Source organism: Numenius arquata, chromosome 4, assembly GCF_964106895.1.
Source record: "Numenius arquata chromosome 4, bNumArq3.hap1.1, whole genome shotgun sequence".
NCBI classification, from domain to species: Eukaryota; Metazoa; Chordata; class Aves; order Charadriiformes; family Scolopacidae; genus Numenius; species Numenius arquata.
The window spans coordinates 69,827,349-69,888,296 of record NC_133579.1 but is presented as its reverse complement, the minus strand read 5'-3'; the positions used below and the strand labels follow the sequence as shown (position 1 = coordinate 69,888,296).

The 60,948-nt window shown below is 45.3% G+C and overlaps 4 protein-coding genes across 6 annotated transcripts in view; all 4 read right to left on the bottom strand.

The window, feature by feature from the left end:
• Positions 1–22,141: 22,141 nt before the first annotated feature.
• Positions 22,142–33,781, bottom strand: RBFA (ribosome binding factor A). Of its 2 annotated transcripts, XM_074146256.1 has the most exons (7): positions 33,599–33,757; positions 33,100–33,142; positions 32,183–32,359; positions 29,659–29,771; positions 28,385–28,469; positions 26,127–26,197; positions 22,142–24,442 (listed from the first exon to the last, which is right to left on the bottom strand). In XM_074146256.1, the coding sequence occupies exons 1-7, from the start codon at positions 33,706–33,708 to the stop codon at positions 24,052–24,054; spliced, it is 990 nt and encodes a 329-aa protein (XP_074002357.1). In that variant the 5' UTR covers positions 33,709–33,757; the 3' UTR covers positions 22,142–24,051. The 2 variants fall into 2 exon arrangements, with proteins under 2 accessions (XP_074002357.1, XP_074002358.1); XM_074146257.1 differs by lacking the exon at positions 33,100–33,142 and having other exon boundaries at positions 33,599–33,781.
• A 1,196-nt stretch (positions 33,782–34,977) lies between these two features.
• LOC141463700 (probable 2-ketogluconate reductase) lies at positions 34,978–38,516 on the bottom strand. The gene is made up of 5 exons (XM_074146255.1): positions 38,135–38,516; positions 37,017–37,188; positions 36,331–36,509; positions 35,698–35,794; positions 34,978–35,326 (listed from the first exon to the last, which is right to left on the bottom strand). Exons 1-5 carry the CDS (start codon positions 38,514–38,516, stop codon positions 35,173–35,175), a joined length of 984 nt encoding a protein of 327 aa, XP_074002356.1. The 3' UTR covers positions 34,978–35,172.
• Positions 38,517–45,717: 7,201 nt separating this feature from the next.
• LOC141463825 (probable 2-ketogluconate reductase) lies at positions 45,718–53,750 on the bottom strand. The gene is made up of 5 exons (XM_074146461.1): positions 53,369–53,750; positions 50,984–51,155; positions 48,117–48,295; positions 47,805–47,901; positions 45,718–46,599 (listed from the first exon to the last, which is right to left on the bottom strand). The coding sequence occupies exons 1-5, from the start codon at positions 53,748–53,750 to the stop codon at positions 46,443–46,445; spliced, it is 987 nt and encodes a 328-aa protein (XP_074002562.1). The 3' UTR covers positions 45,718–46,442.
• Positions 53,751–55,380: 1,630 nt separating this feature from the next.
• The window catches only part of LOC141463824 (glyoxylate/hydroxypyruvate reductase B-like), an 8,363-nt gene continuing 2,795 nt past the window's right edge, over positions 55,381–60,948 (bottom strand). The window contains exons 2-6 of one of the 2 annotated variants that reach the window (XM_074146460.1): positions 59,737–60,121; positions 58,349–58,520; positions 57,415–57,593; positions 56,577–56,673; positions 55,381–55,747 (exon numbers count right to left, since the gene is read on the bottom strand). In XM_074146460.1, coding sequence (XP_074002561.1) covers positions 55,591–55,747; positions 56,577–56,673; positions 57,415–57,593; positions 58,349–58,520; positions 59,737–60,118 — 987 coding nt within the window. In that variant the 5' untranslated portion in view covers positions 60,119–60,121 and the 3' untranslated portion in view covers positions 55,381–55,590. The remainder of the gene's footprint in view (positions 55,748–56,576; positions 56,674–57,414; positions 57,594–58,348; positions 58,521–59,736; positions 60,122–60,948) is intronic. The other variant, XM_074146459.1, reaches the window with a different exon arrangement.

Here is a 60,948-nt window from a genome sequence, read left to right as displayed (position 1 = left end):
TATTCAAAAAGTTTGGTTGTTTTTACAGCTTATAGCACATTGTCAAGTCGGTGCTGGAGAAACTAAAAGGATGACAGAGTTAAAAAACTGAGTACCATGTAAAATAAAAAACGGATAGAGAAGCTCTTTCCAGGGAGGCTGTTCTCTCATCTACCATAACAAAGCTTTTTAATCACAACTTGCTGTTTTCACTCTCTGCTATGAGATACTCTCTTGAGGACTCTTTAAAACCCAAGCTCTCATTTGGAAGGTACAAAATGGGTCTTAATTTCTGTGCTGAAATTAGACATATTAATATCGGTAATATAAACATTAGTCAATCTCTAGCCTCAGTCTTCATTAGGTAATTTAACAAAATCGATAGATCATTTCATATGCCAGAACACAATATCTAGGCCAAATTAACTCACCCTTGGTATTTATCCGTAAATCAGTTGTATTAGTTTGGATACTTAATGAAATTACCTCTTCTCATATTCTATATGAATATTTTTTTATATAAGCATAATGTAAAGATTTCCAGAGGAAAAATTTATCACAATTACTTGTTAATTGTATCTGAAGCAAGATCACTTTCTTTACAAACCAAAACAATGTCTATTAAGATGCTTTTACCTACAAAAATAGATTTAAAAATAGTGTTAAACTAGGTGAGTTATTTGGCTAAAAGAAAGATGGATCTTAAAAATCCAGGTTGTGTTGTAGAAAATAATTAATAATTCAGACAAACTAAAAAGTAAAGGTAAGCAAAAAAGAATGAGGAATCTTTCCAAGTCCATCCACTAATTAGCATTTAAGGCACTAATTCACATGCAAAATTAATCAAATTAATTTTAGAAATAATCTAATATTTCTGAATGTCAAATATCATCAGCAAATTTTCAGTTTCATTTACATTAGAAGCAGTTTGGCCAAATTTGAAAAAAAGTATGTCTAGGAAAATTAAATGTATCTGGTCAAAAAACTTCCATCATAAAATGTGTGCGGTAATGCAGGAAATCAGTTCCTCACAGGTGCAAATCGTTCTACTTCGAGAATTTCAGTGGGGAACACGATCCAGTCTACTGCATGTTGGGTAGGACGGGTCCAAAGGGCCTGCAAAGGCTAATTTCTCATCCTACCTTTTGCATTCACTCACCACGTGGTGTTTCAATTCGCAATTTCTGACCGTGTCCTCCTGAAAATGAGACACTTCTCTCCATGGTGGAATTTTAAACCTTGGGCTGACGAGGCTCCTACAAAAAACACAGAAAGAAGTGGACTCCTTAAAAGGGGATCCGGATGTGATCAGCGTCCATGAGCAGGGGACTCTCTAGGCTGTTCTCTCAGAAGGCTGTTCTGTTGGTAGATAGAACCACTGCACTTAGCGTGGTCTCTCTTACACGCTTTGAAATGTCACAACATTTCTCAGCCACCCATGCTCCCATCCCCACTTCTGTGTCTGGTCTTCAACACAGGACAGAAATGTGCTGTGTGCATTAGTTCTAGACACGGTTGTAAAAGATGTGGTTGCATATAATACAGGATTCATATAAAACAGATTTGACCAGGAGTTGAGTAATGCACAAGAAATTATCTATCTCCCACAGTGGTCTAACAAACTACTTAGGAGAGAGACAAACATCATCTGGTCAGTTATTAGCAAACTCAGGTTTGTGGTATGTTAAGTACTTCCACAGCGAGACCAGACAGTTCCTCATTAATTAGGACAAAGCTCAAAAATCCTTTTTATTTAATGGAAAGATCACAAAATTCTACAAAGAACTGCAGAAGATAGGAATCTCAATAACTGTAGCCTTTTCTAGAGGACAGAAAGAAGTGGCAATCCCTAATTCCAGATCGTCTCCCATCGAGGGTAACCTAAGGGTGCAGAATTGCTGACTGGCTTATCAGTCAAACGGTTGTGAACAGCAAGCAGCCCATCACCTTCAAAAAATGGGAGGAAGCTTAGGTGCTGAAGGAAGAAGCAGAAACAGCAAAGCTGTCTTTTCATTTGTTTTTAATTGTTTCTGTAGATTCTGCACTTCCTGTGGTTGTAGTACATTTTGTAAGGAAATTGCTTTCTTCACGTATACCTTAACCTTAAAACAGAAGGGTGATTTCAAGGAATGGGTGGGAGTTGCACCCATTCTTAGCTCTTCCATGGTGCCAATCCTTGTAACTGTGATATACAACCACTGATGTGCTTCCCCCAGGCATTCAGCCGATGAAAGGGTGTTCTTCTACTTAGCTGCATGGGGAACTGGAAGGGAAGAGTGCTTTGTGGAGGAACTATCATCTAGAGGTACCAGGTGTTTCCTGGCTGCAGCTGACCGTTGGGGAAAATAAGTAAATTTTGAGGGGCCATTTGTTATTTGTGATGGAGTTGCATCCTTGGAGTAAGTATCAGAAGTTCTTCAAAATGAAGGATGTGAAATCTATGAATAGAAAACAATTTACTTGGGCTTCTACCACAATTAGTTCAATATGCACAATGTCATTATAGATCTAAAACCTTTCCTACATTGTCATCTGGGTCATGAAGCCAGCAGGCTGTCTATAGCTACAAGCTACGTTGTTTTTTTCATATTTGTCTCTGCTGGCATGAGCCAGTTCACAGATCAGCCCAGTGCAAACGTGTGTCCAGTCAGGCACACATTGGGATGGTCTAACCAGCTTTAAGCCTGCACAGAAGTAAACATCTCTGCTAGCACCTTTCAGCTAGCAATGCTCTTCTAACCAGTCAGGCAGTTAGACTGGTTTTTCGTCCATATTAACCTTTAGACTCCAGCTAAGTGTTTGTCGTGACTTCACTGAGGTCTGCTCTTGCCTGTAAAAAATAAAAGGCCACAAGTACTGTGTATCAAGATTGAGAAACTAATTTTTAAATATTTAAACTACTTGGAAGCTGTACTTAAAAAGGCCCAGATTTTTAAAGAGAAATAGGGAATAGTTTTTCTTTTCAGCTTTGTAAGCACTCTTGCAGCTTGCCTGTCTCCCTTTCCAACATCTTTTCCTAAACAAAGATCCCAGTGGATCCTAAAACAGACCGTTATTGCCCACGCTTTTCCATGCTGGAAAAACTATCTTGTGGCATAATATTGGCACTGCAGCCAGATAGCTATATAGGAAAGGGTGCAGAAAAAATAAGTTGTTTTCTAAGAAGGTAACACAAATGTATCCGTTGATATTGATTTATATTTTAATCATCTGCCGGGCCAACAACAGCTTTTACATTTGCCCTTCTTGTCCGATATTTCGTAACTTAGTGTAAATAAATGCTTCAGTGTTTTTGATCCTATCTTAAAGTAGATTTTTAGAGTGCTACCGATAATCAGTTCCAAAGTGCACACACTCAGCACCTAGGTAAATATATACCTATCTGTCTGCATGTCTGTGAATAGCAGGGCGCTTCGTGCAGAGCTGTCTTGGTGTAACGCTGAGAGCTGCTGGCTGAGAGTCTCTGCCTCAGAATTAGAATGAAAAATAGCAGTGTGGTTGGAGTTTGTTACAGCTTGGCTGACTAAGAGGATGGAGCGGATGAGCTACAGCCAACTATGAAAAGCCTCTCAATTGCAAGCCCTTGCCCTCGTGTGGAATTTCAGTCATCCAGATATCTTCTTGGACAGTAAAACAGGAATGTGCAAGCAGTCCATGAGTTTCCTAGGCTCCACTCATGACAATTTCTGAATGCAAATGCTAGGTAAGCTGACCGGCTAATGCACTGCTGACCTCCTTCCCAGAAACAGGGAGGAAGTAATGGCAAATATGGCTGTAGACAGCAGTTTGGGTTGCTGTGAGCACCAGGTGATCGAATTGAGGATCTGGAGAAAGGCCAGGAAGGTAAGCAGCAGACCTGAGGCTTGGACTCTGGAGGAGCAGACATTGGCTTATTCAGGGTAGAAAAGAAGCAGGGTAGGTAGGGCTCCCTGCTTTGCCATTGAACAGAAAGACAAAAAGAGAGCATACAAGATGGGAAACAACGGCAGGAAAAATGTAAGTGCAAAGGTATTCTGGATGAAATCAGGAAGGCCAAAGCCAAGCTGGAACTAAAACTTTTCTAGGGATAAATAGTCCAACAAGCAGGATTTCAACAAGTATATTAGCAGCTGGGAGGTCAAGAGAAAATAACCTCACTCTTCTCAAGCGAAGTGTCCCCTTAGACCTACGTGCATACCAACATGGTTCGTAAAGGCGAGGGACAGCAGAACAGCAACTAATTAGAGAATCTAGATGTTAAATCTGTCCTATCATCACCTATGATTTCCTCCTTTTATTTTACTCCCTTTCAAACAGTAAGGACTCCGGCATCTTTTGTTGTTGTTATTAATTTTGTGATCAGTTCCTAGTTCAACCACTTCAGGTGTAGTTAGGCTGAAAGGGGCAGGATGCAAGTAGCAGCAGAATAGGAGAAGGAAAAGCAAGGGATGGATCCGTTTTCTAATCCTGTTGCCATGAAATTCCAGTCTGCTCTTCTGCAAACAGAGCTTTCTAGGTACATCTGCAGAGCACAGCACGGCAGGATTTTCTAACTGTCAGCAACCACTCAGAGGAGTGCTAAAAAGCTGCAAAGGACTTTTTTAAGGTTTTTGTGCTGTCAGCCAGTGGCCTAGAGAGCCTCAATCCGAGCAATGGCAGACCTCAGGGATATGCTAAGGGTAAGAGGGGAAAATTCATGTAGTTAGTGCATTCATTTTCTGTGAAGAGCTATCACTCTTTTCACCCCATATCTTGAAGTCAGTTAATCACAAACCAGGGCAAGGCTCTGTGGCATTCGAAGTTATTTGTGTTTTTACCTGTGTATGAGAGATTTGAGAAAGGCTGTAGGGATGGCCATTTGAGAACAGAAATAATTTGAGCAAAGTTGTGTAGAGCCTTTCTAAACACACGACTGGTACAAACCTAGTTGTCATTAGTGTTCCTGAGAACAAAAACTGGTGAATCACTTTACTGGATCACCACCTACCAAAAAAAAAAAAAACCAGAAAACCGCCCCCCCCCCCAAAAAAAAAAAAACCAAAAACAAAAACAACAAAAAAAAACCCTCACCCACACCAAACCAAACCAAAAATGAGTTAGGAGTGAAAAGGGCAAATCAATGGGTTCTTCTGAATTTAAGTTACTTGTATCCACAATCTTCCAAGTCACCCAGGCGTGCTAGTTCAGCGCACCTCAGTTACACATTTATTCCTGTGCTTCGAAACTATTGGACTATTGGAGGGCATTAGCAGTGTTATCTGTAGCTCATCAGACAGAACTGACACTTCCAGTAAAAAGAGATAACAATAGACACGTACAGCAATAAAAGTAGTTAACATGCATCAATATGCTTCTCCGTGAGGTAAACTGATGCATTAAAGCCTTTTATTCCATTAAGGTACTCTGATTCTCCACCTAAAGGAATTTTTGCTGTCTCGTAACTCAGGATGAACAGTCAAAGACTGTAACTCAGACACTGGCCACCTGAACGTTAGGCCTCCAACTTCTGCATATTCTGCATAATATTTATTCTAACATTTCTGCAGTTAGGACAGTTAGTTAGCTGTAGTACAGTATATTGACTGTATTTTAGTAAGTATATGACTATATCACAGCTGCCTGACTAATCTGGTAGCCTTCTGCATTGGAGTGACTGCATCAGTGGACAAGGGAAGAGCAACCGATGCCTTCTACCTTGACTTCTGTAAGGCCTTTGACATGGTCCAACACAACATCCTTGTCTCTAAATGAGAGAGATATGGATTCAATGGATGGACTATTAGATGGAAAAGGAAGAGGCTAGATGGTGGCATCCAAAGAGTTGCAGTCAATGGCTCAATGTCCAAACGGAGATCAGTAGCAAGTGGTGTCCCTCAGGTGTCTGTATTGGGACCTATACTGTTCAATATCTTCGTTAATGACATCGTCAGTGGGGTTGAGTGCACTCTCAGCAAGTTTGCACACAAAGCTGAGTGGTGCAGTTGATACACCAGAGGGATGGAATGCCATCCAGAGCATCCTTGACAGGCTGAAGAAGTAAGCCCGTGTGAACCTCATGAAGTTCAATGAGGCCAAGTGCAGGGTCCTGCACCTGGGTCCAGGCAATCGCCAATAGCAGCACAGACTGGGGGAGGAATGGATTGAGAGCAACCCTGTGGAGAAGGACTTGGGGATACTAGTGGATGAAAAATTGGACATGAGCTGGCACTGCGCTTGCAGCCCAGAAAGCCAGCTGTATCCTGGGCTTCATAGGTAGAAGCATGTCCAGCAGGTCAAGGGAGGTGATTCACCTCTCTAATTTGCTCTCACAAGACCCCACCTGTAGTACTGCACCCAACTCTGGGGCCCCCAGAACAAGAAAGATATGAACCTATTAGAGCAGATCCAGAGGAGGGCCAGAAAAATGATCAGAGGGCTGGAGCACCTCTCCTATGAGGACAGGCTGAGAGAGTTGGAGTTGTTCAGCCTCACTCTGCCTGCTGATCCACCAGATCCATGTCTGAGCACATGCCAGGACCTGTTGTCTCTTCACACTGAGCTGGCATCAAAATGTTGAGACTCTTTAACTGAACAGACATACACCGGCAGCTTTCTGCACTACTTGTACCAGTTTTGCAAACAAATTACCAAGTGTGTGCTAGAAAAGTGTTTTTCATAGTTTATCACTTTAAAAAAAAAACAATGAAGTTCCTTTGCATCTGAAAAACATCATCAGTAATTTCATCACACTGACATTCTGAGGTGGTTTCAGGTGGGTGTATAAAAAGCAAAATCCTCAGACCTTTGCAACTATCTTCCAGTCTCACAGGGACTCTTAAGGCTTTTAGTGTTGGACGGCCTCCTGGCCAGCCAAATCCTTACCCACACCAGCATGATCAGCAATAACCTTCCTCTTCACTAAAGACCTGCAGAATTAATTTAAAAACCCAGTGACCTGTCTTCACACTCCTGAAGAGTAAAGCTTATCCCCACAGACAGCAGTGCCACGAACAGCGTCACACTGACCCACCAGTGTTTTGTCTCTTCACCACAACCAAATGTCTGTCTGTGGTAGAAATGCCCTTATTTACATAGTCTGAATGTATATACCAATTTTGGAACCTTCCTTCCTCTTTCAAGACTCAAAATACTAAATCCTAAAGAAAAAAAAGAGATTTCCCAGGATTTTAGATAAGATCTGAACATCTTTCCCACAAATGGAGGAAGGCAAATAACTCTCAGAAAGACTGAAGTCACCAGTGACCTCTGAAAGTTTTACCCCATGGCTGAAGCGGGTTTTGTATCCTGCATAAACACAGCCCACTGTGCAGCTCGGGTTCAGCCAGAAAAGGGGATGCGAGGGCAATAGCAGCAAAGGGTTATTTGTATAGTTTGTAAGAGTGGTTGTTTTTCTGGCTGTGATTTGGGCATAGATCCAAATATACTAGGTCTGAAAATGACCAACCTTTCTACCACACCAGTGTAAGCTCCACTCCCAGGTTTTTCGAAGCCTATGTTATTTCCATGGAAGTTTCTTAGCACTATCCATCCCAGTCTATGGCTCTGGTCAAACTTTGGCTTTCCTCCAGGCTGCGGCTGCTGAAATCGCCCCCCCATGTATCCGAGAAAAGGGGCGGTGTGCAGTCAAGTCACGGCATGACCTCATGGACATCAGCTCTGGCACAGGTAGGGGACGACTAATAGGGGTGGTCTCTGAGCTGCGGAGTTGGTTTCTGCCATGGACTTAGACAAGACCAGCAGCCCGAGGTATATCCTTCAGTGGTAGAGGAGGTGTCATGGACGCCCAGCAGCTGTGCCCCAGGATGTGCTTTGCCGTCTTGCTTGCCTGGCCACACTGATCACTCCTACTGAGCCTGCTGGCAACCAGCACTCCCAGGTCCCTTTCTGCAGGGCTGCTCTCCAGCCACTCCTCTCCCAGTTGACACTGCTGTCCAGCATTACTCTCTCCCAGGGGCAGAATCCAGCTCTTGCTCCTCTTTCATTTCCTGCCACTGGTGATCGCCCAGTGGGCCCATCTATCTCAATCCCTCTGCAAGACCACCTGGCCTTCAAGTGAGTCAACAACACCTCCCAGTTTAGGATCATCATCAGACTTGCTAATGCTGCATCCAACTCCTGCAGCCAGACCATTGCTAAAAGGATTGAACAGAACTGGCCCTAGAAAGGAGCCCTGAGGAGCAGCGCTGGGGACTGCTCGCCAGCCAGGCTTAGTAGCCCCAGTCACTGCAACCCTTTCAGCCCTGCTCTTCAGCCACTGCGCCAGCCAGCGCAAAGGCTACCTGCTCATCTCACACTTGGACTACTTGTCCACAAGGATGCTGGGAGGGACAGCGTCAAAAGCCTTACTACAACCCAGAAAAGCTACCTTCGCCACCGTCCCTTCATCCCTCAGGCAGGTGACCTTATCATAGAAGGATATCAAATTAGTCAAACAGGACTTTCCCTTCGGAGAACCCACATTGATTGTGCCTGATGATTGCACTGTTCTTAAATGGCGTGATAGGACCAGGCATAATGGTTTTAAACGGAAAGAGAGTAGATTAGATAGAAAGAAGGAATTCTTTACAATGGGGGTGCTGAGAGAAGAGGAACAGCCCCACGTTTGTCCTTGGGAGCAGAGTGGTAGAGCAGGTGTCGTGGACGCCCAGCAGCTGTGCCCAGTGCATGGCCACCAAGGGCAGGGACATGCCCCTGGACCTCCTGGGCGCAGAGACTGCCTGGGGGACAGCACCCCAAAGCCCTTCCTCCCAAGGACGCTGGCCACAGGGCTGCGGGGTGGGGCTGGGCAGGGGGGGCCCCGTCACCCCCGTGTCACAGTGCCATCACCCGGCAACGCAGCAGTCACAATGCCCCGGCCAGGATAAAAGGCAGCATCCTCCTGTGGCCCGCTGACAGAGCCGGCCTGAGGGCAGCCAGAAGACATCGAAGAGGAAGGCCTTGAGGAACCACCGTACTTACCTGGTAGGGGCGGAGGGAGGAAGGCCGGAGACGTGTTCAAAGCCCACCTGATGGATGGATGCATGGAAATCCTTTTCAGCTGGAGAGCAGTGGCAAGACCAAGGAAGTGCTTTCTGGAGGAGCACTGCAGAGCTGTAGGAAATGGGATGCGGAGAAGTTGCAAGGGCTCCCAGTGCTTTGGAGGCACCCACTGGTGTCCTGCCAGGCGCGGGAAGGATTCTTGCTCCCAAGGTGAATCAAGGTAGGGGCCTTTGGCCACTCTTGGAAGCCCCTGAGATGGCTCCAGGGTAAGGGAAAATCGGGCTTGAGCATCTATCTCCGGGGAGGTGGGACCAGCCTGTGGGACGAGGAGGCAGGTCTTGCTCACATGCTCAGGGAACAGCCGATCGCCAGCGCTGGGGTCAGGAAGGAATTTTCCCCCGGGGCAGATTGGCACTGCTCCCCGGGGGTTTTTTGCCTTCCTCTGCAGCATTGAGCATGACCACTTGTCAGGGCTCCTCTGCTCCCTTTTGGCTGCCTTCCCTTCTGCTGCTCATGCACCACGAAGGTGGCCTCTCGTGCCCTGCAGCTGGGGGGAGGAAGGCTTTTTTTCCCCCTGAGGTGGCCTAGCAAGCGTCCCCGGGGGTTTTTTTGCCTTCCTCTGCAGCACTGAGCAGGGCCCCTTGACAGGGCTCCTTTGGGCCAATTTGGCCAGGAGCCTGCTGCTCCTGCTGCACGAAGGTGGCCCTCGTGCCCCGCATCCGGGGGGAGGAAGCTTTCTAGACTCCCAGGCGGGCCCCCAGGGTGGCCCCCGGGGGATGCTTCTTGTCCTCTGTAGCATTGAGCACAGCCCCTGCTCAGGGCTCCTCGGGGCCCTTTGGGCTGGCCTCTTGCCCGATGCTCTGGCACCTCCCGGCCACCACTCCTGCCCTGCCTCTCTCGGCCTCTCTTGCCCATTGCAAGCTTGGAGCGGGAGCGAGCTCTGCTCTTCCCTTGGCTCCGTGTCCCCAGGGCTTCTGCCTTGGCCAAAACACCCTCTGCTGGGAAGGCCGCCGGCCTTGGGGCACCCTCCGCAGATGACACTCGACCACTCTCCCTGCCTGCAAGACAAGCCCAGGGCACGCACCAGAGCGCTTTTCAGCCATCACTGGCCAAGGAGCACAGCGGCGCAGACACTTCTCAAAGGCAAAAAGGGGGCTCCTAATTGCTACGCCTCCTACTTTGGAAAATACCTCTCGCTACCACTCACCTCCTCTCCTTCTTCTTGTGTGGGCTCCGTCCTCATCCTCATTCTTGACGTTCTCACTCTTCAGGAGACAGGGGCTGCTTGCCCTCTAGTCTTCCTCCTACTTCCCCTGCCTCCGTGGCTTCCCTTTGCCAGACGGGATGGTTTTCCAAGCTAAACTGAAGAATGCATCAGCCCGCTCCTGGCTCCGCACGCGCCTTGTGTTACTGCTTGTGAGCATCACCTCTGAAACAGATTCAGAAATACAACATAAAATATACTATACAAATAAAGTCCCATTTCTGCTTGTAACCTTTCGCATTTGTGTCTTGAAAGTGTTCTTGGAGCTGAAAACCCCCCGGCATTGCAGGGAAATAAGAGTCTTCTTATTCAGCTCATGGTGAGCACAGGGAATACAATAGAAGAATAGAATAGAATAGTTATGCTATATGATGCATATAGTTATGCATGACCAGCTCTGACCTAGGGCTGAGGGCTCCATCCAGGAGAGCAGGTCTCTGCAGTGCAGGTCCCAGGCCCGTCCAGGAGACAGGGGCAGAGACAGGCACATCTACACCATCCCTCTGGCAGGGACTGAAGGCCCCAGGCTGAGCTGACACCCAGCCCCTGGGCCCTTGCCAGGAGACGGTGGCGTTGGGGGTCCCCGGAGAGGCCCGTCCCAGGCAGGGAGGCCTATGAGCACCCCAGGAGCCTGCAGAAGAAGACCTGCACTGCTCCTGTGCTCTCCTGCAGGCATTTATCATGGGCCACTTTGCAGACAGAGTATTGGGCCAGATGGACCTTCACTCTCATCTACTCTGCTTTTCTGGCTCTTTGGGTTTGTCATGTTTTTCCAAGGCAAACAGCTCAGGCATTTCTAAAAAGGAGTACAAGGAGGGAAAAAATCCATGGGGAAATGAATAGGTGTCGCTCACATCAAAAAGGTCTGCAACCATTTAGATTTTGGAGCACCTCCTGCTTCAGACTGAGGGCTTCACCTTTGAGCCTCCCTAGTGCCAGAGATGGGGGTGGGGGGGGTTGCCACCCTCTTGTTTGATGCACCCCAGGATGTGCTTTGCCGTCTTGCTTGCCTGGCCACACTGATCACTCCTACTGAGCCTGCTGGCAACCAGCACTCCCAGGTCCCTTTCTGCAGGGCTGCTCTCCAGCCACTCCTCTCCCAGTTGACACTGCTGTCCAGCATTACTCTCTCCCAGGGGCAGAATCCAGCTCTTGCTCCTCTTTCATTTCCTGCCACTGGTGATCGCCCAGTGGGCCCATCTATCTCAATCCCTCTGCAAGACCACCTGGCCTTCAAGTGAGTCAACAACACCTCCCAGTTTAGGATCATCATCAGACTTGCTAATGCTGCATCCAACTCCTGCAGCCAGACCATTGCTAAAAGGATTGAACAGAACTGGCCCTAGAAAGGAGCCCTGAGGAGAAGTGCTGGGGACTGCTCGCCAGCCAGGCTTAGTAGCCCCAGTCACTGCAACCCTTTCAGCCCTGCTCTTCAGCCACTGCGCCAGCCAGCGCAAAGGCTACCTGCTCATCTCACACTTGGACTACTTGTCCACAAGGATGCTGGGAGGGACAGCGTCAAAAGCCTTACTACAACCCAGAAAAGCTACCTTCGCCACCGTCCCTTCATCCCTCAGGCAGGTGACCTTATCATAGAAGGATATCAAATTAGTCAAACAGGACTTTCCCTTCGGAGAACCCACATTGATTGTGCCTGATGATTGCACTGTTCTTAAATGGCGTGATAGGACCAGGCATAATGGTTATAAACGGAAAGAGAGTAGATTAGATAGAAAGAAGGAATTCTTTACAATGGGGGTGCTGAGAGAAGAGGAACAGCCCCACGTTTGTCCTTGGGAGCAGAGTGGTAGAGCAGGTGTCATGGACGCCCAGCAGCTGTGCCCAGTGCATGGCCACCAAGGGCAGGGACAGGCCCCTGGACCTCCTGGGCGCAGAGACTGCCTGGGGGACAGCACCCCAAAGCCCTTCCTCCCAAGGACGCTGGCCACAGGGCTGCGGGGTGGGGCTGGGCAGGGGGGGCCCCATCACCCCCGTGTCACAGTGCCATCACCCGGCAACGCAGCAGTCACAATGCCCCGGCCAGGATAAAAGGCAGCATCCTCCTGTGGCCCACTGACAGAGCCGGCCTGAGGGCAGCCAGAAGACATCGAAGAGGAAGGCCTTGAGGAACCACCGTAGTTACCTGGTAGGGGTGGAGGGAGGAAGGCCGGAGACGTGTTCAAAGCCCACCTGATGGATGGATGCATGGAAATCCTTTTCAGCTGGAGAGCAGTGGCAAGACCAAGGAAGTGCTTTCTGGAGGAGCACTGCAGAGCTGTAGGAAATGGGATGCGGAGAAGTTGCAAGGGCTCCCAGTGCTTTGGAGGCACCCACTGGTGTCCTGCCAGGTGCGGGAAGGATTCTTGCTCCCAAGGTGAATCAAGGTAGGGGCCTTTGGCCACTCTTGGAAGCCCCTGAGATGGCTCCAGGGTAAGGGAAAATCGGGCTTGAGCATCTATCTCCGGGGAGGTGGGACCAGCCTGTGGGACGAGGAGGCAGATCTTGCTCACATGCTCAGGGAACAGCCGATCGCCAGCGCTGGGGTCAGGAAGGAATTTTCCCCCGGGGCAGATTGGCACTGCTCCCCGGGGGTTTTTTGCCTTCCTCTGCAGCATTGAGCATGACCACTTGTCAGGGCTCCTTCGCTCCCCTTTGGCTGGCTTCCCTTCTGCTGCTCATGCACCACGAAGGTGGCCTCTCGTGCCCTGCAGCTGGGGGGAGGAAGGCTTTTTTTCCTCCCGAGGTGGCCTAGCAAGCGTCCCCGGGGGTTTTTTTGCCTTCCTCTGCAGCACTGAGCAGGGCCCCTTGACAGGGCTCCTTTGGGCCAATTTGGCCAGGAGCCTGCTGCTCCTGCTGCACGAAGGTGGCCCTCGTGCCCCGCATCCGGGGGGAGGAAGCTTTCTAGACTCCCAGGCGGGGGCCCCCAGGGTGGCCCCCGGGGGATGCTTCTTGTCCTCTGTAGCATTGAGCACAGCCCCTGCTCAGGGCTCCTCGGGGCCCTTTGGGCTGGCCTCTTGCCCGATGCTCTGGCACCTCCCGGCCACCACTCCTGCCCTGCCTCTCTCGGCCTCTCTTGCCCATTGCAAGCTTGGAGCGGGAGCGAGCTCTGCTCTTCCCTTGGCTCCGTCTCCCCAGGGCTTCTGCCTTGGCCAAAACACCCTCTGCTGGGAAGGCCTCCGGCCTTGGGGCACCCTCCGCAGATGACACTCGACCACTCTCCCTGCCTGCAAGACAAGCCCAGGGCACGCACCAGAGCGCTTTTCAGCCATCACTGGCCAAGGAGCACAGCGGCGCAGACACTTCTCAAAGGCAAAAAGGGGGCTCCTAATTGCTACGCCTCCTACTTTGGAAAATTCCTCTCGCTACCACTCACCTCCTCTCCTTCTTCTTGTGTGGGCTCCGTCCTCATCCTCATTCTTGACGTTCTCACTCTTCAGGAGACAGGGGCTGCTTGCCCTCTAGTCTTCCTCCTACTTTCCCTGCCTCCGTGGCTTCCCTTTGCCAGACGGGATGGTTTTCCAAGCTAAACTGAAGAATGCATCAGCCCGCTCCTGGCTCCGCACGCGCCTTGTGTTACTGCTTGTGAGCATCACCTCTGAAACAGATTCAGAAATACAACATAAAATATACTATACAAATAAAGTCCCATTTCTGCTTGTAACCTTTCGCATTTGTGTCTTGAAAGTGTTCTTGGAGCTGAAAACCCCCCGGCATTGCAGGGAAATAAAAGAGTCTTCTTATTCAGCTCATGGTGAGCACAGGGAATACAACACAATAGAATAGAATAGTTATGCTATATGATGCATATAGTTATGCATGACCAGCTCTGACCTAGGGCTGAGGGCTCCATCCAGGAGAACAGGTCTCTGCAGTGCAGGTCCCAGGCCCGTCCAGGAGACAGGGGCAGAGACAGGCACATCTACACCATCCCTCTGGCAGGGACTGAAGGCCCCAGGCTCAGCTGACACCCAGCCCCTGGGCCCTTGCCAGGAGACGGTGGCGTTGGGGGTCCCCGGAGAGGCCCGTCCCACGCAGGGAGGCCTATAAGCACCCCAGGAGCCTGCAGAAGAAGACCTGCACTGCTCCTGTGCTCTCCTGCAGGCATTTATCATGGGCCATTGGAGGTTCCCTTTGTAGAATCCACACTGATTGTGCCTGATGTTTGCACTACTTTTTAAATGTAGTTATAGGACCAGGCGTAATGGTTTTAAATGGAAAGAGAGTAGATTAGGTATGTTGATGGAGTTCTTTACTGTGATGGTGGTGAGGCACTGGAACAGGTTGTCCAGAGAAGCTGTGGATTCCCCATCCCTGGAGTTGTTCAAGACCAGGCTGAATGGGGTTTTGAGCAACCTGGTCTGGAGGGAGGTGTCCCTGCCCGTGGTTGTAACTAGATGATCTTTAAAGGACCCTTCCGACCCAAATAATTCAATTGTTCTATGTAATACAAACTGTGTTCATTCCCAATAGTAATGCTGTAAAGGTTCTGACTGATAAAGATGACACTCCTAAAAAATTTTGTCTTTGCCACATTACTACATAGTTCTCTAAATATACAGTGTTTACTGGTATAATACAGGCATATTAGAAAAACTTGAAGAAGTTCTACCAGTTTGATTTAAAGTGTTAGTTGACAGGTGTATAAAATTAAACTATAAAACTATAAACTATAAAATACTACTATAAAATACTATAAAAACTACTAAAAACTAGAAAATTATCCTGTAAAAATTAAACAATCATCTAATGAGGAAATGGCACCTCTTTTCTCACTCTCTCCCCACTCCTTTCATACATTTTCAGATCATACTTGTAAAATTCCATGGTATCTTTATTATACCTAACTCCAGTCTGCCAAACAGTCACGGCTAAGCCAAGCACATCCCACGCCACTTCACTGACCCATTTCTTGCAGCAGCAGCAGGTCCCACAGATGCCATAGGGGACCATGCACAACCTTGGGGAATAGGGAAGCCTCTGCCTGTGCCAGGGATCTGAAACAAAGCATCTGTAGATTAAATAGGTCTTGAACTTGTTATGCTATAGCACAGCAATAGGGGTGGGCAAGATAACCTGATGTGAAGTCTCTTCGAGCTGCAGTTACTCAGAGAACTTTTTCACTTTTTTTAAACAGGATGCATGGCAGGTGGGTGAAAGGAGTGATTTGGAGTGCGTTCTCCTTTTTCTCTTCTGGTGCACACCCGTGTACCATCAACTCTTTCACGATGTCTGGCTTCCCTTGAAATCGCTGACCTCTTTGAGGAGAGAAAAGAAAAATAAATATTGTCAAAGCCGGTCATCTGTAAAGATTAAGTAAGATGGGGATGTAGCCTCAAAAATGAAATGTGGGGGAAAACAGAGTTACGTGAAATAAGCGTGAAACAATGTTATTTGCGCACTATCAAGCAAACCTTTGTTACAGCTAAGAATCATCCAGGAGATGGCACATATTCAGATATCAAAACCGCTAGGACCTGGAGATCAGAAATGACCACAACAGCACCGGACACGGTGCTGTTTTACAGATCAGTTCTTTTCTGCCTCTGCTCATCTCCTCTCACTTCGCTGGGGTTGCAGCATCCCATCCCACTCTTAAACCGACTGGAAATTTCCCCAGGAAGATCAAAAAGCCAAAGTGATTGCATAGGTCATAAAACTTAAGGGCAAAACCTACGGGAGAAAGTAGAAGCCAGTTTGACCATTTGTGCTGGCAAATTGCATGGTTTATCTACCATGAATGACAAGCATCTAATGAATCTGCCAGCAAACAGCCCATCAACATAAACAAAAATTAAGAATTCAATAAGGGAATACGCTCAGAATAATGATTTTTAAGATCCCAGAGATCTTAACACAAGAGGGAAACGATTAGCAGGAGTTATACACCGAAGGGTAAATGGCAGCCTGAGGGTCTGGGACTGGCCAAGTGGTAGCATTCATTTCTACCCTAACAGAAGTGCTGACTCCCACTGACTGCCACCGCTGTGACAGAAATAGAAATGTATGAAATGTCAAGCTCTTAAACAAAGCGGTCAGAGGTACCAATGAGGAAGTTAGAGTTCAGGCATCCAAATCCGAGTGACGCACAGAGAGCACCTAGCTGTCTTCTGTTAGCCTTCCAACACCACTGAGCCTACAGAGCTGGTCCCAGCCTGCTCCCTCGCAGGTTTTTCCGCCATTCTTTGTTACAAAATGCCAAAAATATATATTTTTTTTTTTTTAAGAAAAGTATAATTTCCAGTGGAAACTTTGCAAGCAGAGGAGAGTTTGGGAGAGGAAAGAGTCATAGGTATTTCCCCCTTTTCTTGCAACACGTTTCAGCGATGACAAGAAGAAAAACACTTGAACTGACTTTCCATTGACCAAATATGCACAGTTTTGCTGCTTATCAGCTGCTGGAATCGTGTTCTTCATGCAAAGGCTCTTTGAACTAACTAAAGTGCCAAATTTAGATTTGAGTTTTGCAGCAAGGCCTGTGTTAGCAGGATGCAATAGCTCTGCAGCAGCCCTGCAGCCTGCCCCGTCTCTCCTCCCTTCCCCCAGCAGAGGTGGGGGTCTCCCATAAACCAGGTGCCGGACCCCATTCCTGCCTAGGAAAGGGAAGCTTCGGTGAAGCTGTAGTTCTCAGGCAGGGGGGAAATCTGAGTACGGATAAGGTGAATAATGGCATCCAGCCTGTGCATTTTCTGCAGGACACAGTACTCTCTTGCTTCTCCCCCAAAATCTTCTGTAACGAAACTGTGTCCTGGGCAGTGTTTCCTCTTCTTCTGTGGCAAACCTCAGTGCTTTTTGATGGTAGATGAAAAGGGCTCCCATATGTGCTGTAAAGCTTCATAACGTACTACAGGGGCATATGGTGGTGTTGCCCTCAGTTTCAGATATTTTGGGCCCAACACCTACTTGCTGGGAAGCTGTTGAGTCCTGCTCGACACCTGTAGTGACTGCTGCCAGGAGGGGATCTCCAGCCCACGTGGATCTCCTGCTCAGGGCTTGCCCATGTGTGTGGTGGCACACAGCTTCTTGGTGCAGCACCTTGCAGCCCGGCACGTCTGTATTTCTGTGTCTGCTCTGAGCTCCACTGCCCACTTTCACACCCTGGGTTCTTACCAAGTTTCTGGGCTCTCCAGTTCAAGAAATACAGGGAACTGCTGCAGAGGGCACAGCAGAGGGCTACCAAGATGATTAGGGGCCTGGAGCATCTCTCTTATGAGGAAAGGCTGAGGGACTTGGGTCTTTTTGGTCTGGAGAAGAGAAGGCTGAGGGGGGATCTGATCAACACCTATAAATACTTAAAGGGAGGGTGTCAGGAGGATGGGGCCAGTCTTGTTTCAGTGGTGCCCAGGGACAGGACAAGAGGGAACAGGCACAAACTTGAACACAAGAAGTTCCATGTAAACATGAGGAGGAACTTCTTCACTTTGAGGGTGGCAGAGCCCTGGAACAGGCTGCCCAGAGAGGTGGTGGAGTCTCTGTCTCTGGAGACATTAAAAATCTGCCTGGACACGTTCCTGTACAACCTGCTGTGGGTGGACCTGCTTTGTCAGGGGGGTTGGACGAGATGATCTCCAGAGGTCCCTTCCAACCCCATATCATTCTGTGATTCTGTGTTTCTCTCACTGTGTTTGAGGTCCTGTGTGGTGGCAGAGACCATGAGACATGAGTCAGCAGCAGCGATGAACGATTTGGCTCTCATGCCTCTTTAATGAGGAGATGGTATCTGAGCCTATCACTGCTTACTGTTTTGCTTTTGAACATTCACTTAATTATTCAGCATTTCTTTCAGGAGGCTCACACTCCATAGGCTGTAATAACCATGTGGAATCTATACTAGCACTGCTAGCAACAGGCAGACCAGCCTACACGTCAGCTCTTCAAATCTGTTGTGCTGCCTAGGGAAAGAAAATACGTAAAGTAAGCATTTTGGTGGCTCCTTCTTTATATATGAAGTGTGAAAAGACAGTGTGAAAATTGGCCATCAATGCAGCTATTCAGAGTCCATTAATGACAACCTCAACCTTGGTGTTTTGGGGGTAATCATTAAAGCCTGGCTTGATCGTTGCTCAGGAAAAATGACATGGTCTCCAGGCAAGCACTCAGGCAAGGCAGATTTACTGTGTGAGCAGCAATCACTCTGCCTCATCTTCAACAGACTTTTCTCACTAATATTTGCCTGTTTAAAAACCTCAGGCTAGAACAAAAATGTCAGGCACTCCCTTTGGTGCTCAGTTGAGCATTTAAGAAGGTATGAGATTTCTCTAGCACAGCTGATCCTTTCTTTCCATTGGTCTGTCAAATGAGAGATGTAATTTTCTTTCCATACCAAGGGACTTATGCTGGATTTTATTGCTTTCATTCCAGGTATTTTCTAGCTATAAGTTTTTAGTGGATGGGGATTTTTGTTATCCATCCAGGAGTTAGTCCAGGGCTGGGTTAGGTACTTCTGCACTGTCACATTTTTGCTTTGAATTGTCTACTTCCTCTTTGGGAACACCATGCTCTAGAAAAGCTGCAAGTATTTAGCCAGTCTTGGCTCCTCCTAAAGCAAGTACTTAAACATAGGCTTAATATTACGATGATTTATTTCAGTGTTATTAATTGTTCACAGTATGGGGAACAGAACATCTCTCATGCAAGGGGAGACTGAGAGAGCTGGGATTGTTCAGCCTCGAGAAGTGACAGCTCAGGGGGACTTTAGCAATGTTTATAAATATCTGGTGGGAGGTGCAGAGAAGACAGAGCCTGGCTCTTCTCAGTGTTGTCAAGTGACAGAAAAGGCAACAGGCAGAAACTGAAACACAGGCAATTTTGTCTGAACAAAAGAGAACACTTTTCTACTGCAGGGGTGGTTGAACACTGGAGCAAGTTGCTGAGAGAGGTTTTGGAGATATTCTTTCGAGATATTTGAAGCCTGACTGGACACAGGCCCAGGCAACCTGCTGTAGCTGACCTTGCTTTGAGCAGGAGGGTTAGACTGGACAGTCCATGGAGGTCTCTTCCCACCTCAACTGTTCTGTGCTTTTGTGGTTGCTGCAGCTTGTCATCAGGCCAACATGAGAAGAACCCAAGCTCCCTTGGATTCCCTTGCTCGGTTTTCTTTTGTCAGGAGCCACCCTGTGTTCCTAGGGGACTCTTTTTGTTCTGATTGCAACCAAAGATGTATTAAGCTGCCTAGAGCCCAGCAGTAGCAGCTCCTCCTTCTTCGCTGTTTGTTTGAAGCCTCTCCTCAGAATCAGGTGATGATTTTCCATGACAAGTCAGCAACGTCAATAAAGTTAATGCGGTCTTGTGAACCACAGCTGTGGACTGCTGCAAAGTCCTGAACCAAAGTTTTCCACTGAAGGAGTGATCAGTAGAAACAGAGAAGCCTCCCTCTCCTGAGACACAAACCAGTGGAGATACTCACAGACTTCTTGGTCTAGCTCCGAAACAAGCACCTAGCACCCTTGAAACCCTCATGTTAAAGAGAGTAAATTCTGACTTCTGGCTGTAGTGTAGGAGCCAGGAACAGACACACGTGCAATATTGCTTTATTCAGAAGCCACTAACACGCCACCAATAACAAAAAGTTTATAAATCTTGCAACAGCAGAGGGTTTAACAAAAGGCTACAAATATTGCTTGAACCTGGACAATGAAATAATCATCACTTGAAATGACGCCAGGCTGTCCCAGGTAACTTCCTGCAAACTGTGACAGCCCACGGATCCCAGCCACAGAACTTGTCCTCTTTACAGGACACCACAGATCTCAACACATCTGCTGTAGCACTGCCATTTTACTACACCCATTCCCATGGCTTTGTGTTCTCCCTCTTGATTTCCTTACCTATTCCTCAGAGCCAGAGAGTAATTAACTGAAATCAACTACAAGCGTTCTCCATTAGAATTTGTTTTCCAGTAAGTTTGAGCACAGCCCACCAGCTAAGATGGACCTGAAGAACATACTACCAAAAAAAAAACCAGAAGTAATTACCACTCTAGACAAACATTTCTGCATTTTTACTCTTACAGTTTGAAGTGTGATGCTTTGTTGGCCAGGTGTTTAACCTTTTCATCTGCACTTATCCTCTTGCAGAGCTAGACAAAAGCTGGACACAGTACTCGTAAGACCCCACCTGGAGTACTGTGTCCAGCTTTGGAGTCCTCAACACAGGAAGGACATGGAGCCATTGGAACGGTCCCAGTGAAGGGCCACGAAAATGATCAGAGGGCTGGAGCACCTCTCCTATGAGGACAGGCTGAGCCACTTGGGATTGTTCAGCCTGGAGAAGAGAAGGCTCCAGGGAAACATAATGGCCTTCCAGTACCTAAAGGGGGCTATAGGAGAGATGGTGAGGGATTCTTTATCAGGGAGTGTAGCGATAGGACGAGGGGTAATGGTTTTAAATTGAAAGAGGGGAGATTTAGATTGGATACTAAAAAGAAATTCTTTCCTGTGAAGGTGGCAAGACACTGGAACAGGTTGCCTGGAGAAGCTGTGGATCTCCATCCCTGGAAGTGTTCAAGGCCAGGCTGGATGGGGATTTGAGCAACCTGGTCTGGTGGGAGGTGTCCCTGCCCATGGCAGGGGGGCTGGAAGTCGATGATCTTTAAGGTCCCTTCCAATTCTATAACCATTTTTTGATTCTATATGGGACAAAACGGCAAATCTTTGGGCAATATACTAATTTCTCTTTGTAGAGCTTTTGTTCTACGTTTCTTGGCTTTACATATGGAAACAAGGCTTAAGGGTAGATTTGCCTTCATAACAAATAAGTAATATATTGGGCAGAAAAGAAGATTTTGGTGAGATTTGCATCTTGGTTTTCTAATCTCCCTGGCATGATGCCATTTTTGTCAGTGGCTTTTCTGACTCACACAGGAAAGGAGACCGTTGTCCTCCTTTAGTTAGGTGTTCTGGAGAGGTTTTGTAAACTCCTCGCTGTCAGCCTGTCTGCAGTGTTTGTCAGCAACTCTGCTGCAGAAACACTTCTGTTTTGGAAAGACACAAAACGCATACACACTTTCAGGGCAAGGTCTTGGAGGGGTCAAACTGATGAGCTAAAAATAAGCAAAGGAACTATGTGCCCTCATTTCCCCTTCAAAATTAGCACCTTATAGGACCATGCCTTTGGGAAAATAACCAGACTGGAGGGATAACCAAAGGCATATCTTTACTTTCAGTCTAAAACTCCGTATTGCTCAGAGAGAGTGTAACGTTCATTCATTGCCTTTACAGCTATAGAAGTCTTGGGGTTACCATTTCACTGGTAGCAAAGCTGAGACAACTTCCCACCGTGCTTCCCTGGGAAGCCAGTGGGGGCTGAGGCAGAGCACTGATGGTGGATGGGGACAGGGACACAGCTGCTCCCACTCACCTGCTCTCGTGCCATTCTCCAGATAACCCCCTGGGTTGCTTCTTCCTTCCAGTTTGTCCCATCCAGTCATTTTTAAGATTTCCATCTCTTCTAAATCTGGTTGCTTTTGCTTTGTTTTCCTCATCACCAGGTTCAGAATGGCTGCTCCATCCCTGGACACCCAGAGCAAGTGCTAGGGCTATCTCTCTTCTTGAACAAAGTCCAGTTTCTGTGACATTAGCTGCGGCGAGCAGAAGAGATCAGCTGCCCTCACTTGCTTCACAAGGGAGTAAAAGTATTAGGGCTGACAGTGAGAACGATTTTGGTTGGGTTTAGATGAAATCTAATCTATGAACTGCAAACCTAGTTTATAGATGTCCAAACTAAACATGGAGCAGAGATAATCAACTTTGTTCTCGTTGCTTCAAAAGCCTAATATGTAGGTTCTTTGGGTGGTGGGTGGTTGTTGTTTTTTTCCTTTTTTTAACCTTTAGGTAGAGTCGGGACAGTCACACATTTTATACGGCAGAAACTAAATATGGAGACATCAGTATTTTGTGGATTCATTTATCAAGTATCAATTAACAGGCTCCTGTCGTTCATTCAGAAGTTAAGAGCTTTATTGCCAAGTTGCAACACATTCACAACTACCTTTCACTCACTGGCAAACAAGCGAAAGCATCTATTTAAAAGTGTGTCTTGTCCTGTGGAATTTAGGAAGAACTCCTGGAAAGACTGAACAAGGCACGCTGTGGGATTTTTCACCTACTCCAAGTTAGGCAAGTACTAATGTGAGCTACAGCTTCAACATGTATCCTAATAAGTGTGATGCACACATTTATAAGATCCTGAGTCTTATCCAATACAAGCTCTAAACGGCTTATAGGAAAATCCTATGGACACACATAGCCCATATCCTCTCTATATTCTTAAAGGCAATCAATCTTCAGAATATGCTTCAAGGGGATTATTATCGTGAATTTCAGTGTTCTTTGCTGATCTGAACACCCTGCTTTAACCTAAAAAGACTTCAGACTATTTGCTATATTCTGGAGCTTATACTCGCTGTCTTTTAAAATATTTTTGAAAAACTAGAGCAACATACTGTAGTGCAACCTCCCCTACATTGTCTTTCTTTACTTCCCCATTAACTAATGGAATTAAATGTTCCTTATTTCTGGTAGAATTCCTTTTTACTACCTTGCTAGTTATAACTTATTTTGAAGCTTCAGCCCTTCTGACTTTATGCACTCATGCTATTATTTTTTACTTCCTTTGAGCCAGAAAGCTTTATTCTACTTTTTATATGACTGCCCATCCATTTCCAAATCTCAAATGGCTACTAGGGCATTCTTCCCTCATGGGACAATAACAGAAGATCGGCAAGAGGGATTGTAAACATGCTCAAGTGACTTGCAGCTGGGGTGCTGAAAAACACATATATACTCATCGTTGTTTGGCCTTGTGTGTTGGACAAGTAGAACATCTGTGTTTAGATAACTCAGGCCTGTGATAGACTTTGAGGCACTCTATTGAACATGCTTGAGATTCCTGCCTTGCTGCGGGAAAGACCAAGGCACAGTGGTAAAATATGCCTGCGTGAATTTCCGATATACAGGCACAACCAGCACGGTCAGTGATCCTCTAGCATGGACCAAGCTCAGTGGTGCCTGTGGTCTCGCTTGCGTGCTTCTGCCCGGGTGCTGCTTCAGAGATCCCCTGCCTGGCGAAGTAACAAAAATAAACTTACTCTTTCCATTCCATCCGTGGTTTTGTGGTTATTCCTGCATCCTGCTTGCCTGCTGCTTTTTGTCCACCTTTCAGTTTTTAATACATTTTTTCAGTCACGGTCAATGCTTTGCCCAATTTTATCCAACAGATGAGTAGTTCTCCATTCTTTCCTGTTTCCAGTTCCCCTGGCACAACTGTAAATTTCTGAATATTAAAATAAATACCTTTTTTTTTTTCAGGGTTGTAACTTTATTCACCTTCTTGTGGAAAGAGTTCCCCCATTAGATTAGGTTCTCTAGAGGATACCCTGTCCTGGTCTTTGTCCGCTGAAGGCTGCTCTTTGAACGCCACTATCATTATTTTGCTTCCCTCTTCCTTCCTGACCTTAGAATAACAGACACCATCACTTTGCGATTATTTTTACCCAGATCACTCAAAAAAAAAAAAAAATTATTTCAACATAGAAAGCATAATTTTATTTGAAATTTGAGCTGCAAGAATTTTTAACTCAGTGCTGCACTATGTATGTTTTCTTATTAGAAAACTGCTCTGGTTGAAAGTCCTACAACTGCAGCAGCTTGAAAGCTACTTAACAGAATGTCACAAATAGCATTTTTGTTCTTCTTACATACCTTGTGCTAACAAACCTCCCCATGTGTGGCAAACTTATTAGTCTGAAAGAGGAAGTGGTGAGTCTGTACCAAACTAATCTTTCAGTAACTATGGCAGTCTTTTTTTTTTTTGCTATTGGCAGCCTCCATTTTGAAGGGAGTGAGTTTTTGATTTCATTTCAGTGTATCAGTAGGCTGGCTTAGAGTTTTGCCATCATCCGCCTCCAATTCATTTATCTCTTCCTGTAATTCATCCTCCAGCTCATACTCTGAGACCGATTCAGTATTATCATTCCAGTAATCACCTTCATATCTGTCCAGTAAGTATTTCTGTGGCGTAATGTCATCATCAGGAGGATTCCTTGGTTTTTTCTTTTTCATTTTCTTTTTAATCTTAGAAAGCTGCTGCTCCTGCTCTTCCGTCCAGGCAGTGCTTTCTAGATCTCTTGAAACTTTCAGTCTTTTGTAGTCCATTATCTGCTTATTCAACAGTTCATGATCAATACCAAAAAGGTTAGATCGCATGGGTGAGTCTGAAGACTGAGTTGTTGAAGAGAAGAGTTTACTGTGGAAAGGAAAAGAAATGTTGTAGGTTTTTTCCCCTGTGTGTATTTTAAGGGGCAATGCTAATTGTGACAACTTGAGCATCACAGAAATAAACTGGGGTTTTCAGTTTGACTTCATTAATGCACTGTGTTCAGCGTTGTGCTCCCTATGTTAAGAAGGAAGAGATACCACCGTACCACGTGTCCGAGGACAGGCTGTGTATAAGCCTGTCAGCATCTCAACAGATTTATTGGGAGGAAGCCAATAAAGCAACTACATTCCAGATAAAACTGCTTGTTTCTGGGAAAAGGTGTGCGTAGGTAACAGAATGAGCACTGGAGCTGGGAGCCCCAAGGAAGTTAGACTTCTCCCAGTTCTTCTAAGAAGTGAGAAGCAGCAGCCTGTGCCCAAAACATGTCAGACAAACATATGAATGACAGTATATGGCACATTAAGCTGGACTTAAGCATTTCCACAAGACACAAACAGAGGAAGATGTTAGGTTAGTCCATCACAACAATGATTTCCCCCAAGGAGTTGTTTCTTATTTGCACCTGATGAACCATCCTGTGAGATGTTAAGGCACAAAAGGCATTTCCACCAACAGACTGTAGCACACAAGTGCAAGGCTCTTGGCTTTGAGAGCATCCGGTCCACAGAATGATCATTCCAATAGATTGTTTGGCCCTATCCCTCAATACCAAAAAATCCCTCACAGAAGAATGCTAAATTAACTTACTTTTTGTTAACTTTGGGAGATTTGTCAGTAAACTTGTAACTCCTGTATAACAAACCAAACTGATACCAGAAAAAAAGTGGCCAAGTAAACGTAGAGCTTTTATCCCCATGAGAAAATTAACACCAAGAAACAAGTATTACTGCTACAAAGCATTTTTAAAAATTTAATTACCACAAACACATTGAGTCCTGAATTCTTAGAAATTCTAAAAAAATTTCTCTCGTAAAAGTAAAGATACTAATACCAGAACAAGTAGTGGTTCTGCAAGTAGCAAGCCTGATGACTCTGTCACTCAGAGTACAGGCATCAAACGCAGCTGATTTATAAGACTGTGTTCTGATACCACCTTATGGGTTAGTTGCCTCTGAAAGCGTATACGTTGTGCTGTTACAAGTGACAATTCAGTCATTCTCCACTGCTCATCAGAGGCCCAATTATATATCAAAAATGGGCTTTCCCTTTCCCTATTTGCAAACCTGTGGTCTGCAGCAAGGTACCTGTGTACAAGAACCAGTGACAAAGCAGCCTATGAAAATGTGTCTGCATTAAAATATGAAAGCAAAATAGAGCATATATAATAAGAAATAGTTTCCCTTGATTTTAATAAATGGGTGTAACTTTGGTAAAGAAAGCTTAAGCCACAAAATAAAATGCCGTCCTCTGCATTTAATTTCTAGGATGACTACACATTAGTTTTTGTCCTAAGCTATGCTGTAGCCTCTTGGGCTAATAAAAGGGCCCAACTGATCTCCTTAAAAGCTGAGATGCCTTTTCAGTAAGGTCTTCCAAAAAGTCTCTCTTCTACTTTCTGTTTCCTCGTAACACCATTTGCTCAACTCTGAGATAACAACAAAGTACACATCTAATGAAAACATACTTTCTGTCACATCAAATAATACCCAATTCAAGCTGGCCAAGAGAGGTGAAAACGGACACTTGTAAAATTCTTATTCAAAAAACCCACCTAAAATCATTTTGAGATGTTTCTTCTTCTTCTGGAGGTCCAAAATCAGCACTTGACAATAATTCCTCGATCTGTAAACACGTGAAGACAACAGATATTAAAGGTCCTGTATTAAATTCACTTTGCTCACACCTACACAAGAAAGAGACAAGTATTTAACAGCAAATATTTTATTTTCTACATGTTTGGAATATTTAGCAAAACCATTTCAAAATAGCCCTTCCTCCATTAATATGGAACTGATTATACTTCTTGCCTGGGAAGTTTGTGTCAAATAGCATAAGTGATCCAGGGATTCCTACAAAGCTTTTTTGCCACATGTACATTCTGAACAGTTGGCTAGGGATTGTGTGACATATATAATTTTTGTTTTATTTGGTCTTACTTCAGTCTTGTAAATCCTTTTTCATAACACCCTTACACTAAGATTTTTTTTCACGTCTTCCCCCTTTCTGCAAGCTTGTATTTCCATTACGTGTAAATATTGAGTTCCCAACTCCCTTTTAACGTGGCACCTAACCAGTAAAACCTGCAAATCTAGTATATTCAGTGCTTTGAAACTGTACCTAATTGTGAAAATTTTATCTCATTTGGAATTTTTATTCCTACTTTCCTTTACATTACTTCTCTTCTAATTCAGCATATTATTCTAAGGAGTTGAATTGGATGGTCCTTCCCTGTCTGTCAACACTCAAAAATCAGGTTCAGCCATGTTACTTCAAGCCCTGTTATTCGAATTTGTGGATTACATGAATCTGATGGTCCACAAAGTGTGATAAGATGATCCACCTAAGTGGTTCCCAGAGCATTCACTGACAGAAGTTATAAAAGGAGGATTTTTACTTGTCTTACGTGGTTAACTCTTGGTGCCTGTGCACTGAACTTGAAGGTAAGGTAGTTCAGGGGTTTTCTTCTTCAAAAAGAGTAAGTGGTCATTTAACAAAGTTTGAGAAACAGTGATTAGTGGAAGAGGTTCTGCAATAATCAACCTGGAAGGCAGGACCTGCAGGAGTAGATATCTGTAGCTCCATCTAGGTATGGTAATAATAGAGTAATAATAGTAATGACACAGTGCTTCCATAGTCGCTCATTACTTGTTGCGTAAATTTTTTGTGTTGATTAGGGGGGAGCATAATACCGAATATAAACAGCTTTCAGGCATGTTTAGTTCATTTCTGTTCTTGTGCTTTCTGTTGATGCTAATGCAGGTGAAAAATATTTGCCCTGTGGATCAGTATATTGGCATGAAACTCTGAATTTTTCTGACCACAGAAAGTTCAAGCAGTTCACTGCATTTCTAGACAGTCTGAAGTTCTTGTTATCCCTCCCAGCTCTGCTAATACATACCATATGAGCCCATAAGTCACTAACAGTAATTGGTTGTAACAGTAACACATCTAAGAATAAGGCACTTCAGGGCACAGAAATATGAACATGCTGTTTTCAACTAATGTTCTTTCCATTTACATCAACAGCTCGAGGAGATCTTTTCAACGAAATTCCACTCACTGGTGTCATCTTTCTCTTCTAGAAAGTTCACTATTTAAGACATCTCACTTCACAGTCTTAATGACAGCAAATTCCCACAAAACATCATTATTCTAGCAGTATTTCAACTAATTAAAACTATCAACACCTTAACAGACAGGTAATTTTACACATGAAAAAAGGAGTCATGTGAGTGAGCTTACACCTTCCATGCAAAGATCTGCACTTCCCTAGAAACATTTAAACAACTGATGGAAAAAGGTTGGGGTGAAAAAATAAAAATAAAAATCAGTGATTAGATTCAATGGAATTTTTAAACCACGTAACATTTAAAATGTGGAATACAGCTCCTCAGACCTCATTTCAATAATCATGTATACCAGGCAAGAGACAACTGCCTACTCTGTATTATTCCTTAAAATTTTAATTTCATTCTTTAGGATTTCTTTATTGGCCTAATGATCTAGCCTACAAACTTCTATGAAAACTTCACTTCAGAAATTTTAATAGTAGCATCCAAAAAAGTTCATGAGGCAATAGCTACAAGGAGTTCTTTACACTGTATGTAAATATCAGTCGTACTCAAGATTCTTTGCTAAAACACTTTGGTACATGAAAAGGAAAGGGTATAGACAAATTCTGGTATTTAATGTAGATTGGTAGAGCAATCCAATGATCAGCTGTCTCTGTATTCCTAAGCATTATGGTATGCTAAGTCACCATGTTTGCATATCATTGTATTTGTACATTGAGACACAGATTACAATTACCTCTTTTACAGCTGCAGCTTCTTTGTCTTTTACAAATACTATTGGAGGTACATTTCCTAGAATCTGCTGACTCATCAGAAGATACCTGGCAAAAATACAGCATTTACCAGTGTGAGTAACAGTACAGTACCTCCAGGACAGATAAAATATGTTAAATTAATTCCAGCAGTACTGCAAGTTTCAGGATATGGTTTGCAAAACTGACAGTCTGATGGGTGTCCATTCAGGTTAGTGGTAAGCAATACATCACCAAAGAATCCCAACTCTGACAGTGTAAAATCATACAAAAAATACTAGCTGCAAATCCCACTAAGTATTGACGATATGAGATTTGTCTCCTATATGCACAAGCTGGTGCAGGTCTTTCCCTACTTCATTCAGCTTCCTTATTCCCACTGTAGGGGTGAGAGCAGCTGAGGATAGAGCCCTCACAGCAGGGCAAGACAACCTACATGCTAGCTGCAGCAAGGACTGACATGGCTCCCCTTGTCTTCTTTGCAGCCAGCAACATTCCTCCTCAAAGAGTGGAAGCTGTCGGAAGTAGGAGAGAGCATTGTGCTGGAGCAGGAATTACACAGCCTTGGGAAACAGTGGGAAAGGAAATGGCCCTACAAGCGTGCTTCAATGCCACCTTTCCCATGGGGTGAAGTCCTGATCCTACAACAGACCAGCTGGATAGCAGAGGGTAAGTCACGGAAAGAGGGAGAGAGAAAAATCTCTGCGATATCCTGAAAACTCATTGGACCCTCTGCCAAAAAGAAGGGTAAAAGAATCAAATACACGGTAGCATCCCAACATTTATTTTTTAGTATCAGTATTGTGAAGAATTTCTGTAATATCAGTCATCCCTTCTGGTGGTCCAAATTGTCCCTAGTGATCAGAGTTGCCCAGTGAATCTGTCAGGAGATAGTTTTAATTGCCAGTCCTCTTGTGCAGCATCCGATTCTGGCCTACTGTCGTGCACAGCACGTCCAGCCCACCATCACTAGTACAACAAAGTGAAACTGCATCCAGATTCCCCTTTCTTCCTGCTCAGCCCAGTCCTATCCTAGGAAAGCACAGAGGCCAATGAGCCAGCTGTGCTTCAGCAGGACAACACACAGCTGGGCTGACACAGCCATCCTTCCCTGTGAGGTTCACCACAGGAGATGCCCTGACTCCAAATATCTAAAAAGCTAAATCCGATACAGATTGTTAGAAATAACTTAAGAAATAGTACAAGTTCGTGGCTATGAATTTATGAAGTGGTCTAACTCTTTATCCCACAGCAGTACCGTATACGAGGAGCACTCTTCCGCAGTACACTTTCAACATAACTTTCTTTCTCCATAGTAGCAGTGGAATTCCAGTACACACGACATGCTGAAAAGTTTGATGCCAGGGACACCTGCAAAAAGACAAATGTTTCTTTAAAATTATATCTATATACATACACACACTTCATATACAACAAAGTCTCTAATTCATGAGTAAGCATACAGTGACCCAAACTGGATATGTAAAATCTTAGGAGAATCTCTTCTCCCATCTCTGCTCTTAAGAACCATAAATTACATGGTTTCTTTATAGAGGTAGAGTTTAACGCCAAATAAGATTTACATTCAGTACCTGAAAGGACTGTTTTAATTTAGGCAAGCGACTGCCTAATCTCCCTTTCAACTGAAATTAAATGGAGAAGTCTGTCAAACACAGACAGCACTATGCTTAGCCAACGTAATGGTGCTACCATCACAAATAGTCCAGAATGACAATTTATGGCATGCTGTTTTGGAATACAGCTGAAAGTATAAGTTTCTGCTAAAGAAGGACCTGTGACACAGCCTGGTTTGTTGTCACCCAGAGTTTGGTTTTGAGATTGACAGAAGAGAGGACACCCTCCATGGCACTGTAATGTAAAGAGTCTCTCCAGTTCCAAAGCCTGCAAGGAACCTCCAGTGTCTGACCCTCCAGCTCACTAACAGGTAATATTCACAGCTGTCATGCACGCAATTGAAATTGTACAGTGTGCAGGGACCAAAACACACATGAGACAGACTGACACTCTTCCTGAAGAATAAACCTCTGAAACACAAACTGGATTCTGAAAGATTTCTGTAACTTGTCATTCATGGCATCCAGCAGCGTCTTACAAGTTCTCACTGTGAGAGTGAGACACTCAGCAAACTTCTAATAACCTATCGGGCTCAGCGAAAGGAAGGAGCCGAGGAAGAGGGAGGAGAAAGCATAAAACTACCCATTGGAAGGCACAGTTCAGAGGTCATCTAGTGCAGAAACCAATTCTTCAAACAAACAGGTGTCTACATACGTCAGCAGAAAAAGACAACTCCATCAGAGTATTCCCACGAGCGAAAACTGCATCACAGTCTGCTGTTGACAGCGCTACTCTTTCCTAGGGCAGAACGGACTGACCCCAAAAACCAAAGTAGATACTGATTTTTTTCCACCACCAAATAACTCCTCCTTCAGGAAACCCACCACTTGTTAAAAAAAACCAGTATGATCATTCACCAACTGCTTCTACTGCAGGATCAGCCCTCCCCAGTTCCCACACTGAGTCTAATGTAAGCACATAAACAACCCTCTCTAACACAAGCCATTTCTTCATCATCGCATGAGCAATGTTACCGAGTGGATAAAAGTTTGATGTACCAGGCCTGAAGCATGATTCTTATCTGTATTACTATTATATGATTTTAACTCTTGATACCAAAAAAAACCCAAATTCTGATGGACTGCAAAAAGCCTACTAGATTTCTTTTGATAACGGAAGTAATGATATCAGACCAGAATCAGCTCAAGAGTAAATCAGGACTGAGTCTCAGCCATGTCCCAGTGCAGACCGAGCACTAGGCACCACATAGTTATAAGAAAATCTGTACTATATTTGGAAGAAGGCTGTTTCTTTCCCTCTCTCATGTTTTGTTTCATTTACAGCAATGCCTCCTGATAGTGCTGTGGCTTGCCTGCATCAGCCAGTATTTTTATGTGCAGACATGCCACCCAAGTTAGACAAGCGATCCTCAAAGCCCAAGAGAGAGAGAGAAGGTCTATATGAAGGGTACTGCACATATAGAACCAAAATATTCAGCTTGACCATGTCATTTCAATCACTTGCCTAAAGACAGAATGAATTCTGGTATCATTTAATCCTAACAAAACAGCAAACGTAGAAGAAAAAACTACATATAACAAACAAGAATATGGAGACTGACTTAGTTCCTGAATCGGAGCTTCAACATCCCTTTCAAACCCACGAATTATGAGAACACTAGCTACAACTAGGTACAAATTCCAGTTCTTTCTGGAACCTTGCTTGCCAATGCCATTTTCTTGAACTATTGAAAGGCTTGCCTTTTTTTCAACTAAGCTCATGTCCCACTTAGGTCTTCTGCCTGTGTAAGGATGCTGTTGAGGGACACAAGGAGGTATTAACTCTCCCACAGCTCCAGGAAGAAAAGACTCCTGGAAAGATACACTTACGTTGGTAAGACCAGGCTCCTCCTTCTGAAGTAACAAAAAAGAAAGTCATACCAGGAGAATCACCATTGAGTTGGCCTAAGTTGCATTTGCATTATAGTGGCAAAGGTCTACTAAGCCAGGGACAGCAGCGGCAAAGTTCTCCTAGCGTACCAGGTGAATCCAGAGCCTCATCTTGCTCTGCTGTGCCCCATCAGGAGCAATGCAGTAAAATTCCTCCTGCACTCATCACAACACCCAGGGAAGGTCCTTTAGCGTGCTGCACTGACCTCAAGGCGCAGTCAGAGCGGCTCAACACATTGCTGTAGCTTGGGCACTTGCCTTGCAGATTTCCAGCTTGAGATCATAAAGTTCTTGATTAACTTCACAGGTGGTCACCATCTCTGCCACAGCTTTGTGAATAAGACCGTTCAAGACTCTGCAGCGTATGTTATCTTCTTTCCTAGTTTTTGCCTGCTCAACTTTCATGACAGAGTCCAACTTGGTTGGTTTATACATCTTTAAAAAAAAATAAAAAACCCAAACAACACATTAATCAGTAGCGCTTAGTGACATGGTTTAGTGATGGTTTTTTGTCAGAGTTAGGCTGATGGTTGGACTAGATGATCTGAAAGGTCCCTTCTAACCTAGACGATTCTATGATTCTATGATTAGGCAATTACATAAAGTTTTGTGCACTCTACTAAGTACGCTCTTAGAATGCCATTATTGCAGCTGCAATGGATTTATATAGGTCTTATGTATCAGGTGTTTCAATAAAGAATATTTATGTTCACAAAACCTTTAACCCTCACGTATTACAGCCAAGATTCCCGAGTTCATAATTTTGTAGCGAGTTATACAGCTCAATAAATCCGTTTCCTAAAATACAGCATGCATTAACTGCACAGCATCGCTCGCTTGAAAAACAAACTTCAAAAGCTTGTTTTCCATAAAAGTAAAACTAGGCTGGTATACAGAAGCCTCAATCTGGATCAGTTCTCTGCTATGGGCTCAAGAGCGTGCAGGAGAGCCTTGGTGCTGGCGCGGATGAAAGATCAGGGAAGAAGAAACAGCCATAGGGAGCCAAACGGCTTCTCTTGACAGCAATCCCGGCATGGCACCGTGAAACTGGACCCTAGTGTTCATTCACAAAAAGTTCTGCTATTTCTCCACCGGAAAACGCGTTTCCCAAAGTTAGACATAAAGGCAGAAGCACAAGCTTGTGCCTCCTGGCACAGATAAACCCAGCGCCTTACCATTTTAGACCCCAAGGTCGGGCTGTCATACCAAAACTTCTTCCTTTTGGAGAAAGGAAAGGAAAGGAGCTGTTACCTCTCAGCAGCTGAGAGAAACAAAGGGGTTCCCTCTGTAAGGAAAACCCCGCCCGCCCGCAGGCCCAGCCACAACGCCCGGGTTTTCCGTGTCCGAAATGCTTTTACCCCAGCGATGCGGGGAGCGGCGCTTCCCGCCCACGGCGGGGGCTGCACCGGGAGGAGAGAGCGGGGCACGCAAGCACCGCTACCGGAGCCCCACGGCCACCGGAGGTGGGACCCCTCTCACACAACCGCGCCCGGCGCCCGCAGACCACCCCCCGGCTACCGCCCGCCTGGGGCACGCTGGCCAGGCCTCAGCCGGCCCGCACCAGGGCAGGCCCGGCAGCCCGGCCGGTCCCGGCCGCCTCAGCCCGGAGCGAGGCCCGGCCCCGGCCCCGGCCCCGGCCCCGGCCCGGCCAGCCCCCCCCCCCCGCAAACCTACCTTTTTTTACGCATCATTTTCTTCAGCAGGTTCCTGGAGTCGCTCAGGGCGGCGGAGCTGCGCAGCGCCCGGCACCACCGCGGCACTGCCGCCGCCCGGGCGCCCCACATGCTGCCCCAACGACCCGGCACGGCCCTGGAGGCTCGGAGCTCCCCGCGGCGCGGCGGTTACGGCGGCGCCGGCTCCCCCTGGCGGCGCGGCGGCCCGGGCCTGCGGCGCCCCGGCGGAGGCGGCGGTAAGGGCCACGGCGGCCCCGGGAGGGAGGGAGGGAGGGCTGCCCTCGGGCACAAGCGTGAGGCGAGACCGGGGAAGTCTCTGGGCCCGAGCTGGTTGAAGTGCATCAAGGGATCACAGAACCATAGAATGGTTTGGGTTGGAAGGGACCTTAAAGATCATCCAGTTCCAACCCCCCTGCCACAGACAAGGGGGACACCTCCCACCAGACCAGGTTGCTCAAAGCCCCATCCAGCCTGCCCTTGAACACCTCCAGGGATGGGGCATCCACAGCTTCTCTGGGCAACCTGTTCCAGTGTCTCACCACCCTCACAGTAAAGAATTTCTTCCTGATATCTAATCTAAATCTCCCCTCTTTCAGTTTAAAACTGTTACCCCTTGTCCTATCACTCCACTCACTCTCTGGTAGAGAGTCCCTCCCCATCTCTCCTGTAGGCCCCCTTTAGGTACTGGAAGGGGCTATAAGGTCTCCTTCTTCTTCTTCTATAAAGAGCCTTCTCTTCTCCAGGCTGAACAGCCCCAGCTCTCTCCACCTGTCTTCATAGGAGAGGTGCTCCAGCCCTCTGGTCATCTTCATGGCCCTCCATTGGACTTGCTCCAACAGGTCCTTCTTATGTTGGGGGCTCCAGAGCTGGATGCAATACTCCAGGTGGGGTCCCACCAGAGCAGAGCAGACAGGCAGAATCACCTCCCTCGCCCTGCTGGCCACGCTTCTTTGATGCAGCCCAGGATACGGTTGGCTTTCTGGGCTGTGAGTGCACATTGCTGGCTTATGTTGAGCTTCTAGTCCATCAACACCACCAAGCTGGTGGACTACGCTTACACAGAGACAGGCAAGCCCCGTGCAAAGATACCTATGCACAGGCACTTCTGTCTGCACCAGTGAGTTCTCTTGGAAGCGAAAGTAAACATGGTTCCACAAAAGCACTACCCCTTTTCCTGCAGCATCAGAGGAGTTGGACTAGATGCAGGGGAGTTGGACTAGATGATCTCTAGAGGTCCCTTCCAACTCTGACAAATCTGTGATTCCGTGATCAGGAACAGCCGGTCCAATGCACCGACTGTGGCCTCAAATATGATTCAGTGCTGGGTTGATGGGCAATTTTAAGAGGAGGCGAGCAAAATCAAATACACCGACACAAGATGCAAGTTCATGACAAAATACTGCAGTTTTCCACACAGAATCGCTTCTGGTCATTTAAATAAATTAAACCCATGTATTATACTTACACATTTTATCCGTATAGCACACATGGGTTAATTACTTGAAGAGCGATCAAATTACTGTTTCCTCACTCCAGGATAAACACTAAAGGCATTCACATTAAATGCGGGCCGTTTTACAGTGATACTTCATTAGGGATAGGAAGACCTGTAAGACCCGCTTGTATGCTTTCCACCATGTTTTCCATCATAAGGCGGCGTGTCTTTTTGGTGGCACTTCCAATGTGAGGAGTTATTATAACATCCTTCAGCTTTAACAAAGGGTGATCCCTGGGAAAGGAAAAGAAATACTGAGCTAGTCACTCACAGACAATCTGTTATTTCGTCACCTGAAGGCAGCCAGAGAAATACTTAAAATAATAATTAAAAACTAATTGCATGATCCAAGCATACTCAGAGGAGTTGAAACTCCTGCCTAGCTTGTGGTTTATTTACGCAACAAGTCCTCCAAATGAGTCACTGTGAATTTCGTTTGGCTAGGACAGAAGGGTTGGGGACATCATTTCAGTAGGACTAGTGCACATACATCATGTACTCCTACTAACAAAATCATGTAACTTCTCACATGCTCACAAACCTGTACTTAGTTTGAACCACACCCATGCACACTCGTTTATATTTAACTTAAATATATGTCCTACCTTGGCAAAGGTTCAGGATAGGTCACATCCAGAGCAGCTGCCTTAATAACTTTGTTCTGAAGGGCTTCCACCAAAGCATCCTGATCCACAACCAGACCTGGGTTACAGTAAGAAGGACACCCTTATTTTCATACTCCTTACTGCTCTCTCACCATCCTCTTGGGGACAGTGGTCAGGCAAATGGCAGGGCTAGCGATGGTCACAATGCAGAAGCAGCAGCAGAGAGAGAGGGTGGTGAAGCGGGGGGAGAAAGCTTGGATGGGTGCATCAGAGTTGGACAGCCAGGAATTTTGAAAGGCAGTACGTACACCATAAAACAAAGTACAGGGCCAGACTTCAGGGTGGGCTGTGCCACCTTGATGTACATTAGCAACAACACTGCCCTAAATAAATAAAAGGCTTAAGTAGGAGGTTATACAAATATACATGGACTCCTGACACTCCAAGCTCACTAACATTTTAGAGATCTACTTGCTCACAATTGCGGAAATGCTTAAATGTTTTGCTGAGGTATGACCATGGACATCTAAATAGTAGAGAATTTACTGAAAACTTTAGAGTGACAGGTTGGGTTTTCTCAGGACTTTTTATGTCAGGAAACCATAATGCAGTTTTGGTTATTCTGCACCTTACCTCTGCTGATATTAATGAGAGTAGCAGTGGGTTTCATCAGCTCCAGCTCTCTCTTCCCAATCAGTTTGTGTGTCTGTGGAGTCAGGTTCACAGACAGCAACACAAAATCAGACTGGTGGAGCAAATCATCTATCTTCTTACAGTAAATAGCTCCAACGGCACTTTCCTCTTCCTTGTTCCTGAGGGGAAGAACCCAAAATTAAACTGCAGTAGTAAGCAACAAGAAAAAGGTCAAATCACCATTAGAGAAAAGGTTTCTTAATTGTTTTCTTCACTCTATACTGCAAAGCACTTAGCTAGTTATCTGACTGAAACTCGGGGAAGAAAAATGTTAAGCTGTTTCCCGCAATACCAAATGCACTATAAACAAATGTGCAGTAATCATAGAATCATGAATCATAGAATGGTTAGAGTTGGAAGGGACCTTAAAGACCATGCAGTTCCAACCCGCCTGCCATGGGCAGGAACATCTCCCACTAGACCAGGTTGCTCAAAGCCCCATCCAGCCTGGCCTTGAACACTTCCAGGATGGGGCATCCACAAATAAACCTGTAATATACCTGTGAGGACGGAAAGTAAGAAATGAGGATCCTGTAAATGCACTGAATAAATAATAAAACAAATACATTTGTGTCACAGCTTCTGGCTGTGACGGAGACGTTCCAGGGAGCTGCAAACAGCTTTACCTCTGATTCCTGTTGTGGTACAAAATCTTCATTTCGAAGGCTTTGGCTCTCTCAGCCACTTTGTAGCCAATGGTGCCCATTCCCACGATCCCCAGGGTGGCCCCGGAAAGCTCAGCCCCCAGCCAGTCAGCAGGGAAATACTCTGTTTCGGGGGAGACTGCCATCTGATGGCCTTGGCAGAGGGAAAAGAAGGAAAAATGCCATGTAAAGGGTTGCCTGGTTCCTGGCATCTGGTTACTTTTTTTCCACTTAACTTTTTATTATAAGATAAGGCAGAAGCAGAGGAGCCGTAGCATAATGTTATTGTGTTTCTGGGCAAGAAGTGAATAATGCTGCACTGGCAAGGTGACATCTGACTTTGCTTTCTCGCTTAGGATGGAAACATATCCAGCCCCTCTTTGGCAAGGTGAGGCCAAAGCAGCAACCTCCCTCCCTTCGGTGTACGTCAGACACCTGCCCATCCTCTTTCCCTGCCTGTAGCACAGATTATTGAGCCACTGAAATGCACCTCGGCAACACAGCTTCTTACTCATGGTGGTTCATCAGCAGGGCTAATGAAACTGGCAGCGCCACGGATGTCACCTACACTGTAAACACCGAATGGTGCAACCGATGAATCAGTTGTAGTACTGTCAAGACTTTCAGTAAGGCCAAAATAGGATTCCCAAACATCTTGAAGATACACCAAAGTTGGCAGGAAAAAGAAACACAGAAGATGGTGGACAGATTTCTGGACAGCTTGTTCGTAATGACTCAGATACATGTCAGTTTGGCAGAGACAGCTTTCAAGCCTCCTTGAAAATATCTCCTTTTAATCCCCTTTTATTAAAACTTGAAAAGCAAGACTGCAGTGAATTAGTAGAATGAGTAAGCGGCTAAGGGAGAAGAGGCCTGAATTTAGGGCTATCCGAAAAAGGAACCCATCTACCTTGCTGATACGCCTGTTTGGAAATGGTAAGCACTGTGTGCAAGTTATTGTCAACGTGACAGATTTGTCTTAGCTTTTTCCTGTGTTTCCACTTTTAAGCTTACCTTTGCACCAGCACACACTTCCTAACTGCGTGTTTTGAAAAGCCACCTTTCCTACAAAAAAAGACTAAAACCATTTCAGTTATTACCTTCCACAAGTCTCCTGGAAGACGCCAGCATCAAGGCCATCCCCAGGTCTGCAGTGTCAGTGGAAACAACGAATGGAGTGTTGGACAGTTTCACACCGTAGCTGGAGAGGAGGTTCAAGTCCAGGTGATCTATTCCCACTCCAGAGCTTGCAACTATCTTCAAGTTAGGCAAGCTCTGGAGCAGCTCTTTGTTAATAACTGGTTTGTGATACCACATATAAACCGCTCTGATCTTTTCACTGAGAAATTTCTTGTTTTCAAGATATTCTTTCATGGTGATGAGACGAAAGTGTTTCTCCAGAAATTCAACGTGGTCCTCATATACTCCATGCTTCCCTCCTATACAGTCAATTAGCACATAAGGCAGTTCCTGACCCTCCATGCCCTACAAAAACAATGAGAAACCAAAAGGACATAAAGTGATCCATTATACCTTTTTTTTTTTCAAAAAAAAAAACCCAGGAGTTGATTGGCTCCATTGCATTTTGTTTTCCCACTTGATGACAGAACTGGCTAAAGAATTTCACTCCCACACGCAGAACTTTTCTTCTGTTTTTCCTGTGTTATTCAGAAGGATGTTCAGTTTCTACATAATCTTATTAATAAGACAAGAAAACATTGTTTCTGGCACAGCAGCTCTGCTAACACTTAAACAAAAGAGCTACCAGATGTTACTCCTGTTCGATATTCAGTATTTAAAGGCCAAAGTCTTGATAATTTAAGAATGCGGCCATGTGAGTGGAAGGGTATCTTTTAGCCCCCAGGTTCTGCCTTTGCCACCTATGCAACCATATTAAGTAATTAGCATGAATGAGATTATCCCAGGAAAAGTCTTGTTTAACATAACAGAGCTATAGTTTGTCAACTATGAACTTTGGAGTTATCAATTTGCTTTCTGAAAGTAAGTTTATGCTTTTTTCCCCTTGGTCTCCTTCTGTGTCCCGACAACTCTTCGCTCCGCCAGCTCTGGAAAGAATCAAGGCTCTTATCTCGGGTTAAAGCCAGGAGAGCAGCCTGCTGCCTCTCAGCTCCTCAGGACGCACAGCCCCAGTGACAGAGGTACAGAAAAGACAGAGACACAGAAAAGCTGGTGGTGCTTTTTTTCCTGGCCGAGCACAGACGGGATCCCCGGCTCCAGGGCTGCTGAGACAAGGGGCCACTGCTCTCCCACTGCCAGCTTCACAGGGGTTGGAAGGGACCTCTGGAGATCATCTCGTCCAACCCCCCTGCCAAAGAGGTCCACCCAGAGCAGGTCACACAGGAACGTGTCCAGGGGGGTTTTGAACGTCTCCAGAGAAGGAGACTCCACCACCTCCCTGGGCAGCCTGTTCCAGGGCTCTGCCACCCTCAAAGTGAAGAAGTTCCTCCTCATGTTTAGATGGAACTTCTTATGTTCAAGTTTGTGCCCGTTCCCTCTTGTCCTGTCCCTGGGCACCACTGAAACAAGACTGGCCCCATCCTCCTGACACCCACCCTTTAAGTATTGATAGGCATTGATCAGATCCCCCCTCAGCTAAACTTGACTAAACAGACTAATCCCATTTCAGCTTGACAGGACCAGCGCCCCCCTCTCCTCCCCCAAGCCCCCAGCCGCCGGAGCGCGGTGCAGTGGCCGATTTTCCAGGCTTAGGGCGGGCTGAGCCCTTCCCGAAGGCGTTTGCGGTCGTCCCGGTAGGAATAGAGTCAGGAAGGTGCTGGCCCGGCGGCCGCAGGGCCCGGTCCGGCCATGAAGGACGGCAGGGAACGGGCCGGCTCCGCTCCCGGGGACGCCAGCCAGGACGGGCCGTCGGGCGGGGCCCCGGGAGACTCCCGGGAGACCCCCGCGCCCCGCACGCCCGGTCCTACCACTGCACCCCCGACCTCCCGCTGAGGCGCGGAGGAACCCCGGAGCGGGGGGGGGTGAGGGGGGTGCGGCGCTCCCGGTGTCCCGGCCCGGGGAGGGGGATGTCCCGCGGCGCCTCACGCAGCACTCACCGCGCCGGCCCCGCTCCTCGCTCGCCGCCGCCTCCGCCGCCGCTCCGCCGGGCCGTGGGAGGGCGAGGGCGGAGCGGGGCCGCCCCGGCTTGGCACCGCGCCGGCCGCCCAAGGCGGGCTGCCCGGCCGCCTGCGCCCCTCGCCGCGGGGGCGTCCCGCTGCCTGCCCCCTGCCCGCAAAAGTCCTTCCGCGGGCTGGGGGGGAGCGGAGGGGTGCCGGGGCGGCGGGAGGTGTACCCCAAACCCCTCGGGGGAGCCGGGAGAGAGCAACAGGCGTTCACTAATAATTCTGTGTTTGTACAAACGTGTGGCATTTCTGCGCCGTTACCCGGGATTTTGCATTAAGTCAAGCGCACTAATTTTTTTCCATACTGTCTTTGAATAGCAGCTGTGGCCTGGTCTCTCCTTCATAGAATCATAGAATTGTCTAGGTTGGAAGGGACCTTTAAGACCTTCTAGTCCAACCATCAACCTAACTCTGATAAAAAACCCATCACTAAACCATGTCTCTAAGCACTATGTCAACCCGTCTTTTAAACACCTCCAGGGACGGTGCCTCAACCACTTCCCTGGGCAGCCCATTCCAATGCTTAATAACCCTTTCCATGTAGAAATTTTTCCTAATATCCAATCTGAACCTCCCCTGGCACAACTTGAGGCCATTTCCTCTTGTCCTATCGCCTGTCACTCTTTGCTCGTTACACTACGTGCACGTGTGTCTGACCGGCAGACACCAGTGACAGATCTCACTGCACAGGAGGGTCTTTTCCAACCTCAAAGATTCTAAGAATACCCTCAAAACCTCTCTTCGAGGTGCAGATGCTCAGTCACTGCGGCTGGTTTTCCCGGCTACAGGCAGTCCTGTGCCTACCCCAGCTGAGAAACCCATCAAAAAATTAGCTGACAAGGTTACTTGGACTGTAAATCCCCAGTGATGGAGGCTGCCAAGTACTGCTTCAGTACTCCGTTCACGAAACCTGTGCTGGAGCGATCCTCCTTGCTGTGCAGGGGATCAGCAGGCACTTGAGGGTGCCTGGCTCTGTGGTGGGAACATCTCAGGAGCCGGGAAACACCAGTGCTGCGGGAGCCATGGACCTCTCAACTTCCTTTCCCAGGCTTATTCACTCAATCTTATTGTCCTTTTTCTCCGTAGTATTCATCCATCCTCCCCACTAGTCTCATTCCCCTCATACCCATCTGTGTTCCCAACAGACCTGGTCCCTTCCCTTCTAAAAATAATTTCCCAATATAAGTATTGATGAGAGATTCCTTTCTTCCTAGGGTTTCCATTGCAAGCTTCAGGTCCTCAAAATAACCAGCAATTGCACACTGCTGTCTCAGTCCCGACTACTGTTGTGCTTTGCAAAAGACTAGATTACAAAATCGTGTCTTCTCAAATTCTACTGAACATTAAGGCTATCAGGTTTAACACCAAATCCTCTATAAAATGACCAATGAAAAGATAAAGCATAAGAAAACCTTGTAATAATCATACAAACCCATAAATTGTTCTTGTTATCCTGGTGATGATTTTTGAGTATCATTTCCTTATGTGGATTTCAAGTTCAGACAGTTAAACTTTAAAGAAAAAATTCATTAGCTAGCAATATAGAGCTACAGCATATTAACTGGATTCTTAGTTAAGTCTACTCGAATTTTCTTCTTTAAAAAAAAAAGCAACAAACCCTAAAATGCCTACACATTCCCTGTTCCACATCAACTGCTTCCAGGTTTGCTGATAAGACATAATGGTTGATCTTTTAACTGACTGCTCAAGTTACAATACCTGAGATCAAAGGACCATTGTAAAGCTCCCCTCAAAGACACAAGTCCTTCTCGCTATGAATGGAGGAAGGAGGTCTACCACATTCTAGTAATGAAGGTTGAAAAAAAGACTTCAGGAGGACAACGTGGTGGGTTTTTTCCCTTTGTATATCAAATCAACAAATTTGAATGAACAAAATGAAGGAGCGATTAGTCAGAGAAGCAAAAAAAACCAATAATCAAAGTAATGTTACTCTTTTTTTAAGCAAAAATCCAGGCCATACGTATCAGATGTCAAGAAAATTACTGTATTATGTGGTTAGATGTGGAGAGAATCAGACGACTTCAAAGGATTTTTTGTGTAACTTGAACACCTAATTTTCAAGTTATGGTTCAGGAGGAGATATATCTGCATAGAAACATATGTGACCAAAAACATCAGGAAGCCATTTATATTTTGAATGATTGAAGAGCTGTTCGAATTACTAGGACACAGAATGTCACAGAGTAGAGTGTGAGCAGCAATCAGACAATGATTACCGTAAGCTAAGTCTGATGAAAGTAAAACAAGATGAGTGTTGCACCAGTGTTATAAGTAGATGTAATTTGTAGAGTACCTGTTAGACCTCCCTGTAGGGTGGTAAGCTGAATTACTTAGCATCGCAGTGTGCTGTTAATTTGCTATTACAGAAAGGGATCTATTACACCAGCATTGTGACAAAGTCCTCTGAAATGAAGGATGTCTGTGGGTATGGGAGGAGAAGTATTCCACACTCTGTGAACTTCATTCCCATTGTTTACTATTGCCGTTGGTGTCCCTGTAATACTGCAGGGCAAGCTGGTGTCTGAAGTGTTAATAAGGTGCTTGCATAATAATTGTTTCTTAGGAGTAGACTTTTGAAGTATTGCATTAGCCTAAAGGACTTTTGTTTAATGCAGTGTAATGCATTTCCCAGGTGGGATGCTGAAGCACGTAACTGGGTAAGAACATACATTTCCCATGTCTACATTATGTGTTAGAAAGCAATATTATATCACAGAATCATAGAATGATATGGGGTTGGAAGGGACCTCTGGAGATCATCTCGTCCAACCCCCCTGCCAAAGCAGGTCCACCCAGAGCAGGTTGCACAGGAACATGTCCAGGTGAGTTTTGAATGTCTCCAGTGATGGAGACTCCACCACCTCTCTGGGCAGCCTCTTCCAGGGCTCTGCCACCCTCACAGGAAAGAAGTTCCTCCTTGTGTTTAGATGGAACTTCTTATGTTCAAGTTTGTGCCCGTTCCCTCTTGTCCTGTCCCTGGGCACCACTGAAACAAGACTGGCCCCATCCTCTTGACACCCTCCCTTTAAGTATTGATAGGTGTTGATCAGATCCCCCCTCAGCCTTCTCTTCTCCAGACTAAGAAGACCCAGGTACCTCAGCTTTTCCTTGTAAGACAGATGCTCCAGGCCCCTAATCATCTTGGTAGTCCTCTGCTGTACCCTCTCCAGCAGTTCCCCATCCTTCTTGAACTGGGGAACCCAGAACTGGACACAGTGCTCCAGATGGGGCCCCACCACGGCAGAGTAGAGGGGGAAGATAACCTCCCTCGACCTGCTGGCCACACTCTTCTTCTATGTGACCAGGATTCATAGGACAAAAAAAAAAAAAAAAAAAAGGAGAGGCAGGAAACCTATATTCACAAGTTTGTTGTTTCAGGCAAGGCCAACCCAAGCAATGCATTTGTTTTCACTGACCCAAACCCATCGTAAAGTGTTATCACTGACCCCTCTGCTTGCCGTAGGTAAGGCCAGCTTTCCCAGCAGGCTACTGTAGCTGCACTTTGTGGCAGATCACGTGCTGTTTGCCCGTCAGAATGTTTCAGACAAATCTGAATCAACGGAGTGAACTGCAACGGATCATCTCTTTGCTCACGTGGCCACTGCATTTTTTGATCCATTTTGAGCAATCGTAAGATTGGATGTATTGTGTTTCCCAGGCGCAGCCTAAGCAGAAATGGGAAACAGCATCTGGTAAGCGCAAGAAGGTTTCCTTAACTGTATGCCAGTTAATTTGATACTATTCAATACATATTTATAGATTAAGGACAGGCAGGAAACAAAGGGCCATTTTCACCGAATTTCACTGAATTTTTTACAGTTGGAAGGGACCATAAAGATCATCCAGTCCAACTCCCCTGCCAAAGCAGGATTGCCCAGAGCATGTCAGAGCATTTTTTTTGCAATGTAGTTTGAAAAGAGAGGTAGTTGTTTCCTGAAGACGTTTTGGGAAGCTGGCCTTCAAGTGATGATTTCCAGTCTGTGGAATGCCAAGTCGTTAGGGGTGTTACCTGAGTTAACCTGTCACTCCAGTGACTGACAGGTATCTTGCTGTCTGGCGCTGGGTCCTCCTGTCTAAAGCACCCCACTGGCAGGGACAGCTGCTGTAACTAATCACCCCAGATCCTTGAAATACCTGCAAAAGTAGAAGTAAACCTCCAAGCAAATGCCAAGCATGTTCTATTGTTTTATGTGGAAGTGAAATGAAGTACTGTATCTGATTTCATGTTTGATGCTTCACAGCTGGAGAAAGTTGGCATGTGCAAGACCTTGTGTGGTTTTTTCCAGTTTTAGGATATTGATGTAAAAAAAGGTATTTTTTTTCTCTCTGCTATTTTAGCTTCTTGTAGATTTGTTTTCAGCTCTGTAATTTATTGCTTAGCCTTTTATTTTGAAAGACTAAACAACCTTTTGCCAAGGTCATACGGGTGACAATGAAAGGCACACTGAGCACCTGTACCTCAGAGAACAAGGAGGTGCCTGGGTCAGTCTTGAAATTCTTGCCTGGCCAACTTGCTGCTCCTGAAAAGCTGCAATGTCTTGTTTCCAAGAGCTGCAAGAACTGGCAACATCATCATATGATAAACTGGTGGAAGGAAGTGTCTTTTGGCAAGCACCTTCTGCAAGAAAAAGGAAGTGGAAATGACTCTGTAAAGGTAAACCATATCTCTAAGCACTATGTCTACCTGTCTTTTAAATACCTCCAGGGATGGTGCCTCAACCACTTCCTTGGGCAGTCTGTTCCAATGTTTGATAACCCTTTCAATGTAAAAATTTTTCCTATTATCTAATCTAAACCTCCCCTGGCGCAACTTGAGGCCATTTCCTCCTGTTCCATCGCCTGTGACTTGGGAGAAGAGACCGACCCCCACCTCTCTACACCCTCCTTTCAGGGAGTTGTAGAGAGTGAGAAGGTCTCCCCTCAGCCTCCTTTTCTCCAGGCTGAACAACCCCAGCTCCCTCAGCCTTTCCTCATAAGACTTGTTCTCCAGACCCCTCACCAGCTTCGTTGCCCTAATGCATGAGACTACAAGCAAAACCCTAGCTGCACTCAATGGCAGCTAACTTTGCTATAAATTTTACTGACAGGTTAAATAATCATACTATTTGTAAAGTCGTACTACATAATAAAATGCACAGCACCGCCACTCTGAGTTGTGTATTGGTTTATTTGTCTTTTGGACTTGTATTAAGACAACAGAGAGTACACAAAGACAACTGAGAGGACAGCAAACTGTTTCCTGCAAAGCTTTAGTGAGGTGGATGAGCGTTCTTCTATTAAAGAGACCCTTTCCCTGTGGACTTTGAATGATTAATTGTAATATAGGTACTATTTCTAGTGGAGAAAAGCCATGGGATGTGATTTTTTCTATAATAATAATTGCAGTAGCAAAACCAATTTGTCAAAGTGTTTTTTTCTCTTTACACTAGTGAAGCTCCCTGCTATATCTTGTTTCAAATATAATTATTCTTGCAAATGTCCAGAAGCAGTGACACAAAGGAAAACATACAGATATGGATTTTAATGCTGCGTGTGTTTTATTGACGTTTGTGTTCCCACTAATTTACAGAATGGGGCTGGAGACTTAGAGGGCTCCAAGTCTTCTTCCAAATATTTGCACAAAGTTGAAAATCCAGTGGTAGACTGCGCAGAAATTTGCTCTCACAAACATAGTAGCACTTCATCTTGAAGACTAATTTTCCTTAGTGCTAGTACTTTAAATTGTCTTCTAAAATCCACTCTGCTTGGAATAAACGATTCTGAGCACATTTCTCAAAGCTGACTTTTGTCTCAGCGTTTTGTGTCTCAGGAGCTAGTTTGAACAGAGACTTCCATATGGAAAATCAATAATATTCCCAGCCATTCCCAGCCATCCCATTACTTTGCTGGTTTTGATAGCTAATAGAATAGGAACAAAGTGAAGTATGTGATCTAAAACGACGTATTCTTTAGGACTAAGGAGCCTAGCAAGAAATGCACAGGCAATCAGAAGTTGGTTCTCCCAGAGCCACTTTAAAGCCTGCATACATCTATACGGTAGGAGGTGAAAAGTAATGTGCTCTTCCAATTTGCAAGGAAATTAAAGTGTAAAAGCTGTTTTTTAACGACATGTGAGACCAAGCCAGAGCTTTCCGTTGTCCACTTGGAATAGGTTTCTCTTAATGGGGAAGACATAAGAATGAATGCCTTTAGAGCTGGTGGGGGGAAAGAGAAAAATAAAAAGAGAGCTGTTATATCCTTTTGCCCATCAGCTAGGGAGTACTTCACTGGGCATGGGGAGACCATTAAGAGCTGCTAATATGTTTTCAACTGCTTCCTCTGTGATCATGTAGGTGGCCTTGTCAGTTTTAATGCCGAGGTGAGGTGTTATAATGACGTTCTTTAATTTTAACAACGTATGATCTCTGGAAGAAAGGAAAAAAAAAAAAAAGATACTTAAGTTACCTACTGTTGTTCGTCCAAATAAAGAAGAGTCCTACTTTGGCTTTGGACTGTATTTAAAGTTAATTTAATATTAATTTAATATAACTTTACAAGTCCCACTTACATCCGCAGAACCTGATTAGGTCTGTTCAAGTAATTTTGGATATTAAAAGGACATGTTAAGAGTTTATACTGTGCTCTTTTGTTCGGAAACCGGCTTTTGCCATTAGGCAGCAATTTGAACTATGTCAGAAGAGAGGATTAAGCCCTCCTGACACATTAACCTTACACAATGGTCTGAGCGACCATTTCGACTCAGATAATGGGACAGTGATGTCCTGGCACGCAGACATAACAAGACCGAACTCCTCCCCAGCCACAAAACAGCAGCCAGCACAGTTAACTCCATGAGGCACCATTGTGGTAGAGGTGTCTTACAGAAGCTACGAGGCCTCTGGGACCAGCAGATCTGCACGTCAGCCTTGTACTGGGGAAAGAAGCCTTTGGGGAGGGAAACCTTGGGGCAATGCAGCAGGTTCAAAGCGACTCAAGCAGCTTCCACCCATTCACAGCAAGTTGCACCTTCAGATAAAGCAATTTGTAAGTGAAGCACCGCTGCAGCTTCATATGGTGATTCTAGGGATGGGGTTTAACGCTCCCCTCGGCACACAAGCCCCCTCCTGCTGTTTCCTGGCTTCCCTTTTGACCTGTTATCAGACCCATCATCGGGGCTGCATCCCATTTGTATTCATGGTGCTTTTATACAGACCTCCCCCGCGGGGGATGCCAGATCCCTGTCTGCTCCAGGGATGCCTCCTGCCTCGGCAGGGCTTACCCATCGCATCCTAGAATCATAGAATCATAGAATTGTCCAGGTTGGAAGGAACCTTTAAGATCATCTGGTCCAACCATCAACCTAACTCTGATAAAAACCCATCACTAAACCATGTCCCCCAGCACCATGTCAACCCGTCTTTTAAACACCTCCAGGGATGGTGCCTCAACCACTTCCTTGGGCAGCCCATTCCGATGCTTAATAACCCTTTCCGTGTAGAAATTTTTCCTAATATCCAATCTGAACCTCCCCTGGTGCAGCTTGAGGCCATTTCCTCTTGTCCCATTGCCTGTGACTTGGGAGAAGGGACTGAACCCCCTGCCTTGCTGAGAAACAGGCAGAGATGGCAACCTGGGCAGTGGTTCCGGGTAGGTGACATCCAAAGCCGCTGCCCTGATCGTGCCAGTCTGCAGAGCGGTCACCAGGGCCTCTTGGTCAATTACTGCACCTGGAGTGGAATAAGATTGTCTCTGAGTGTCATTTGCAGGGAACGATCTGAGAGTGAAAAGAGAACAGAAGGGGCGAGAAGCGAATTTTCTCCGTGCCTCCTCTGTCCTGGTGCTTGCACCAGCTGTGTGGTGGATGCAGCACCGTGCTGCCAGGAACACCACCGCAGCCAGCTCGTACTTTCTCCTCAGGCCAGTAAACGGCTCTGGATGGTACCTCGGCTGATGTTGATGAGAGTAGCTGTGGGTTTCATCAGCTCCATCTCTCTTTTCCCAATCAGCCTGCGTGTCTGAGGTGTCAGGCTCACCACCACCATCACAAAATCTGCCTGCTGGAGCAAATTGTCTATCTTTTCGCAGTAAGTGGCACCGACAGCTTGCTCCTCTTGCTCTTTCCTGGTGGGGAAAAAAAAGATCACACTATATTTCAGGGCATCCGTCATGAAAATATTTTCTTCAGTGACGTCACTGATATACAAATGAAAGGATCTGATTATCACAGATTAGCAAACAGGTGGCAAAAAAAAGAGATTAATTTAGTCTCAGCTGTTTAGGGATTTCTGGAAGGCTTCAAGCCCTACAGCAGGAGATAAATTGCATGCCTGCCTCTCGGCCACTGCAGCACAGGGTCCAGGGGTTTCTTTTAAAGTTTGCAAGTGGACTAAGGGTAAGCACTGGACCAGATGGCAACACTCTCCAGGATTCCCCGTGGGCTAGGTGCACCTCACAGGACACAGTAATTGCTCAAAGCAAAGTAGTGGGATTCACCAGAACTCATCCGTGTGAGCTCTGCTCATGCTGGTGGTCCTTATCCTGTGGCATCCTCCAGTGGGCCTCTCGTTTTCCAATGAGTGGAAACAGGAAGGCAGCTCTTTGGCAGGCTCCTGGCTGCCCCAGGACTTTAACAAAATCAAATATTCAACACAAAAAGTTACCAGAGTAGAGAGAGAATGTTAGTTTGAAGTTTTCACAATAAAAAAGGGTACTTGTCATTTCTGCTTGTCTTTGTAAATTTAGCTGCCTGAATTTTGGGAACTAAAGAAGTAATGAAAGGAGATTGTGTGTACAATCTTCTGCTCCCGATTGCAAGAGAATGGCTTTGAATTATCTCCTCCCTAATCTAGAAATAAAGAAAGAAGTCACACTAAGAAAATAACTTCAGTGTAACTTTGGACCGTGTGTCTCCTAACGCACACATTTCGTTGTTTTCTTTTCAGTGTCCAGGTCAACAAACTGATTAAGTGGGTAAAGAACAGACTGGAACTACAGCCAGTTTTGCAGCATGCAGAGTGCATCTCGCTTCAGGACATAAGCTTGAAGTGCAAATGTACTTCAAAATAAGCAGGTTTTTCATTTCTGTTGCACTGTGTGTTGATTTTTCATCACAGCACTCACATAAATATTAGAGGCTGAAAAATATTAAACAGAGGGAGTTAGTGATAAATCTGCAGGGGAAAAAAAAAAAGAGGGATTTCTGCCTTATTTTCTGGTTTTTGTGGTTTGTGAAAAAATTCTGAAAGCTCTTAAGGAGAGTGTTCACTAGTACTTTTTTTAATGTGAGTTTGCTAAGGTGTCTTTGTAATTCCTGAAGTAACAAGAACGCCAAGCAAGGGTAGAGGTTTCTGGCCTCATCCATCCTCATGATGCAGTTAGGGCTAGCTACAGCAGGAACCCTCCTGCTGCAGTCTGCATATGGAGAAGATGGCTGAAAGCCACATGTGCTAGTGCTGCAGCTTCTCCCTTCACCCAGGGAGAAGTAAAGTTGTCTCAGGGTAGATCATGGTTGACAGCAGTAAATATTTGTTCTGCTTGTTGGCTGCACATTGCCTGATTGCAAGGGGATCATAGAATCATAGAATGGTTTGGGTTGGAAGGGACCTTAAAGATCATCGAGTTCCAACCCCCCTGCCACGGGCAGGGACACCTCCCACCAGACCAGGTTGCTCAAAGCCCCATCCAGCCTGGCCTTGAACACCTCCAGGGATGGGGCATCCACAGCTTCACTGGGCAACCTGTTCCAGTGCCTCACCACCCTCACAGTAAAGAATTTCTTCCTGATATCTAATCTAAATCTCCCCTCTTTCAATTTAAAACCATTACCCCTTGTCCTGTCGCTCCACTCCCTGATAAAGAGTCCCTCCCCATCTCTCCTGTAGCCCCCTTCAGGTACTGGAAGGCTGTTATAAGGTCTCCCTGGAGCCTTTTCTTCTCCAGGCTGAACAAACCCAGCTCTCTCAGCCTGTCTTCATAGGAGAGGTGCTCCAGCCCTCTCATCATTTTTATGGCACTCTGATGGACCCGTTCCAACAGGTCCATGTCCTTCCTGTACTGAGGACTCCAGAGCTGGACACAGTACTCCAGGTGGGGTCTGACCAGAGTGGAGTAGAGGGGTAGAATCACCTCCTGTGACTTGCTGGCCACGCTTCTTTTGATGCAGCCCAGGACGCCAGTTGGATTTCTGGGCTGCCAGTGCCCATATGAGATCGCATATGGGATCTTGTGCACCTTTACGTTGAAGAGCCCCTGTGCTGAACCTCTGACAAGGACCAGATTCCCCGACACCCAAGTTAGGAGAGGCCAGAAATAAAAGGTGAAATCCAGTTAAATACTTGGCAAAACTCCTACTGGTTTGAAGAGAAACAAGGCTTTTTCAAGCTCTCAGGTTAATTAGTTTTCATACTGTGCCCAGTATACCTTTCCTAGTACTCCAGTCATTCAGGGTTTCAATAAGATCACTCCTGAAATAGGGGGAAAAAAACAAACAAAAGGTAGAGTTATGTGTCACTATAGTAAGACATGATAAGAATAAAAAAGGTATAAGCTTGATTTTCCTTTTCTGTTCATATCTCCAGGAAACCCTGGAATTTCTAATATAAAACCTAAATTAAGTTTCCAAGTGTTTAATCTCCAAGTAATTCCTTACATGACTTGATTTGAGGCAACAGTTCTGTTTTTTTCTTTTGTTTTAATCTTGGCATTATTCCTTCATTTCTTGCTATATTCCTGACATAATTCCTTGAAAAGGAAATACTGAATACCTAAAGGGGAGTGTCTGCTGTAATTAGGCTCAAGACATATCTTTACCTCCGTGTCCTGTTGTGGTACAAAATCTTCATTTCAAACGCTTTGGCTCTCAGAGCAATTTTATACCCGATTCTGCCCATGCCAATGATCCCCAGAGTAGCTCCAGTAACTTCAGCTCCCAGAAAATCAGCTTCACAGTACTCCGTATCTGAAGAAATGGCAATGTGACAGCCTGCAAGAAAGAAAAACGCTCCAATATGAGAAATGAATGGGGTCCAACACGGACGAACAAGGCAAGAGAGTCTGGTCTTGGTGTGCTACTACAGGACAATTTTAAGTGTTACAAACAAATAATTTTAAACAGCCATGGGCTTTGTAACATCCTAGGTGACTCCTTAATATATCATTTTTCCCTGCCACATGTATGTGACATTCCCTTTTATTCTCACTGTAAAACAAAAAGCCTTTTAATGGGATCTCTCCTAAAAATCCTTTTGCTGCTTTAGACTCATAAAAATATTGCCCTGTTCTGCATCAAGAATCAAAATAATTATTGCCAGTATCGCTGCAGAATTTGGAACTATCATATGGAGAATAACACCAGATTTTGGTTTTACAACTTAGAATAAGAACAGGTTTCCTGTTCACCTCTGCCACTCTCCTTGGAAAGAAAAGTGTGACTTCTTTAAAAATCACTCCTCGGTAATTTCCATAATTATCTGTTAAACCTGTAAAATTTTGGTTAGTTCTATAACCCTGAAAATAAACTTATATGCCCAGACACAGCACTTATTAGTCTGTTAGTGAGGTGATGGGCTTCTGATATTTCAGTCTTCTGATACTGCCAGCTCTTCTAAAACATAAACAGAATATTGTGAAAGTATCAAAAAATGCCTCAGGGTAAAATTCAGTCAGAGTTTTCAGAGCTCTCAGAAATGCCACCAAGGATAGTTTATGTAGATGGGAACAAGAAATTAATGTCCCTTTTAATCTGTCTCCTCCTTGGGAGGTAGAAACAGATTTAGGGGGACACAAGTCTCCTTTCAGTTTCTATGAATCCTGTGGTACAGCTGGCAAGTCAAAGGTTGGTAAATTTAATAGGATAAATCTGAAGGATCTCTTCCTGAAGCAGGAGACATTCTAACCAAGCCAAGGGTCGGTCTATTTGGGGGAATAGCAAAGGAAAAAAATGAGGAAGAAACTAGAAAGGATGCTACTAGCAGGAATTGGAGCAGGCTACCTTGTTGCTCTGTAATGTTCCTTAAATTCCTCAGTTCTGCACTAACGCATTTCAGGCACTGAGAATATGCCCACCACAGAATCACAGAATGATATGGAGTTGGAAGGAACCTCTGGAGATCATCTCGTCCAACCCCCCTGCCAAAGCAGGTCCACCCAGAGCAGGTTGCACAGGAACATGTCCAGGTGAGTTTTGAATGTCTCCAGAGAAGGAGACTCCACTACCACTCTGGGCAGCCTCTTCCAGGGCTCTGCCACCATCAAAGGAAAGAAGTTCCTCCTTGTGTTTAGATGGAACTTCTTATGTTCAAGTTTGTGCCTGTTCCCTCCTGTCCTGTCACTGGGCACCACTGAAAAAAGACTGGCCCCATCCTCTTGACACCCACCCTTTAAGTATTGATAGGCGTTGATCAGATGCCCCCTCAGCCTTCTCTTCTCCAGACTAAAAAGACCCAAGTCCCTCAGCCTTTCCTCATAAGAGAGATGTTCTAGGCCCCTAATCATCTTTGTAGCCCTAATGCCCATGCCCCTGTCAGCCCCAGCTTTCAGCATATACCCTTATTCTGACCCATTGTTGCCTCCCACGCTTTAATTTCTTCTGCCAGCCTGTGATTGCCGTGATCATCTGATCTTTGGGATCCCACATTTTTGGTCAATAGCACTGTAACACTATCACATCAAGTGCATGTCTTATGTCAGCCAAATGTCACAGTCACTGAAAATGCGCTGCTGAAGAAGGTAATGAAATTTAAAGTTTCATATGTAGGAAGCATGCTTCAGTCTGTTGTTCATCTGAAACTGTTAAATTAAGTCTACAGCTATGTTTATTCTTAAAACTAAATTCCAGCTTCTAAGATCAAGCCCCTTCAATAAAGCAGAAAGTTGTATTTGAATCAAATGTGGTTAGATTCTGCTCAAGTGTTTTCAACCCAGGCTGATGACCTATTGAAAAAAAACCTCATATGATTTTATTTATACCTGGTTGAAATATGTTACATGTGCTTCTGTATAATGTAATAATTTAGGTATATTTATGATCTCTAAAATACATGAAAATACCAATTATTCTATTGTCAACAGAACATATTTAGATTTTCACATTTTATGTGAAACTATATGTACTACAGATAACTCTAGGAAAAGTCAAGTTAATGGTAGGTAAACCTCGTATTATTTTTAGAAGCCACAAAAGAACTGAGATGTTACCTTCCACTAGTCTTCTAGCAGATGCCAGCAGCAAAGCCATCCCAGTATCTGCTGTGCTGGTGGAAACAGCATGCGGAGCATTAGCCATCTTCACACCAAAGCTAGCTACAAGTTTCAGGTCCAGGTGGTCCATCCCTACTCCTGAATTCGCAATCACTTTCAAGTTTGGCAGGCTCTGGAGAAGCTCTCGGTCAATGACTGGTTTGTGCCACCACAAATAGATCGCTTGGACCTTTTTACTCATATGCTCTTTGTTTTCAAGAAATTCCTTCATGGTGATGAGGCAGAAATGTTTCTTCAGGAACGCCACGTGGCCGTGCAGTATCCCATGTATGCCACCAATTTCATTTACCAAAAGCCCAGGTAGCTCTCCTCCTTCCATGATCTACACAAAGAAGAAAGAAATAAAGCGTCAGAAGAAAGACATATAATTGTTTCCAGACATTTTAAAGAATAATCACTTTGATGTCCTGTTTCATGACATCTATGACAAGAGATCTTATAAACCACATATTTAGATACAGGGGGAAACAAACCAAGACAAGAAAGCAGCTCTTTGAAATATACTACCAATTACACACACACACACAGAAGTATTCACATAATCAAGTCTGAACAAGTTCTGTCCCTCCTCATGGTCTGTTCGGTTTCATATCGCTGCCACCAGCCTCATAACACACAAATCTTTCTCATCCATTACTTAGTTTCAGGCCATTGACAGTCCGGTGCGATGAATCTCCTTTCCTACCCTGAAATCACAAATTACCGTGTCTAAGTAGATTAGAAAAATGTTGGACCAAATCTAGTTTGTGAAAATAAGTTGCAGAACCTCAACATGAACTTTGAGTTGCCAGGTTAATTTTTAAATGCTTCATTCCAGACATTTTTGCATCCTCCTGTCCTGAAGAGACACCAGTGACTTCTTAATTGCAGTGCCTTCTCCTGAGGCTATCAAGTTAACAAAGTAATAGATGCTTAGGCAGGTGTTTTGCGAGAAGGACTTACGCACTTAAATTAAAACCTGGGGTTTTTTTTTTGCAGGAATCACTGACTGGCTGTTGGCTGTTCCCAGAGGGTATGTGAACGGACAGTTTTGTTGTTTTTTGTTTTGTTTTGTTTTGTTTTGTTTTTTAAATAGATTATTTAGAGCTATCATTGATTTTCCATAGGAATTTTGGGTAGAGTTGCAGGGAGAGCTGTTGATGGGCTGAAGATCTTGGAATCCCCTATAGCAATGCTTGTTGTTGTCTTGTTATTGCAATTCTTGCTGTTATCTCGTTAGTAATATTTCACTATTTGCATCTGAATGTCTAACTCTTGGCCTGTCTACAATTCCTGGGCTAAAACTTCATTTTACCATCCCTTCAAGAAGCCTGACCATACTGCAAATTAATGGAAAGGCTTCCTGATTTTATGGAGATGACAAACATTTCACTGAATTTTCTGACTTTGTTGCTTGCTCATAGGAAAGGGAATGTAAGGAAAAGCTTGGCCCTGGGCTGGAAGTTAGGCATGATCACTAATTTTGCTTTAGTCTGTGCCCTCACCCAAGTGATTTCAGTGGTAGACCTACTATTGTTTCATGGCCAGTCAAGATAAAAGCATCACTTTTGTCTGCATGGAATAAATCTTGGGATTTACTTTGGTTTTCAAAGGATCCCCTCAGGAAAATAAAAGATTTTTCATGATTATCTTGGCTTTGATTTAATATGTAGATGAAGTAGAGCTCTTCTTACATTAGAAAACCTTAGGCCTACGTTTCAAAGGAGTCTGCTTTCTTCAGTGTTTTGATGTAAAAATGGAATATTTCAATATTGGCTGAAAAGCGTTTCAGGATACACTCAGATTTCTGTAGGGAATTAATGGTCAATTCACCTTTAACATATTTGAGAATGCTACACAAACTGCTTGGTGTACTTGCTTATCATTATCTAGCAGCAAGTACTGGGGACAGAACACAGGTATTTTTTGAAATAATGGACTGAAGATATCGAAGTGCATAACTGCTCATTTAAAATTTTTTAAATAGATTCCTTTTATTAGTTCCACTTTATTTTTCAGAATTGTAAATAACAATACAGATCAAGTCTAACGGGATGACAGCTTTGCAGTATCATGACAACAAGAGCAGTGCAGAAACAGGTTGATTCTTTTTTAAGTGGTGCTGTAAGAAATAGTGCTTTCCCATACATATGAGATTTAGTGACATCATCCGGCACGCGTCATTTGGGAAACACTTCACTTGGAATGGGTTGGCCGTTGAGGACTGCCAGAATATTTGCTATTGCTTCTTCTGCCATCATACGCATCGCTTGGACTGTCGCGGTTCCAATGTGAGGGGTTATGATGATGTTATTTAATTTTAACAAAGGATGATCTCTGTAAGAAACAGAAAGAACAGAATGTATTACACAGGGAATTTACTCTGCGGCTATGCCATGCTAGTTGTAAAGAACTGAACCTCAGGAAACTGGCACGTTGAGATAGAAGGGCCACAAGCACAGAATCAGCAGAAAGCTGCGGGAAGCTTGTTTACCCATCTCTATTGGTCTCATTGCCTTGCCTGTCAGTTGGGCTGGCAAAGAACTGAGAGATGTGGGAAAGGAGAATAGTTTGTCATTTATTTATGATTGTGTGAGACAGGCTGAGGTTTTGCCCTTAAACATTGAGAGTCCCTACGGAGATAGAATCATAGAATCATAGAAAGGTTACAGCTGGAAGGGACCCCAAAGATCATCGAGTTCCAACCCCCCTGCCATGGGCAGGGACACCTCCCACCAGACCAGGTTGCTCAAAGCCCCATCCAGCCTGGCCTTGAACACCTCCAGGGATGGGGCATCCACAGCTTCTCTGGGCAACCTGTTCCAGTGTCTCACCACCCTCACAGTAAAGAATTTCTTCCTGATACCTAATCTAAATCTACCCTGTTTTGGTTTGAAACCATTACCCCTCATGGTATCAGTGCACTCCCTGATAAAGAGTCCCTCCCCATCTCTCCTGTAGGTCCCCTTCAGGTGCTGGAAGGGGCTATAAGGTCTCCCTGGAGCCTTCTCTTCTCCAGGCTGAACAACCCCAGCTCTCTCAGCCTGTCTTCATAAGAGAGGTGCTCCAGCCCTCTGATCATTTTATGAGATCAAGATTACGAGCACACATTTGCACATAGTATAAAACATTTCAGATTAACAGAACGGAAAACAGGTCTCTCTACCTTGGCAGCGGCTCAGGGTATGTCACATCCAGAGCAGCAGCCCTGATAACCCTCTTCTGAAGAGCTTCTGCCAATGCATCTTGATCAATAACTGCACCTGCATTGAAATGAGATCTTGCTATCGTGATGAGTTGATGAAAACGTTTTTACCTGGGAGAGGGGAAAGGTCTCAAGGGTATAGTCAGAAAAACTACAGGGTATTCAGCTTGTTAGAAAGTAAAATGTCTTTTTAATAACCATTAACCAAACAAAACAGAGATTTTATTTATTAATCTTTAATTAGAGGAGGATTATGGTCCACTGCATAAGCCTTTTCCTGGGATGTGACCGGTTTCAATCTTTTCCTTATTTTGACGCCGACTCCCTGTATTATTATAAACAAATCATTTAATCTATTCAAGCTTTCCACTCTTCTATCTCTGCTTTGCTCACTGAAACTATAATCTGTTTCATATGCTTGTTCAGTGCCAACAGATCTGTAATCTCATGTGAGGTTTCTTTTCTACATAGCTGTTCCAAATGAAACTTATGTTTTTCCTTGTACCTCATTCATCACTGGTGATGATAAACCTTTCAGTTATTTCCACTAAAAAAGCTGCCTTTAGGAAAAGACTAAAGAGAATAGAACATCTCCTGAGCATCCCTAAATTCCATAGGAACTTTGGACACATAGCAACTGATCCATGAGAAGTCATTCATTTGTAGGCTGTCAGCTACTCCATGACTCAAACCATACAGGGAAATCACAGACTGAGATCGGAGGGGAAAATTTCAGCATAATCAGACAAAACACGGCCTTAAAGGTGGAGCCACAAACAGTGCTTCCAGACTGTCCTACCTCGGCTGATGTTTATAAGGGTAGCTGTGGGTTTCATCAGCCCCAACTCCTTTTTCCCAATCAGTTTGCGAGTCTCAGGAGTCAGGTTCACAACCACCATAACAAAGTCAGATTGCTGCAGCAAGTCTTCCATCTTCTCACAGTAGTGGGCACCAACTGCCTCTTCCTCCTCCTTTCTCCTGAAAGAAAAATGCACACGCACCCCCAAATTGACAAAACTCTTCCTAACTGGCTTTAACAATCAATCAGCCCCAGGAGAGATCTGGAACAGCACAGAGATCGAGAGATTTGAGGCCAAGGTAAAGGAAAAGACATTGATAGGTACAGATTGTGGAAGGGAGGAGGGAAGGATGCGGGCCAGAGGGAGCAAGAGGCTAGAGGAGTGGTGGGACACTGAAGGAGTGATGTATGGGTGAAAGCAAAGCACGTAGGCAATATTAGGTATAGGGGGCTGGGGACAGAGTCAGACCCCACTCTTCTCTCCTGTGTCTATGCCAATCCCTGTAGAGTCTCTCCTTGCCTGACATGTGCGTTAGGACTTGAGGTGGAAAAAGAACGAAGGGGAAGTGAAGAGTGATGAGTGATCTGGCTGGGCTGAGGAGAGGGGTGACCAGCCGGGTGGGCCGGGAATGCTCCCAGAAGCCCGAAGAAGAGTCTGGCAGGCTTGAGGGCATGAGGCCTTGTTTGCTTGGACAACATCTTCATAAAGGTTACACAGCTCTTGTTCCAAACTGCTAACCAGGGCAGAGCGAGCACAGGAGGCGAGGGGGAGCTGCTTCCCAAGGGGAGCAGTAGGGAGCCAAAGCGAGGAAGCGGTGGCAGGCAGGTGCTCCTCAACTGTCACAAGTGGCTAGGAAGATAAGGGAGACAGAGCAGAGCTGTGGTTGCTGTCACTGCCCCAGACTAATTACATGGAGAAACCAGACATTCTTACCTGCGGTTCCTGTTATGGTACAGGATCCTCATGTTGAAGGCTCTGGCTCTCTGAGCCACTTTGTACCCAATGCTGCCCATCCCGATGATCCCCAGCGTCGCCCTGGTTACTTCTACTCCCAGCCAGTCAACAGCAAAATACTTTGTGTCTGGAGAGATGGCAATCTGGCAGCCTGAATGTAAACACATGCTAAATGGGTACGAACCGGCCATAAATGTAGGCTTGGGGGGAAAGAAAAAGTTTCTCACCATCACAGCAGTGAGGCTCCGGAGCATCCCTTACAAAACGTACTTGCTAATTTTGACCAGTTTATAGAAGGGCCTGGATGGTGCCATTCCCTTCAGCAGCCAGGGCTGGAGCCAGTGACACAGGGTGGCTCCCAGGTGGGGACTGTGCTGGGAAGAATGGCTCCTCAGGGAATTAACTCTTCTGTGGCCACAGTATTTTCTTGGAAGTTCAAAAATAGCTTCTTTGACACTTACCACCCTGCAAGCATTGACTTTGCCACCATTTCTCTCCTGGATCGCAAGCCAAAGCAGCTCCACTGCTTGAGTGGGGCTGACAGCTGCAAATTCCAGCTCAGCCAGGGATCTCTGTGAGTTTTTATGGAAAGAACTTGAGGTCCAACATGATGCAATAGTGAGAAAACATCATGGGGAAAGAGGTGTTATTTCATGCTCAGGGGTGGAGCAGCGGTGACAGAAACACTATGAGTCCCTGAAGACACAGGCAACTTCTTGTGATAATCTCTACTGACACCTTCCTTCCCCTGAAAGGCATTGCGTAGCAAGGGCATGTGTGGAAAGGACCTACCTTTAAGGACACAAACTGATGTTGTTGGTACAGTTTGGAATAATTTTGTCAAAAGGATTATCAGCTATTTCAATAATAATGTTGATGCTCTTCTGGAAATGCAATCCATTGGCAGAAGTGGGAAAAAAAATGAAGAGTTATACTGATTACTGCTCTAAAGATGGGGATATGGCCATTCATGCTTTCTTCCTGTAGCTCCCAACACTTGCTCCAAGGGGAAACGGAGAGGTGGTGATATTTGATTTGGATGCAATTTGTATTCAGTTTTTACAGCTATAAACATCCTACCCAGTGAATGGCCAGAGGAGAATTAAGCCCCAGACATTATTCCAAACAGGATGTCACAAGTAACTTTAAAGTGCATAATTTAGACAAAGGCCTTACTCTTGTCACCATTTCCTTAAAAAGAAAGGGGACAAAGGAAAAGCAGAGGCCTCTGAAAATGGAGTCCTCAAAACTTTTTTTCCCAAATGTAAAAGCATCCCAAATATTGATTCGCACAGATCATCTGTATCATAGTGAAAGTGATATATGCCCAAGAACTAGCTAAGACCCAGGAAAATTTAAAACATTACCTTCCACTAGTCTTCTGGCAGAGGCCAGCATCAAAGCCACTCCTATGTCTGCTGTTGGGTCCGCCACGGCATGTGGGGTGTTGGTCACTTTTACGCCAAAGTTAGAAATCATTTTCAAGTCTAAGTGATCGACTCCAACCCCAGAGTTTCCAATCACCTTTAAATTAGGCAGGCTTTCTAGAAGCTCCCGGTCAATAGTTGGCTTGCACTCAAACACGAAAACAGATTGGATTTTTGTGCTCATTTCTTTTTTGTTTTCAAGAAATTCCTTCATGGTGATAACGCGAAAGTGTTTTTTCAAAAGTTCTGCAAGGTCTTCTAGCACACCATGAGTTCCTCCTATATCCAGAATCAAAACGCCCGGCAACTGTTCTTCTGCCATGACCTGCAACAGAGGAACAGAAGAAAATACCCCTTTGTTTAGGGAAACATTCTTAAAGGCGTGGTGCTGTAGTGATCATTTAAATTCACATCTGTAAAACAGGAAACTGATGGAACTCAATACTGCTTTTAATGACACAGAATAAACCCTGTCATTTGGTACTAGCGTGGTACATTAGACAACTTCCCAATATTTTCACCAAGTGCTGGTTTAGAATATAACACCAAGGAACATCCACCCCCTGAGATCTAAATCCAGTCCTACAGAGTATTCTGAAATAGTTTCATTTTATTCCTGAATCAATATTGATTTCATACAAATCTGGAAGATCCTCAACCTCATTCACAAATATATTTATATAAACAGCGGTATGCAACAGAGGCTACTAGAAACTCAAAGTTTCTTGCCTGTTGATTACGGCTGGTGAAGCTGCAGGTAGTGCAGGGAGGCACTAAAGCTCAGATGGGTCTGACAAACGTCTGTCAGGAACGGTTTAGGTCTGACAAAATTGCACAATGAAGGGCCATCCTTGGACAGCTGCTACACTGCTTGCCTTCAGTGTTTTAAACATCTAGACCCGTGCCCGAACTTATCTCCCATAAAATTTAGCACACCCATGCCTATATGCTGAACCAGAGGTGATACCGCAAGTCCCACTGACTACACAGTCCTTCATACGAGAACTTTTCTCTTGCCCAGACAGTTCTGAGCCCAGTTCCCTCCGCAACACCCATGCAAACGTATTGTATCCTGCAATATGATAAGGGGGCACCACAGACAGACACATCCCTAATTAGAGAACTGCAGCCCTTATTGACAAAAGTGGAAGC

Excerpts from the sequence above, each read along its gene's own strand:
- RBFA (XM_074146256.1), bottom strand. The coding sequence starts at position 33,708 with ATGTGGGGCGCCCGGGCGGCGGCAGTGCCGCGGTGGTGCCGGGCGCTG. Across the intron at positions 28,470-29,658 it reads AAGAGTGCTCCTCGTATACG|GTATCTTCTGATGAGTCAGC; the intron begins GTACTGCTGTGG and ends TATTTTTGCCAG. Across the intron at positions 26,198-28,384 it reads AAGCTGCAGCTGTAAAAGAG|ATCGAGGAATTATTGTCAAG; the intron begins GTAATTGTAATC and ends ACGTGTTTACAG.
- LOC141463825 (XM_074146461.1), bottom strand. The coding sequence starts at position 53,750 with ATGGAAGGAGGAGAGCTACCTGGGCTTTTGGTAAATGAAATTGGTGGC. Across the intron at positions 51,156-53,368 it reads TGCTAGAAGACTAGTGGAAG|GCTGTCACATTGCCATTTCT; the intron begins GTAACATCTCAG and ends TCTTTCTTGCAG. Across the intron at positions 47,902-48,116 it reads TCTCATCAACATCAGCCGAG|GTGCAGTAATTGACCAAGAG; the intron begins GTACCATCCAGA and ends ATTCCACTCCAG.
- LOC141463700 (XM_074146255.1), bottom strand. The coding sequence starts at position 38,516 with ATGGAGGGTCAGGAACTGCCTTATGTGCTAATTGACTGTATAGGAGGG. Across the intron at positions 36,510-37,016 it reads TACCACAACAGGAATCAGAG|GAACAAGGAAGAGGAAAGTG; the intron begins GTAAAGCTGTTT and ends TCTTCCCCTCAG. Across the intron at positions 35,795-36,330 it reads TCTCATTAATATCAGCAGAG|GTCTGGTTGTGGATCAGGAT; the intron begins GTAAGGTGCAGA and ends ACTGTAACCCAG.